Genomic DNA, 71,679 nt, shown 5'->3' on the forward strand with positions numbered 1-71,679 from the left:
GTGGAGCCACCCAGGCTTGCTGCCCTGTGCACATCGTCTCGCTGCCGCCTGCTGCGACGGAGCCGCCTGTATCCTGTTTGGCACATCCATCCGGGGCAGCCGTGGCGAGACCAGTCAGCAGTCACCTCCGGCTGCTGTTACCGTGGAGACTACTGCAGAATCCTGGCCTGCAGTCGACAACTGGCCTTCTCTTCGCGGGCCATGCGAGTCGTCCCAGCGGAGACCTTCACGACGCCTTCTGAATACCGCGGAAGTCTGCGTGGACGCTGTCGGCGTGGACCTCTTTTTCTTCTTTCACTCTCAAGCAGGTGGAATTCATAGAACAAATTCAACACACACTTACAGCCCTCTCCTCCCGATCTGACTCCCCACTCCTTAAAAAGAAAAAGCCCTGTGGCCGCCCTCACAGTCCCCACCTAGAGGACATATCAGACTATGACACACCCTCCATTTCATAGCTTTCTCCAATGAAACTGCCGATGCATCCGCACAGCACGTACGCCTCTTTCCCAGCATCTCCTTACCATTCTCCACCCTCCTTCTGGTCTCCTACTCCAGGAAACCAGAGGCGAACGCCCCTCCCGGGATACAGAGCGAGGGGTAGCCACGCGACCCAGGCTTTAAAAGATGGCGCTCTGAAACAGGAAACGCCTTTTGGGACCGCATTAGTAACGTACAACCTACATCGCCTTTACGTTAATGTAATAAGGGAGTAATTACTCATTGGCATCCACCCGTGCGCAGCCATACAGCTACAAAGCCGTATGGCTGCGTTCGGGTGGATGTAAATGAGTAATTACTTCCTTTTTACAAATCTTCTCCACCTTGGGGGATTCCCCTAAATATTTGACCTTTACGTGAATGCAGCCAAATGATACTTTCCGTTAAAATTTCACTACAATTTTTCAGTGCAGTTGGTGCCATGGCGCAGGAAATGCTTTTATGCCTAGTTTACGTAACTGGAAACATGGGTCAGGTGTGGCCACGGTGACGTAGCCAGCACTTCTGGGTAGTTGTTGTCCTGAGTCAAATAAAGGCGTGTACACATGCAACGGGGCGGCGTACGCGCCATTGATTGCTGGTTCATTGGGTTTAAAGTCCCAAAGCGACTCAGGCTATGAGGGACACCGTAGTGAAGGGCTGCGGAAATTTTGGCCACCTGCGGTTCTTAATGTTCAGACATCGGAAATTCGACCGCCGCGTCCGGGATCGAACCCGCATCTTTCGAGTCAGCAGCCGAGCGCCATAACCACAGATTGCAGAATCGTGGTGAGCACGTGTACTTACTACAGAGTGCCCCGTAAGGGCCTGATTTTCCTTGTTCTTCATTATTACATCGCTTGCCTTTCTAGAACGGACACCCACATACGCTAACCGCTGCGCAAGGAGGCACCTGCCTTCTAAATCCGCGCTCAATAAGAACACAGAAGACACCATATTATGCACAACGTGGGCTAGTAAGGCTACAAAATACCCCCCCCCCCCCACGTTTGCCGTGCGCATTCTTCCTGAGCTTCGCTTTTCTTTATGTAAGTTCTTCAGACATTTAATACGAGGCCTCGAAAAGTCTGCATTTCTGCTGATAAAGGACAAATTTAAGGTTTATTGTTTCTTGCCCCGTGCATAAGCCGTGGCTGAAAGCAGGACAAAGGAGAGGAAAGACACGGAATTCTCTTCTATGAATGGGGTGGAGAGTTGGGTCGTTGGCCGGAACTCTGATTCTGAGGCAGTCCAGGATATGGTGGGTGGTGAAAACATTTATTAGGAAGGGACAGGAGCTATGTTTGGATGAGCCCGTAAGGGTCCCAACCTTACAAGCACTAGGTGGAAATGCAACATGGCCGCACGACAATTGTCCAGCCGCAACACATGGCGTCTCGTTCGAGCCCTAATCGACCCAACCCAAACATGAACCAAAAAACAGAAACATTTGCAGCCAGGCATGTTCGCTTGCCCTGGCGACACGACTCAACTGGCACAGAAACTTCAAGACCAGTATCTGCGTAGCCCAAAACCCCCATGGATCTGCGTACTCTTATGCAGGCAGAGAGAACACGGAGCTGGATCAAGGTTTCCAGCTCTATGATCTGCGGGCGGGTCACGCCAAAATGAAACGGGTCACTGCGCCACGAAGAGGTAAGGTCACCGTCAAGCTTTTGACGAAGGTGCCCTACTTGGCATAGCAGTCCAGGATATACCGACATGTGGAAGTCTGTGTGAGCCTGATGTATTGAGCAGGTCGGTAGGCCTCCACGAGTTCACTGACCGTGTTCTGGAGATGCAGGCCTTGTAATCTGTCTGTGGGTGGTTTGAGGGGTCGATGAGGTGGGATCTTTAAAACCTTGTGCATCAAGGCATCCAAAGCATTTATTTCATATTTGAATAGGTGCATGTATGGCGTAGTGTATAGCACACGGCTTAGAACGAAGGCATGGAGGAGGCGATAGAGGTCGCGCTCCTTCATGTCTATGTGGTGGCTTGAAACTCTCCGGATGAGGTGCTATATCTCGCCTGCAACCTGCTTGAGTTTCTTGGGGGCGTTGGTGTTTATGTCATCGTTCTGGATGTGCAGGCCCAACAAGCGGAGGGTGTGATCTTCCAACACCGGGTCCCCCTTCATTTCAATGGGCATGGGAGAGCGAGGGGAGCAGTGGTTGTTCAAGTTGATGAGGAGTCGTTCGGACTTCACTAGGGAGCAAGAGAGTCCGATGGTCGGTGCGTGAAGTTATGTGAGGGTGGCTGCTTCCTGTAAGGTGTTCTCTATGCCGCCGTCACTGCCGTGGATGGTCCACAGGGTGATATCGTCGCAGAAAGAGTGTCCTTCAGGTGGGGAATAGTTGCAGTTTTTCGGGCGAAGGGGATGAGGGTGATGTTGAACAGAAAGGGCGGAAAGGACGGACCCTTGAGGGGTGCCGATACCCTGAAGCGTGCAGGAGGGGGAAGACAGAGGGCCGAAGTGTATCTCAGCCGTGCGGTCAGTGAGGAATGCTTGAATGTCGAAGAATGTGCGAGCACCCACATTCAATGGAGACAGGGCAGTCGTCATTTCCTGGTGTTCAATGTAAGCAAAAGCTTTAGATGGATCCAAAGCTAAGACTACCTTGGTGCGGCCCGGAAGAAGCGGATTGAAAATGTCGTGTTGAAAAATCAGAGCAGTGTTCAACAGGCCACATTTTGCGATAGATTAGAGGTTTGTCACGGGATACATCTACTTAGCCGGGCAGCTTGTTACTGCTGGTCCGGGCAACGAGAGCGAACTAGGAGAATAAGAATGGGATGCAGTGCACTTGGCAGGTACTTTCAGGTCTTCAGTAGGGACTCACCAGTATCCCTCAAGAGCAAAGTACGCAGCAGCTCTATCATGCTGTATGAGGCAGAAACTTGAAGTCTAATAAAAAGGTTTGAAATTAAGTTAAGGGTAGCGCAGCAAGGTATGCAAAAGAAAATGGAGAAAATGTATGGAGATCACTATTATAGCGTCACGCTACAAAATGAGTTTTATGTTAATAAAGTATAAACCTGAATTTCATCGTGTAGATACCTGAGATTAAAATGAAGAAATGGCTCGAGTGTATCATGTGATGTGGAGACCAAATAAGGGATGACCCTGTATGGCGACGGAGTGGATAGGAACGAAAATAAATGCCGCAGGGGGCCATGAATGCCACGCAGAGATGTGAAGAAATCTGCATGGATGTTAGCCCCGCATACATTGGATGCCATCAGAAATCAGCCGGATGCGATGTTCGGCGAGTTGGTTTATAGCGATAGAAAGATTGCTAGAGCAAATCAAACATTGGCAACAGATGCTAAAATGTAACAGGCATAATCGCGTCTTGTCCGCTCTTGTAGGCGTTCTATTTGCGCAACCAATCCTAATGTCATTTATACCATCATATGACGTTGCTTATTCAAATGTATGATTTCTGCCGACCAGTACTGTAGTGGCAGTGATCTCAGCATTCATCACCACGGTCTTGTTCACGTGAAGCTGAGTTGATAGCATGGACTATCCAACTTTCTTTTTTATTGTTGGGTAAAGCCAAGATGAAAAGGAAGAAAAAATACACTGCCATTGCGATCTGTCGAGGAAGAAGAAAGACGAGAGTGGTAATCCTCGTGCTATCCGCCAAGGGGCCAGCGTCTTTCACCGAGTGCCAGCTCAGCCAGCTGTGTCTCTAATCACCCCGCCGCATGGATGCTGCCAAGGAGCACGGTTCCCCGAAGAGCTCGTCGGCATCCTCGAGCGCCTCCAACAGCGCCGGATCGAAAGGGTCCGACGGAGGCAACCCCAGAAAGAGATCCAGCAAGAAACGCGAGGCCAAAAACGCTCGCAATGAAGCGGGGTGAGTCGCTGTATCGCCGATGGGAGGCGATAGCGGGCAATACGCAAACTGGGCAAGGTTTCCTGGGACTCAGAGCAAGTGGGCTTCCTGCTGTTCATTAGAGCCTACGTCTGCGTTTAAAACCGTTATATTCCAACTCAAAACGGCATTTATGTTTTATTACTTTCGCATAAGGGCAATTTCATAATAATTTTTGGGGAATGTGTGAAAGTTTAAAAGCAATTTTTGAAACATGGAACGCGGTGCAGATTAATGCACGTTGCTGCGGACTGCGAAAACCGTATCCATGGCATCCGAATGAGTTCCTTCGAAAACAATTTAAAGATATTTACTATGCAGTCCACCCCACCTCCCCCGCGCCAATTCTCCGACTTAGGGCAAGCAGATTACGAGCGCGTCCCGAATTTTAGCTCAAATGAGTGTCCATAAGCAAAGCTTGCAAGTCTTTTAGAGGGTAACTGCATGATGAAAACCATCCGGTTATTATGGGTTCATTGCAGCGTTAAGTGCACTGCATTTATTCCGAGCTCTTTGTCTTCTAAGAAATAACTCCATTCATTTCATTGATATGTTGACGGAAGAAAGTAAGTTATCGGGTCGGCGCAGTATTGAATTTTGCTTTCCTGCTTTTCGCCAAGAGAGAAATGACTGCCATGGTATAACGCGACTCAACTTGAAGCGTAATAGCTATAAGGCCAGCAACTAAAGTAGTCCAGGTTGGAATTAAAAACTTAACGGTACAGTTTTTTCCCCCACTTTTGGAGCAAAGAAACGTGTTTCACTAGTGTGTAGCATCTGAAAGCAGCTGTACAGCTGCGTTATTTTTGCTTTGTCCCAGGAACGGACCTATTGTTAAGGCTGTGAGCCTTTCGCGCACATGCGAACACCGCAGGCGCAGTCATACATGTCCGCTTCGATCGCTGTTTATGATCATTGCGACGCAACTCGGTAGGGATGCAGCAGGTACACTGCCCGTGAGGTGAATTCTGTACAATCCGCCTGCTGGCTAGTATTGACGGCATTACTAACAAGGTTAGCAACCGTGTGGGAGCACAGCGCCGCATGATAAAGCTGACACCAACATTTGCATGCGTAGCACTATCAGCCCTCGGTGCTAAAGCATTTCTTGACCCAAATGTTTAAGCATTCCTAGTGTTTATCTCTCTGCGTTGCTGCTTGCAGAAAACGTTCTTGTAGACTTCTCGCGTGTGTTGTAGTTTTTAAAAGAATTAAGGATGTTCTTTATCCGAAGTTGTAGCTTTAAAAATGTCACTCCCTTTAACGTAACAGTCATACTAACCACGTGTTTGACGCATTTTAGCCTTAGCTGTTGGCGCGCCAAGAAACTCAAAATAACAGCCACATTATTGGCCAGAAAATGCTGTCCAAAGCGTTGCCTGATGCTTGGTGCAGAATTCGTTACGAATAGCGACGAAAGTGACGTCGTCTTTGGATCGCCAAAATTCATTTTGGGGACGCCAATTTGGGTACGCCAAAATCACCTTAAGAGTTTAATACGACAGCATTAGATGCAGCTTTCCTGCTGCATGTTTGTGTCTGTGTCAGTTTTCTTACCCCATACACAATGTTGTGACAGTCCCGTAAACTGTCCGCTTACTGCGGGGTAATCATCAGGTAGTTCCCCGAGAGGCACGTTTCCGGGCGGTTGGAGCCCTTCACACTGCGTATCCTGACAGCGTCCGCGCATGGTGCGGCCACTGTGGGGCACTATGTCCAAAAGCTCACTCAATCGGAATAGGCCGTGAAGTCAAAAGTTATTGCCATGACAACGGTAAGAGGTACTTATGCACGAACAAGGCCGGCGTCGTTTTGTGCCGGGTAGCAAATAACCCTCACCTTTTCACCCGAGAACTCTGCACAGATGAGCTCTCACGACCATGTGGGGTCACGGGAGCCAACTTGCATGGAATGACCCATGCGGGCCTAGCAGGGAGCACTTCATGAGAAATATGAGGGTGTGCGGTGCACTTAACTTTTTGATTTCGCTTTGTAGCAGCGCAAGCAAAAGGGAAGTTTAGCATAGCGGGAACTTATACCACATCACTGGCCCCGCTCCTTTGTACGCGCAGTGCAAGCGCGATCCAGCTGAGGCCACTTTTTTAAAGTTCTTAGTGATTCGTAGTGATTCGTCTAGTCGAAACGTGCTGACGTTGCCACGGATCTACTTTCTGGTTTTCTAGTTTTTATTGGTACTCGACGTGTTCTACTTTCTTCTGTGGAGCAAAATAACCAAGCATGTTTATTCCAACCTGAAGCCGAAGTTGCACAACGTAGAGAACAGGGGGAAGCCATTAGGATGTGTACACAAATGAGAAATACAAAACCACACACAAAGCTGACACCACTTGCACGCACGGTCAGAAAGAAGCGTCAAGCGTGGCCGCAATTAAACCAATGCGGTGCGCCGAATGAAAGGTTTCGGGAAACGTGATCTATTTTAGTCTCGTGATAGTGGCATTCAGGACGAGGAACGACAGTATTGACAACTATACATGTTTTGCGGGCGCTCACGTGTCCTGACCACTTCTGTCCCCGTTAATACTTAGATATCACCCTTAAAAGGGTGCCATTCAACCACTCAGTGAAACCATTTGACTGGGGATAATAGCTGGAGGTCATCGTGTAAACGGTTGAGAAGGCTTGATGAACGTCGGCAACAATTGTCGACAAGAACTTCCGGCCGCAGTCGCTTGGAACCACTTGATGAGGGGTGCTTGAGACAGATTCCAAAAGAATGTTGCAACCTAGGGCGCCGAGTCATGAGGCAACGCTGTCTCAGCGCAGCGAGTCAGATGGTCGAAGGCGGTGACTATCCCGTGATTACGGTGCGTAGAGCTGAAGGAGTGCATAGAGTGTAAGAAGTGCATGGAAAAGTTCAGCAGGAATGGGAAGTCGCCAGTCAACGCCACTGGCACAGCGAGTAAGATGATACCTATTTAGCCGCGCTTGAGGAAACACCAAGACGAAAGAAACTGCTTTCAAAACCGAAGTGACTAACCGTAGCGTTGTCATGGAGGGCATCTAGAATATGGATGCTAAGGGTACGTGACAACACTGGAACCCACCGGGTGCTTTCAGGGCAGTGAACTTAGCGGTAGAGCACACCATTGTCGAGTTATAATTGACAATGTTGCCTGCGAATCCTAGCGTTAGAAGAGTAGGCACAACTGGTAGGTGGGCGATTAGGCAACGACAGTATGCACTGGCTCGTTGATGCGACACAAGGGCATGGTGGTTATCAGAGGCCTCATAGTTCACGGCGCAAAGGACAGTTCACCTGGCGGCGATGCGGCGCCGCGGTGTCAGGAAGAAGGGTGCGTAGAAAAACGACCCAAAGTGCGCGGGAGTGGCAAACTCTGATGGTGATGATTTATTTTTATAAAAAGAGCGACATGGAGCCAGGTGTTCGGCTGTACTCAAGGTGGTGTAAAAGACCCATTCCCAAGAATTTCACCCCCGGCAATCTGAACATCAGGCCAAGTTAAAGCTTGTACCCACTGTGGCATTTGTGGGTACCTAGCGGTCCTGGGGACCTAACCTCGCACCTACCGCATAAAAGGCGGATGCTTACATCTGATCATCGCTGGAATGGAAACGACTAAGGATATAGGGCATCAGCGTTCACACAGCTTAGAAGGATGAAGCCGGATACAACGGTCACAATGGTTTATCATCGCAACATTTTTTTGCCAGTTGCATCAAAGCGCTGTGTTCTTTGCAACCTCGCTTCGGGACCCTGCATTTTATGAGGCGTTTGCTTGGCAGTGCAGCTTCCTTCTCGTATCAAGAACACAACTGCTAGCGATTTTTAAATGTATTTTTTACAGCGGCAGCAGCAAACAAGTGCGGATGAAAGCCACCGACATCTCTATTTATAGCCCAGAGCTCCCATGTCCATCATTTTCGGGGGCAAAACTCTGAAAATTAGGGAAATTGTAAGACACTGTTATGGAAATGCTGAAGGTAATGGTCCGTGTCTCTGATATGTTGCGAAATCTTTTAAAGTGCTTCCATAGATCGCATCGAACAGTTAAGACTGCCATACAGAAATATTGGGCACCGTTTAGACGATAGGAAAAACGTTAATAGAGAAAAATACACGACTGCTGCCCGATGATTTGCAGATATATTGATTGTTATGGTTAGGAGACAACGGACAAGCGCCAACTTCCAACTATTTATTGCTCGAAAAAACACATACATTTATAGTCTCAGGCAACGCCCACATTTACTCACCACGTGCCTTATCGCAGCCCTGACTTATCGCCTAGCACGAACATTTTGCTCAGAAAATGGTACTCAAGTTTCAAGATGAAAAACCAACTAGCCCGTCAACATGCCTTACTGAACTAAATCACTCGGCGGTGGCGTAAGAACAACCGTCGAACAGAATGCCCGCCTCGGTTGGCCGTAGTCTCTTTAAAGCTGATAGCGAACTTTCGAGATAAAGCTCTGAAAGTTACTAGAACATTCTGGCTCAAAGTAGAATCGGCTCCGCCTGAATCCGATCAATCCAGATAAATCTTGTAAGGGCCAGTGCGGGTGGCACCATCAGGGGACACGGGGACGGCTGGCAACATGGGAGTAGGGGATGCAATCCTGCGTATGGCTGGCAACACGGGGCGAGGGGAAGCGACGCCGGCGTGGCGGGCATGTGCGCAGAGTGCGCGGTTGTGATCGAGTGGCGCGGTCGAAGTGGGCGCGAGTGTGAGCTCGGTGCGCGTTGTGTACGGTGCGCGAACTGCGGACAAGTGGGGACTCGGGCGCGAGGGACTGAGTGCGCGCAATAAATCATCCCTTGACAAGTGGGGGCTCGTCCGACGGAACCATGGAGACCAACGCCGAAACGTCCGCGCCTGATGGAAGCTCCACCACAGCCACGGTCCCGACGACCCTGGTGCAACAATTCCTGGCCACTACGACGACAGGCACGCCGCTCGAGCGGGAGCAACTGGCAGCGCAAGTGCGCGAGATCCTGCTCACCACATCGATCGACACGACAGCGGGGCAGGCCTATGAAGCTAGGCCTAACGCGTCGCGGGCTCTGGCAATGAGGGAGGCCCCAGGGCCGTTACCGAAATTCAGAGGATACGAAGACAGTCAACCCCCGCAAACGTTTTTGGATCGATTTGTTGAATACTGCGATTTGGGAGGCATCCCGAACGATCGTCGCCTTCAACTTATCCCCGCGGCGTTGGAGGGCTCTGCGAAACAGTGGTGGCGGTTCATCGGCGGCCACTCAGTTTGGGCTTCCTTCGCCGAGGACTTCAAGGGCGAGTTCGCGGCCGTGGACTATAGAGAGAAATTGAAGGCAGAGCTGGCTGAACGCACGCAGCACCCCGCCGAAAATCTAAAACAATTTATAGATGTCATAGCGTATAGGCGACCGTATGACCGTATAGGCGAACCTGTTACCGACGCGGAGAAGGTTGAGCGGGTGAGGCGGCAGATGCATCCAACCTTTCAGGACCTGACCAGTAAGTAATATGGACTTCGCGAACCTGCGCGACATGGCAAAGGCCGCGGGCCCTATAATGGAGCGTGCGTGGCACCGCCTGCGTTACGTGCCACCGCCAATGCGAAGCACGCAGACCGCGCCCGACCTCGTCTTCGTTGACTCCGGCGCTCCACATCGTCACTGCCCCGTCGCGGCGGCCTCAACCGACGCTTCGTCGCGACAGGACTGGTCTCTTCGGCCTGCGGCGGTGCTCGCGTCCCGACACGAGGTCCGCCCTTTGGGCTAGAGGCTGCGAGCTGAGGCCCCTTTGTGGGCGCCGCCGGATGCCCATGTACAGTACCAGTCCGTGGCTTCACCGAACGAGGGCGGCCGCTCCGCACCTGGCACCACATGGCCCACGCCTGCACCTGATGCTGTTGTCTGCCACCGGTGCTGTGGCAGAGGCCATCTAGCGCGCGTCTGTCCTACAGGCAGGTCACGAAGCAGACCGCGCTGCTTCCGTTGTGGTCAGGTCGGCCACCTCCAAGCAAACTGTCCGGGAAACGGACGAGCGTAGCGGTTGTGCCGGCCAACGGCTACGCAACCTCCTTACAAGTTCTAGCGACGACCGGCGGGAAAGAACCTCTGCTGGAGGTATTAATCGGCGACAGTGTATTTTACGCCTTCCTCGACACTGGCGCCAGCGTTAGCCTGATGAACGCGCGAGCCTTCGAGGCGGCGAAACGAAGTGGCGCCAGCACCAGAGAAGAACGACAGGCGCTCCGGCTTGCAGAGGGATGGTCAGAGACAACTCTCTCCGTGCGTTGTCGCATCCGATGGCAGGGTAGCAGCCGGAAACAGCGCTTCCTCTTTTTGGAGAAGCTTTGCCACGACATAGTTCTAGAACGAGACTTCCTTGCAACAGAGGTCTTTTCTGTGCATATAGGCCTCGGCGGATGGACACTCGGGATGAATCCTCAGCCATTGGTAAGGTTCAGCAAGGCACCCTCTCGCCAGAGCACAGTGGCTGCTGACCATGCTCAAGACAGCTCCACACGAGTTGCACAGCAACATTCTGTCATGGAGGACTGGGATGAGGACCTAGCTACTTCCTTGCAGCAGCTGTTTGCTATTGAAGCGCATACTCCACCTGAGGCCAACTGCAACCAAGTGACAGCTGACAGCAGGGCCTCTCCAGACAGCGACCGACTGGAAGCCATCCTCAGTCAATATAAACACGTGTTCCAAAATTATCCTGGCTGCACACCGCTCATTACCCATAGAATAGATACAGGCGACCACTGTCCAGTTCGTTGCAAACTGCGCCCAGTAAACGCAAAAAAGCGTGGAGTAATAGACCAGTGTATACAAGAACTGCTGGAGCGAGACCTTATCGAACCATGCACCAGCTCATGGGCCAGTGCTCCCGTCCTTGTGCAGAAAAAGAACGGTGGGTACCGCCTAGCAGTTGACTACAGACCATTAAATGCCAGGACAAATGTGCCAAGGTACCCAATGCCTCGTACTGACTGGGTCCTCGCACAGTTGGGGCGTGCCAAATGGTTCTCGAGTCTTGACCTTGCACAAGGGTTTTTCCAAGTGCCTGTAGCACCGGAAAACGTTCAGAAGACTGCGTTCATATGCCACAAGGGCATGTTCCAGTTTAAGAGGATGCCATTTGGAGTGGCTGGAGGGCCAGCGACGTTTCAGTCTTTAATGGACAAACTGCTAGAGGGAATCAAGCATACCTACTGCATGGCTTTCTTGGACGATATTCTTATCTACTCCGACACGTTGGCAGAACATCTGGACCACACTGCAGAGGTGTTGCGTAGGATTGACAGGGCCGGCCTCTCAGTCAACCCGGCAAAAGTTTCTTTCTGCAAACAGACTCTCAAGTTCCTTGGACACTTAGTTACACCTGGCGAGTGCAGACCGGACCCAGACAAGGTGCAAGCGGTCTCTCTGTTTCCCCGACCTCGTACTGTCAAAGAACTCCAAATGTTCTTGGGCCTAGTTGGCTATTACAGGAATTTTATACCCTCATTACCTGACAAGGCAAAACCATTAACATTGCTGTTGAGGAAAGGTACAGACTGGTTGTGGGGATCTGAGCAGCGAGCAGCATTTAAGCTGCTGAAGACTACACTGGCAGGCGAGGTGGCTGTCACCCTACCGGATCTGAACAGACCATTCGTCATTGAGACTGATGCTAGTGGCACAGGCATTGCGGCGGTTCTAGTTCAGGAGGTGGATGGCTTGCTTCGGCCAGTTTCGTTTATTAGCAGAACCCTAACCGCAGCAGAACAGAACTACACAGTACAAGAATGGGAATGTTTGGCAGTAGTATGGGCTGTGGAAAAATTCAGGCCCTACACTGAATTCACGTCTTTTGAGGTTCATTGTGATCACGCATCGCTGGCATGGATGCTCAACACTGAACACACGTCGAGTCGGATATGACGCTGGGTTTTGCGCCTGCAGGGGCTGTTGTGTACAGTTAGGCATCGCCGAGGCCGAGCCAACATCCCAGCCGATGCTCTTAGCAGATTCCCGACTGGTCATCCAGAACCAATGCCTTCAAGTTTGGCAGTTCTCGAGTTCTATTGGAAACCATTCGGTTTCCTATAGAACTCGAGGAACCACAGCTCACCATTCGCTTCGCTGACATTGCCTCGGCTAACCTTGTCGACACCTCACCCCTAACCGACTGTGCAAAACTGAAGCACGAGCAACACAAAGACCCATTGCTGCAGCAGCTGCTGCAGTACCTTGAGGCGGCAATCCTACCAGACGACCCCAAAAGAGCAAAAATGGTCTCCGACTTGGCCAAGGAAAGCCATATAGCGCCCGATGGAGTTCTGCTTTGGACACGCGGAGGCAAAGCTGTGCCGTGGCTCCCCCTTCATCTACGGGAATTGGTGCTTAAACTGGAGCATGACCATCCACTCAGTGGACATGCAGGCTTCTTCAAAGCCTTAAGAGGTGTCGAGAGCCGCTTCACTTGGTTGGGGGTGCTCTCTGACACATCTCGCTATGTACGAGGGTGTCAACAGTGCCAGGTCTTCAAGCCCCGTCGCCAGAAGCCGCAGGGACTTATGGACAGCACTTCGGCGTCCTGGCCCATGCAGCACCTCAGTGTGGATCTGGTAGGCCCACTGCCCAGAACTCCACGGCAGCAGAAGTATATCCTTGTAGTTCTAGACACATTCACTAAGTTTATCGAGCTTTTTCCCCTGCGGGCACAGACTTCTAAAGCCATTGTTGACAGGATGGTGGAAGTTTTCTGCCGGCACGGTGCACCTCTTTCCATCTCCAGCGATAACGGTAAACCCTTCGTTAGCAAGATATGGAAGGGAGTGCTGCAGCATTGGGGCATACAAGAGCGGCACACAGTCCCTTACAGACCTGCCGGACAGCCTGTAGAACGTCACAATGCTACAGAAGAACTGAGTATTGGGCGAGTTGGTGGTGATCCATCGTAGCTCCATTTCAGCGCCGTTAGTCTTGTTTCACCTTGTCCTCTGTCCGTGTTCGTAAGCGCTGGTTTCTGTACGATGGAACAATGCTACAGTCAAGCAGACTGTTGTCAACTACTGCTCCTCCCACTGCGATTGGGACAAGCGACTCCCTGAGGTAGCTTTTGCAATGCGGACATCGGAGAGTGTGGTGACAGGGTTTACGCCTGCATTCTTGTGCTATGGCCGGGAACTTCGTACACCTTGGGCAGATGCGCAGCAGACTAGTGCTGAAAATTCTGCATCGGCACCCCATGCACTCGCCGCAGAGCTAAACTTTTACCTGCAGGATGCATTGGCGATGGCCAGGGAACACCAAGAATCAGCGAAGGCCGAAAAGGCCAGACATTACAACAAGCATCGTCAACCAACCACCTACAAAGTTGGCGACCTGGTGCTCCGCGACAAGCACACTCTAAGCAATGCAAGTACAGGCTTCACTGCTAAACTGGCCCCCCGCCGCTCTGGGCCCTACCTAATCACCGCCCGCGTGAGTAAGAACAACTTTAGGCTCAAAGACCGTGCCTCAAGAAAACATATGGGTGTGGCCAACGCAGACCAGCTGATGCCATACCATCCATCGTGGAGGCCCGCTTGCGCGGATTAGGGGGGGGGGGGAGGATGTAAGGGCCAGTGCGGGTGGCACCATCAGGGGACAAGGGGACGGCTGGCAACATGGGAGTAGGGGATGCGATCCTGCGTATGGATGGCAACATGGGGTGAGGGGAAGCGCGCCGGCGTGGCGGGCATGTGCGCAGAGAGTGCGCGGTTGTGATCGAGTGGCGCGGTCGAAGTGGGTCCGAGTGTGAGCTCGGTGCGCGTTGTGTCCGGTGCGCGTTGTGTACGGTGCGCGAACTGCGGACAAGTGGGGACTCGGGCGCGAGGGACTGAGTGCGCGCAATAAATCATCCCTTGACAATCTAGGCGCGTCTTGCGTCACTAACGAAGCGATAAAGCGGCGTTTCGGCAGCCTTGAAGCATGAACAAGCAAACACTAGAAAGATTCGCGGCAATATGATGCAACAGAAGCTTGGTTTGGGCTAGTTGGCAGCCGTTCTTTGAAAACATAGCGCTAAAAAGACACGAACGACACAGATGTGGAGCGCCTGTCCCGTCCACATCTGTGTCGCCCGTGTCTACTTTGCTCTATGTTTTCAATGAATAAAGCAAATACGCAAGCTATTACAGAATTTGGCACATCGAGAGATACGCGCAGTTCTGTGAAGGATGTCGCCCTGGGATCTGTGCAGTTCTTCGGCGGCCCCCATGGACGCAGCAACAGGCGCGTCGGAGGAGCCCAGAGTGGAAGCCAAAGGTGGCGACCCTGACTCGGCAGGTTCAGCTGTGTCCGCCAAATCGGACAGGGCTGAGCCAGCGGTGGCTGTTGCTGCTGCTGTGGCCACGGCGGCGTCTTTGGAGGCTCCTGAAGCCATGCACCCCAATTTTGCGCACGAACTTGCAGCGGTAAGAGCTTTCTTTCCCTTACCGCCCTCTCCTCCTCCTCGATGTTCAATAAACAGGAAAAAGAAAAACCCGAGGGAAATATTGCGGAGATGAGTGGGTGGTGACCCTGTTTCTCTACCTGTCCATCCCAGCCCGTCGGCTGCGGGGGAAAGGTTCTCTTGTATGACACACTACGCCGATGCTGTCGACTGTAGAGGAGAACGACTTTGTTCAGGCGTGTTGTAATTTAGAGACTGTGCCGCCTCGGAGGGCAGTCGAAAGGAAAATGTAGACCTGCCGTCATTTAATTATGAAACGCGACTTTGTGGACAAAATTTTGTTTGTTTGCATCCAGCGTGCATGTGCTTAAGATTTATTGTTGTGCTGAGTAGCTCGCACAATCACAGTTAGGCCGCATATATCGATCCATGGCTGCTCGGGAAAGTGGCGATGATGGTCAATACTTTGGCGCCAATGTTGCGTTCCATTAAACTTTGACTGCAGACATACTCATGAGCATAAAGCAAGCACGCGTGTCCACACTAGGTACTAACTGCACTGAGATCTCCGTTGTCTCATTTTGGTCGCATTAGTCGTCACTGAGCCAAACCTTTGTCGGCGCATATGCGGTTACCAAATACTAGTTTATGATGTTCTTGGAGATACCACTAGCAGAAACCTGAATTTTGCTGGGCATGGAGTGGCTTGTTCGGATAAAGGGGTGGACACCAAACGAAAGGAATGCTGCAGAGGCCTGCACACGGTAAGGGAGGTGTCATTACAAGTTGGAAAATTTGCCGATATAATGCCGCACGGTACAGAGCTAACAGGACATCAATACCAAATGCCTTAGTGCATTCACTTTTTCAGACTCGTTGATGGTGACTATGAAAAGACGTGCTAAATGCCATTATGTTTATTTTAGCTTTTGGTTATCGGAGTGTCTAGCGTTCCGTCCAGACTGAACATTTACTGCTGCTGCAGTTCCGTCCATACGGGATATTTACTGCAGCTAGAGTTCCGTCCATATAATCGACAGTTTTAGTTTCACGTACGTAGAGCTCTTACGTGTCACCAGGGCGCATGCGCAGAACGTGAAGCGTCTGCATGGGTCTCATGGACGTACTATCAGCGTCAAATGAAATGCGAACAAAACACCTGAAACGCGAGCACAAAAAATCAAGCATATTAGAGGCTGGAGGTTAAATACAGGCGTGGGCTATTAACATTTCAGAAGAGCGGTCTTTTCGGCTTCAATGGAAAAATCAACTGCTCATGTATTTTGCCTCCCTAGTATAATATCTGCGAGTTGGGCTGTTCGCGTTTCAATTGGCTTGTTCGCATTTCAATTGGCGCTGATAGTACGTGAGATTCGGATCTTTGCATTGCGGTCTTCACGTTGCTTGCGTACGTAGCATTGGCAAGATGGCGGCGGCCTGCCCGCCCGCTTCACAACGATAAAAGCTGCGTCGCTAATCCCTCGACGTGGTATCGTGCTGTGAACTGCTGTATTTGCCTTGAGTTGGTACATTCTTGCTCTCACATGAAGTTTTAGGTGAGAACTAGATTTTTTTTCCAGATAGAAATCTGTTTCAGCAGCTCCTAAGCCTGACGGAGAAGCGTTTGTGGTCGTCATAGCAACGAGTGTGTCGACGGTCTCTCCAGCCAGCAGGCGCTGGTCTCGTGAGACCACGCGAAGCTCAAAACCTCGCAGGATATCGCGAGACCCTCGGCACAGTCAACGGGAAAAGCAAAACGGTGTACGTTTGTCAGAACGTTTGTCAGAACAAAGGGGCAATGTATTTACCGCCCGCACTGTAGCTTGGTCTGGCTCCGCTCCAAGCAGCGCGACTAAACAAAATTAGTTTTCTTTATCTGTACTACATGGCGCGGCACAACATGCTAGCGCATTTTTTAGGTTCTATTGTCACGGCTTGACGTACAGGCCGGCGGCGAGAACAGGTGAAGACAGGGAGCAGAGAAAAACAGGGAGGTCCACCCGCAGCAACGTCGTCGTCGGCGCGCAGCAAAACACTTGCGGTGTTTGCGGCGTTGCGGTGCCGACAATAATTCGATGCTTGGCGACGGACGTCTGGCGACGGGCGTCTGGCGAACTCGGAATGTCGTCGCGAAACAGTCGTTGTACCGATGCAAAAGAGAGAGCAGTTCGCGTGTTTGGGAAGGCTCAAGTTTGGGATCGATATCCAGGGGCAACGTTGTAGGGTCTCGTGACCCGGGCGGGGCCGCCTCCTTAGGCAGCGCAGCTGCTTCACGAACGTCGCTAAGTTCTTCCATTTGGGCTATTACTGATCCTTTCGTCAGGTGCTGCGGCTCGTTCTTGAAGTTGGTCACAAAGATGTTGGCTCGCCCTCGAATATTTGCGACCCCTCGCGCAACACCAATGCCACGCGTAAGTAACATCTGGACACTGCCTTCCAGAACGCCTTCTCCACATGCTGTTGTATCGGCTCGGACCGGCAGGAAAACTGTCGACAACGGCGGCAAGTGTACATGGTCGGCATCAACTTTCATCGCAAAGCCTGTGACCCGGGGCGGTACTGGCGATGAAGAACGTGCGCGGAGGGTCAACCTGTTCTGCCCTATGTCGATTACGGCGCCATATTCACGGAGAAAGTCAATGCCCAGAATAACATCTTTAGAGAAATTCTCCAATATCACGAATGTGGCGGGGCACGTCTCACCGTGGATCTCGACGCGGGCAGTGCACTTGCCAACAGGGTTTACGATGTGGCCACCCGCGGTACGTATGGGCGGTTCGTCCCACTGGGTGGTAACCTTGCGAAGACGCCGAGAGAAACTTCCGCTTAAGACCGAGTAATCGGCGCCGGTGTCCACAAGCGCCGTTACGTCGCACCCTTCGATCAGAATGTTCACATTGCTAGAGGTTACAAAACGGTTTGCGCTTCCAAGGATACCATCGGTCGAGCTGGGGCACACTAACGTAGGCGGAGGTTCTTTGCTTCGCGCGACTCCGGCAACGCCACCTCCAGGCGTCGCCGTACTCAGTTTTCCCGAAGTGGCGAAAGGCTCTCACGGCGAGACCCGCGAGAAGGGGATGGTGGGCGGCGAGGTGGCGGCGACTGGGAGGTGAGACGAGGAGCTGTAACCGGTGATGGAGAACGTCGAAGGTAGTCTTGTATGTCGCGGGGCTGCTCACCGTAGAAGGGGCATGGATCGGCCCGGTGAAAACCCCTTAGGCCGAGTTCGCGGTATGGACAGGAGCGATACATGTGATCAGGCTCACCGCAGTGAAAACACAGTGGTTGCCGGTCCGCAGTCCTCCAGATGTCGGTCTTCCTGCGTCTCGGCGGTCCCAGGCGTGCCTCAGACGAGTGCAGGAACTCGCGGCGTCGAAGGCCGGAATCGTTAGGGCTCTGGTCCTGGCGATGGGCGGGAGGAGGACGACGAACTGCGGCTGCGTAGCTCAGAGCTGGTGGGTCAGCTGCAGCTACAATAGGGACGTCTTCTGGCGCCAGCGCGTGTCGCAGTTCTTCGCGAACGGCCGACGCGATGGAGACAGAGGCGGGCTGCTCAGGAGTAGGGAAGAGCTTTTTCAGCTCCTCGCGGATGACGTCGCGAATTATTTCTCGAACATCGGCGAGACCTACTCCGCCTAGGTCAGACGAGGCATGACTTGAGACGACAGGAAGGGCGCTCAGTCTCTGAAAGTGACTGGTTCTTGGCGCCAATGCGTGCTCGATGTTGGTAGCTTCAGTGACGAATCCAGCCACTGTGGTCGGATGATTGCGGATGAGGCCTTCAAAGATGTCATTCCGAACACCCCTCATCAACGCCCGTACCTTTTTCTCCTCAGTAGCCCGCGGGTCGGCGCGGGCACTCAGACGCAGCCCGTCTTCGACGAAGCTTCTGACGCTTTCGGTGGGTCCCTGGATGCGAGCGTGGAGCAGATCTTCAGCTTGCTGTCGCCCGTGCTGGTTCGCGAACGTGCGTACCAGTTCACTCTTGCACGTCTTCCATGATGTTAACGAAGCCTCACGGTTCTCAAACCAATACTTCGCTGTGGCTTCGAGGGAGAAGTACAGGTTCTGCAGGCATTGGTCGGGAGTCCACCCGTTATGTCGCGCTACTCTTTCATAGTGTTGGACCCAGTCTTCAACATCGTCAAGGCCATCGCCACGAAACGGCACGACAGATCTTGGAGTGACAGGCACGTAGACGATCCTCGATGCAATCGCGGGGTCGGTTTGTTGTGACTGGGACGCCATGGTGACGTTGGCTGTCCTAGATGTCAGCGATCCCTCGGGCAAGAGTCCGAATTCCGGCGCTTGGCCCTGCTGACGTCGGCTAGCGCGAGTCTCAGTTTCCGCCGATGGCTCCTCCAAGAAAACTCGACGGCCAAGACTTAGTACGGGGCTCGAACTACGAGGCGGGGTGCGCTGCATGAGATGCGTACCCAGCACCTCCACCAAATGTCACGGCTTGACGTACAGGCCGGAGGCGAGAACAGGTGAAGACAGGGAGCACAGAAAAACAGGGAGGTCCCCCGCAGCAACGTCGTCGTCGGCGCGCAGCAAAACACTCCTCGTCTTTTTCTTCCACTCGCGACACTATGGCAGATCTACACAGTTTAAGTCCCGTACGTGTAGCTAAAACTGTGCGAAGCGACACGAGCGTACGCTACGAAGGCAGCTCACGTTTACGTACATGAAGGTTCTACGTACGTAAAACTAAAACCGTCTAATGTCCGTACTGTCGATACTATACAAAATGGGTGATTTCTACCCACATAAAGCATTTCTTTGTCTCTAGAATAGCCGGCTGACAAAGCTTTATCCACACGTTCTCTCTACGCATGTATACGGCACCAAAATGTCTGTCCCCGTACTGCGTTTAGTTGCATCCTCGAAGGCATAACTTCCGTGCATGCATGCAGGATCGGGAAAATGACACTGTTAGAAGCAGAGTGCAGAAACTCTTCGCGAAGTGATGTGAAGCCCTGTCGCTGCTTGTGCTGCAAGATGACGTAGCGCGAAAAAGACTAAGACGTACACAAACGGTCAACAAGCATTATGTGAACGCACCAACAAACCCAAGCCAAAACTCGTTCTATTGCCATTTCTCACTGACCGCTTGGAAAATAAAATGATGCAGCAGAATATCCTGTCACACATTAGGCGGAACAGGATTGCCATTTTTTAAATGAACATGCAAAACTCTGCAAGGAAACTGGTTTCCCAATCCCTACTGCCAGCTTTAATTCCGTCTTGACATAACTCTTGTGGCAGATAATGTTGGACGGAACCGTGTAATGTCAGATACAGTTCCGTCTGCACGGAACTCTAGCCACAGCTGTAAAAATATGGCTTTTGCGGCACAGTATTACTTGTGTTGGTGGAAACCGAAAGACCGGTGAATAGTTTAAGTAGTAAGCTGGGTAACTAATTTTTAATAATTACCTTTTAACTATTTAAACTTCGGCCTCCCAGCCTGCAGTATGTCATAAATAAAAAAAAATTACAGTTAGGCGCCTAGTTGCCATTAGAGATTTGCAACCGGCCGTCAGTAACAGGCATATCAATTTTTATAACTGAGAAAGAAAACAGGATTACCGTTGTCACTGAGACGCAACAATTTCGCTTTTTTGATTAGTTACGTGCACTGGAACTATTGCTTTGCCTGCATGCTTTTCGAAACCGCATGTATTTTGCCACGATGTAGCCATATTTTTGTGGAGCGAGGATAATGGGTTTTCTAAATCCAAAAACTGATATGGCTATTACTAAGGACCTACTACACATCCGTAATTTCAGATAGGCGCCTAACTGTAATAGCTGGGGCGACGCTGACACTTTATACATGATAATTTTTCTACATTTTTATTTATATTCCATGCCTAGGTTGCTCTCTAGAAACTAGATTGCCCAAAACCCGGTAGGCATGTTCTTATGACGTCACAAGGGCACGCGACCTCCCTCTGCCAGTTAATTTAACTGTGGTGATGCTGCCACAATGTAAAGTGACCTCTCTCCATCAATAAGATCGGCCCATCAATGCAAGTTCTGATGACGTCACAAGGTAGCGTGCCCTCTCTCTCTCTCTCTCTCAGTGAGCGAATTTTGTGACTTCATTGAACAGCGCTGCAAAAAACACGGACAAAGAGGTAGTACGACGACGCAAGCGCTGATTTTCAATAGTCTATTGGAAAGCGCGGAAGGAATATATATATGTGCTGCCTAACAACACAAACAAAAACGGCCTTGTCATTGCAACGATGCGTTTAAAATCACGCGCTCTTACTTGGTAAGAGCAACAGAAGGTCTACTAACGCAACGATTTTTGTTTTTTTACGATTTCGACCGCTTCAGTAATATAGCGCACAATCTGGCGCACAAGCCTATCCCGTGCCTGTCCAAGACCGTGTATCGCGTGAAACCACGCATAGAATTAGGCCTGGGGATAGGCTTGTCCGCGAGATTATTGAAGTTGTCGAAATCGTAAAAAAAAAATCAAAATAATTCAGTATGTAGCCCTTCTGTTGCCCTTGCCAAGGCAGAGTGCATAATTTTAAACGCATCGTAACTATGACAAGGCCTTCTTTGTTAGTGCTGTTAGGGCGTACTTATATATTCCTGCCGCGCTTTCCAATAATCCCCACTCCTTCTTTGTTCGTGTTTTTGCCGCACTGTTCTGTAAAGATCTGTTTGTTATCAAGAAGCCGCTCGTAAGCTCTCACGAATTTTGTGAGACCGGACACCGACGGGGTTTTAATGTGGCAACTGCAAGTTATCGCACTGAAATGTGAAACAACCGCAGTATTACCGATTTACTGCTTTTGTGATATCGTGCAAAAAAAAAAATCAATTACTTTCTTCTATCCAGGCGCCGAAATCGCCCACACCCACTCCGCGGAGATATCTAAGCGCAATGCTTGTAACACTCTTTGTGCAGGTACAGCGACCACCTCCGGCTTCTGGCGCTGCTGCGGACCCTCCAGAACCTCAGCTCAGAGTGCCGAGCAAGTGAGGCGATGTGTACTATACGTTCAGCCGATTCTGCAATATTCTCATTCAAACGTCACTTTGTTACTGGCCACAGTAGATCAAATTCACGCCTTTACGCTAAGCACTTTGGGGAGTTCTGTTGCCGCACGTCTTGCATATTGAGCCCTAGGAGGCAACGGGATGGCGAAGTACTATCGCGCTCAGTATGACTTGCAACCCACGAGCGTGTGGCCGCAGCGTTTTTCGAAAGCACGGTGGGGCCGACAAGCGGCGCGCCTGAAAACTAAGTGGAAAGGATTCGGCTGTTCCAGCAGCCAGGTGCATCCCCCGCGTCGTCTGCTCAACGGAATCTCAGCCCGTCTTTTCGCACAGGCACCGGCGCGTCTAGCCTTGCACAGGCGTGGTTTCATGCTGGGGCTGACGGTTTTATGTCAAAGCCGGTGAGTTAGCTATAAACTAAAGAAGTGAGCTACTGGAGCAAGTAGTCGCCGAAAGGCCTGCAATTCAGTCATCGACTGAACAGTTTTATTTGCCGCAAGGAAACGTAAACAAATGAGGCGGAATGATGGCCGTCGTTTGAAGAAAAGAAATAAATCCGAAATAGAACACACTTAATAGGGGGGTCATATCCGTCCATTGGCGCTGATCACTTCACGCATCATCGATGGAAGGGAGGCGCAGAGGGCTTCAACGCAGCTCGAGTCCTCGCGGATGGCGTTCCACGCTCTTCGGACGGCGGCCCACAACTCGTCGCGGGATGCACTGTGGAGGCTTTATTTGCATAACGTGCTCTTCATTCACACCCAGACATGTTCAATAGTATTCATGTCCGCACCTTTAGGGATCCATTGAAGCTGGGATACACCACGTTCTTATAGCAATGTCTTGACCGACCTTGCTGTGTGGATGGGGGATAGATCTTGTTGAAACAAAAATTTTCCGTCGTGAAACGGGCCATCCAAGACATACGGAATCAATGCGTAGTTCAAGATCTCGCAGTACTTTTCACAGGTCAGGGAGCCTTGAATTCTGACCAGTGGACCCAGTCTTTCCCACGACATGGCTCCCCATACATTGACCGCTGTCCTGCCGCTTGCAGCGACATTCTGAATATATTCTTGATCATAGCGCGCATTGTCAGGACGCCAAACCCGCCGTGTCTGGTCCCACACGGTGGTGAATGTCGGCTCATCTGAAAAGACGACCGTTTTTCACTCGTCAACACTCCAGCCACTGTGCTCATTGGCGAACTGGAGGCGGGTGGCTTTATTTTGCTGCGTCAATCGTGGCATCTGCACGGCCAGCCGGCTCTTTAGACCACCTTTGGCCAACCGTCCCTTCACAGTTGAGATGGATGCAGAAACCCCTGCAGCATCGGAGAACTCTTGCGCGGTGCCGAACGGGTTAGCGTAAGCTGCCGCGAGCAAAACTTAATCTTCTGTCGCTCTAGATGCCCGTGGGCGCCGTTTATGTGGAGCATCTGAAATGCGGCCTTCGTTTCGATACGCTTGCACGATGCGGTTTACTGTGTGCGTTCAGCGACCCATCATCTCTACAATTCTGCGCTCAGTGTAGGACCTTATGGAAAGTTCCACAATCCGTAAAGGCCGATTCACACGACGGACCGTTCGCCCGCGGCCCGCGCACTACGTATTCATGCGTCATCACATTGAGAGGCGCGCTGCCGGCCGCGGCCTCTCACGCCCGGCAGCGCTCCTCTCAAAGTGCTGACGCATGAATACGTAGCGCGCGGGCCGCGGGCGAACGGTCCGTCGTGTGAATCGGCCTTAAACGTTCTCTTTCCGGAACTCTAGCCATATTCGCAGCAGCAATGAGCTCAGCTCTTCCAACACCGGCACAAAGTCAAGACCGCTACACTCACTGCGATTGCAGGGAGGTTTGGCCCGCTGTTTTATCGAGAAAATAAAGTGATAAGAAAAGGATGAAAAAAAAATCAACTGCATCACGCGCCTTGCATTCGTCACGCAAGCGATAACGCCATGGTACTGCGAGGAGCAGACTACGCAGGGGAGAAGAATGAATGCTGGAATAGCAAAATCCTTTCCCTTTCGTTTTCAAGCTCGTCGCTTGTCGGCCCCGCCATGCTTCCGGGGAGCGCTCCGGCCATGCTGCTTGAGGTTGCAAGTCATAATGTGCGCGATAGTACAGTGTGTCGAAGGTGTCGCGAGAAGGGCTACATTCGATAAGGTGCCACGCGAATGACACAGCGCTGCCTAAAGTTAATGTTTTTAGAGCAGTTTTTCAGCCCGCCGTCTTGGCTCAGTTGCTGCGACTTTCATCTACTAACTCTGCGTCGTGGGGTGGAATCGCGATTGCGGTGGCGCAGTTCGGTGTAGGGAAAATGCGAAACCGTCCTTGCGCTGCCCGACTGCGGGATACAGGTGCTTCATCTCAGTTCCCTCTGGCTCGCTGCGTCCCTTTGCGTCCTTGCAAGCCCCCGTAAACCTTACCTTCGCACGTTTACCGTTTGTCGGTGGCATTACTAATCACAAGACGTCATCTACATCCTTCTTCCTTGCTAAGCCGCAAATGACGTACCATTAAACCGCTTAACCACAGGTCAACAGCAGCGGTGGCGGAAAGTGGCGGGAAATTTTCTGTCACGTGCCTGTGGCAAGGCATCAAAAACAAATGGATGGTTTATGTCAGCTCTCCCCTTTGCGTACACTTATTCTGCCTGCTTGTCAGTGTCATTAATATTTCGTGAGCCAACTCAGCAGCTATAGAACATTTTACCTATGTGTCATTTGAAGCACCAGCCCATAACAGTAACTGTTGAAGGATGTTTATATAAATGACTGATCTTGTTTCATTCACTGCAATTTTAAATTTTATGCGGATGCGTATACTATGCCTTGAGCACCGGAGGTGCCGCTGATATAATGTGGAATCAATAACTACCATATATGCTCCATTTGTCGAAGACCCTGACTGTTGACCAACTTTTGGATGCGTTGCTTAGTGACCACATATGCGCTCCATACAGCATCACAAACCCTTCCTTTTGGCCAGTGCATGCTTCGACGACTGAGAAGAAAACATGGATAGAGACCAATGCGTGGAAGCTGTTAAGAGATTTGACTTGCCAGCTGCGTTAGTTTTTTGCTCCGTACCCAAGCAAAGCAAGCAAATCTTGCCATTTGAATGCAGGACGGCCCAACGCCTCATCGGTGCCTGTTCGCTGTTGGTCGTCGTGATAGCTATCATCCTTTTAGTGTTGCTTCTGAAACGGAACGAGACCTCAACCACTGCCTCCGGTGCCACCAGTGCGCCAGCTGCCTCGTCCACCGCGCCTACAATGATGGCGACGTCGGCCACCTCTTCAAAGGTTAGATGATGCCAGTTTGCAGTTGGGCCAGTTTGCGTAAGATGCTGCCAAGAGGGAGTCGGGAATGCAACAGAAGGAACGGACACAATGAGTCGCGTCCCTCTATTCCCATATGTGGCCGTACTGGGCATGATAGAGAAGCTCCTCTTATTGTGTCCTTGTCTCACAGTGTTACTCCATTGCAACATATGTGTGAAGAATATACCAACAAGCTCTTACCAGAGCTTTCTTATTGTAGCTTGTTACGGAACCAACAATCATTACTTGGACCTCATCGAACTGGCAATGCAGTGATGACCACCCCACGTTACCTTGTTAAATCCACTTCATTCCTTCCGAGCTCCGCCCTAATCACTTTATTAATATTTTATAACTTTCTGCCCACCAACATCGTAACCGCAGAAAACAGGGCCATAGTTACGAGCAATATCTGCAGAGTAATAAAGCTCTTGTCTTTACTAGTTAGTATATTCTACACAAATCTGCGCTGTTAGGGAGTAACTTGAGATGACAGGCACCTAAAGAAACATCTAATTTCTCGCACCCTTTTCTTGTGATCGTATTTCTTTGTAACAGAATCTTGTGTGAAAAAAGGCTGACATGAATAGAAGTTCGCCTACAACTGCCGAAGCTTTTCGCGCTCACTCTAAAAATGGGGTAGAGCTGTGCAAAGAGGTGCCCTAGACATTACTGTGCTAGACTGAACTGAAGGAAAGGGAAATGTTAACGAAGATTACAATTCGGAAAATTACCTGAGCCATATCTATAGTGCAGCCAAGGATCGTCTACCAATGTGGCATTTCACGAAGGGAATTTCGATGAAGGCGAAATTCTAGAGGCCCGTGTGCTGCGCGATGTCAGTGCACGTTAAAGAACCCCAGGTGGTCGAAATTTCCAGAGCCCTTCACTACGGCGTCCCTAATAGCCTGAGTTGCTTCGGGACGTTAAACCTAATAAACCAAACCAAACCATTTCACGAAGGAGAGAGAGAGAATAAAGGTAGCTTATGGCCGATATCTACCTGTTTAAGCGAGTAAAAAAATTAAGATACAACGTGCCAAAAAAATTGAACGTCGGAATTGAAAGAGGAAGTCCTTCAGAAGTGGCCGTCAACATATTGTCACGTTGTAGTGACGGCAGTCCAGCGGTCAGGAAGACACCAGAAATACTTGCAAACGAAGCTCTTTATTTGAGCTGACTTGCGCCCTCAAAAGAACTGAATCACTCGGCGGCGGCGTAAGCAACAGGCGCTCTCGGCGGTCGTCGAACTACGAATGTCCGCCGCTCGCGGCATCGCTCAATTTAAAGCCGGCAAGGAAACTTCCAGATAACAGGTCAAGATCATCTACGGTAATCTGGAAAAACCTAGATGCAGCCTTTCATGGCTGCGAACAATCGAGATTAGTCTGGTCGCTTCTCGCGCCACGAACAAAAGTGATAACGACCCTTTCCTGCTGCCTTGAGCGTGAACACTGCAATGATACGTGGCATTACCCCCCTTCCAAAGAAGCATCGTCTCGATGCTTTAAAATGAAAATAAACACGGAGAATGAAACTTGGAGTCCTTCAGCGTTCATAATATGGCTTCAGGCGTACGACATGTACGACTTCCGGGCGTGGGCGGCGTCGCTGAGATGCTGTCGTGCCGTCGGGGATGACTTCATAGTCGAGGTCACCGATGCGACGGAGAATCCTGTACGGGCCAAAGTAGCGTCGCAGCAACTTTTCGCTCAATCCGCGGCGGCGAACTGGCGTCCATATCCAAACCCGATCACCTGGCTTGTAATGCGTGTCTCGTCGGCGCAGATTGTAGCTTCGGGCGTCGGTGTGCTGCTGGTCTTGAATGCGAAGCCGTGCAAGTCTTCGGGCTTCCTCGGCGCGATGAAGGTAGGCGGCGACGTCGAGGTTGTCTTCGTCGGAAACGTGCGGGAGCATTGCGTCGAGTGTTGTTGTGGGCTTCCTGCCGTATACCAGCTGGAATGGAGTAAACCTGCTTGTCTCCTGGGTGGCAGTATTATAGGCGAAGATCACGTAGGGCAGAATAGAGTCCCACGTCTTGTGTTCGGCGTCGATGAACATGGAGAGCATGTCTGCGATGGTCTTGTTCAGACGCTCTGTGAGTCCGTTGGTTTGCGGATGATAGGCAGTTGTCCTCCGATGACTTGTCTGGCTGTACTTTAAAATGGCTTGCGTCAGTTCCGCTGTAAATGCTGTTCCTCTGTCTGTGATGAGTACTTCGGGTGCGCCGTGTCGGAGGAGAATTTGTTCGACAAAAAATTTTGCAACTTCTGTTGCGGTACCACTAGGCAACGCTTTTGCTTCGGCGTAGCGGGTCATGTAGTCGGTGGCCACGATGATCCACTTGTTACCTGATGATGAAGTAGGAAAGGGGCCGAGTAGGTCCATCCCGATTTGCTGAAAGGGCTTAGTTGGCGGTGGTATGGGGTTCAGGAGTCCGGCTGGTCTAGTCGGAGGCGTTTTGCGTCGTTGACACTCACGGCACGTTTTCACGTAATGCGAAACGTCGGTAGCTAGCCGCGGCCAATAGTACTTCTCCTGGATGCGGTGCAACGTGCGAGCAATCCCGAGATGTCCTGCAGTCGGCTCATCATGACATGCCTGCATAATTTCTTGCCTGCGATTTTTGGGCACGACAAGAAGATGCACTGTCCTGTTGGGCGCGAAGTTCTTCTTCAGAAGGACATTATTGTGAAGGACGAAGGACGACAGTTGGCGCTTGAACCCTCGGGGAGGCGATGCGGTCTTGCCTTGCAGATAATCAACCAGGCTTTGCAACTCAGGATCCGAGCGCTGCTGCTGCGCGAAACTGCTCGCGCTTACTGGTCCTAAGAAAGCGTCGTCGTCTTCTTCTTCCGGTGCTGCGTCGACGGGGGCTCGCGACAAGCAGTCTGCATCGGAATGCTTGCGGCCAGATTTGTAGACTACAGTTATGTCGAATTCTTGAAGGCGCAGGCTCCAACGAGCAAGGCGGCCGGAGGGATCTTTCAAATTGGCTAGCCAGCACAGAGCATGGTGATCGCTCACAACCTTGAATGGTCGTCCGTACAGGTAGGGGCGAAATTTCGACGTGGCCCAAATAATGGCGAGACATTCTTTCTCGGTGGTCGAGTAGTTGGCCTCGGCTTTCGACAGTGAACGGCTAGCGTACGCGATAACCTTCTCCTGTCTGCCATTTTTCTGAACGAGGATCGCTCCTAAGCCCACACTGCTTGCATCGGTATGAACTTCGGTTTCGCCGTTTTCATCAAAGTGCCCGAGCACAGGAGGGGACTGTAAGCGGCGCTTCAGTTCGTTGAAAGCTTCCTCTTGCGGCCTTTCCCATTTAAAAGGCACGTCAGCCGTGGTAAGTTGGGTCAAAGGTTCAGCGATGCGCGAAAAGTTCTTGACGAATCGCCGGTAATAAGCGCATAATCCAAGGAATCTGCGTATAGCCTTCTTGTCATTAGGCTGTGGAAACTCTGCGATCGCAGCCGTCTTCTTGGGGTCTGTGCGAACTCCATCCTTGCTTACGACTTGACCAAGGAACAGCAGCTCCTCGTAAGCGAAGTGGCACTTCTCTCGTTTCAGTGTCAGGCCTGAAGACTTGATCGTTTCCAGCACTATCCGAAGCCTTCTGAGGTGGTCTTCAAAGCTTGAGGAGAAGACAACAACGTCATCTAAGTAGACTAGGCAAATCTGCCATTTCAAGCCTGCGAGCACCGTATCCATTACTCGCTGGAACGTCGCTGGGGCAGAGCAGAGGCCGAATGGCATCACCTTGAACTCGAAGAGTCCGTCTGGCGTGATGAACGCAGTCTTCTCGCGATCTCTTTCGTCGACTTCAATTTGCCAGTAGCCGCTCTTCAGGTCCATCGATGAGAAGTACTTAGCGTTGCACAGCCGGTCCAGTGTATCGTCGATGCGGGGGAGGGGGTAGACATCCTTCTTCGTAATGTTGTTCAGGCGGCGGTAATCGACGCAAAAGCGAAGGGTGCCGTCTTTCTTTTTCACTAGGACGACCGGTGCTGCCCAGGGGCTCCTCGATGGCTGGATGACGTCGTCACGAAGCATTTCCTCAACTTGCTTGCGGATAGCTTGGCGTTCTAACGGCGATACGCGGTAGGGGCTCTGTCGCAGAGGTCGTGCGTGTTCGTCTGTGACAATGCGGTGCTTGGCAAGCCGGGTTCGTCGCACATTCGATGCTGATGAGAAGCAATCGGTGTACCTTTGAAGAAGACTGCGTATTTGGTCTTGTCTGCTCCTGGGTAATGCTGGGTTGATGTCGAACGTGGGTTGATGGCCTTGTTCAGATAGTTCTGCAGGTTGGTCGGGTAGGGCAAATACGTCTCTGATGTCTGCCAGCTCGTCGAGGAAAGCGATCGTCGTACCTTTGTTTAGATGCCGGTATTCTTCGGTGAAGTTGGTTAGCAACACCTGGGCTCGGCCATTTCGGATTTCGGCGACTCCCCTCGCGACGCCCAATCCTCGATCCAGGAGTAACTGGGTGTTCCCCTCGATAACACCTTCGGCATTTTCGATGTCTCCAGTACCTATGCCGACGAGAACACTTGATCGGGGCGGCGCGCTCAATGCTTTATCGAGGACGTTTAAGGCAACGTGATGAGTTGCGCTCGTCGCAACAGGTATGGCTTTTTCCGTGGAAAGCTTGATCGACTTAGATCGAAGGTCGATGATCGCCCGATGTTCGTTCAGGAAGTCCATTCCCAAAATCACGTCTCTTGAGCATTGCTGTAGGATCAGGAAGGTTGTCGCATAGGTTCTCCCATTTACAGTAACTCTCGCGGTGCAGCGTCCTGACGGCGTAATCAGGTTGCCACCTGCGGTGCGGATCAGCGGGCCATCCCAGGTTGTTGTCACCTTCCTGAGTCGGACAGCGAGTGGGCCACTCATGACAGAGTAGTCAGCTCCCGTGTCCACCAAGGCAGTAACCGCGTGACCGTCGACCGTAACTTCAAGGTCACTTGTTCGCGTTCTGGTATTGTACGTTGTCTTCGGTGTCCGATCTCGGCTTCGTCGAGTAGTGAGGCTGCGGTGGGCGTACTGCGACGTTACTTCACTGGGCAGCGGTAAAAGCTTCAAGTCTGGCCGCGTCGTCGTCGGTGTCGTCGTCGTCGGTGTCGTCGTCGTCGGCGTTGTCGTCGTCGGTGTTGTCGTCGTCGGTGTTGTCGTCGTCGGTGTTGTCGTCGTCGGTGTTGTCGTCGTCGGTGTTGTCGTCGTCGGTGTTGTCGTCGTCGGTGTTGTCGTCGTAGTTGAGGCATGGTCTTGAGTACTCGTCGATGGAGGATCTTTGTCATTGCGCTTAGAAGCAACCTCACCTCCAGAGGCTGCTTTATTTAGTTTAACCTTCGTGGGCTGGGGGAGCGTCCACGCACGGCGTAACCTCGGCTAGGAGAAACAAAGCGCGGGGACGATGGCGACGGGGAACGTGATAGGCGGCTCGGCGATGAGTATTCTTCCCGACGTAAAAACTCCTCGATTTCGGCTGGTCGCTGGCCGGGTCGGTGTCGTGGAGCGTCGTAAGAGAACCCTCGGATGCCCAGTCTTCTGTATGGGCAGTGCCGGAGGACGTGACCGGCTTCGCCACAGTGGAAGCATAGTGGGCGGCGCTGGTCGGGAGTTCTCCACTCGTCGCATTTCCTCGGCTGCGCGCGTCGCTCGTAGGACGGGCGGGTTGGGGCGAGTGGGCGGCGGTCCAACGCAGCTGGCTGAGGGCGATAGGGGCTTGGGTCCCGTCGTCGAGGTGCAGGACGGCGCACAGCGGCGGCGTAAGTCATGGCTGGGGGCTGCAGAGGCTGCGTGGGTGTCGGCGTCACACCCAAGGCCTGTTGAACCTCGTCCCGGATGACGTCAGTGAGCGATGAAAGTTGCGGCTGCGTTCCCGTTGGCAGCAATCGTTGGAGCTCTTCTCGCACAACTTGACGGATAACCTCCCGCAAGTTATTGTTGTTAACGGTGTCCAGGCAGTTTGCTGAGAAGACGCGCTGCTGGCGGTCATATTGGCGGGCTCGGGCGTCAAGGGTTTTTTCCATTGTGGATGCCTCTTCTACGAATTCCGTGACGGTTTTCGGTGGGTTGCGGACGAGGCCGGCAAAGAGTTGCTCTTTAACTCCTCGCATAAGCAACTTCACCTTCTCTTCTTGCTTCATGTTTATGTCGGCACGCCGGAAGAGACGCTTCATCTCCTCAGTATACACTGCAACGGTCTCGTTTGGGTGTTGTATGCGAGACTGTAGCAGCTGCTGGGCTCTCTCCTTTCGCACGACGTTTGTGAAGGTCTTCAGAAGCTGTTCCTTGAAGGTTTCCCAGTTGGCAAGGCTGGCTTCCTCATCCTCGAACCAGACTCTTGCTGGTCCCTCCAGGGCGAAGAAGACATACCTAAATTTCGTGGCATCGTCCCAGTTGTTGAAGACACCCACACGGTCGAACTGCTCCAGCCATTCCTCGGGGTCGGCGCCAGGCGAAGCGTCGAAGGTTGGTGGCACCCGGGGCTGCTGCAGAATGATTGGAGTGGTCGTCTGGGGCAAGGTCATGATGGACGTTGGTACTTGCTTTCGCTTCCGGGTAGGGTCCGGCAGGGTCCCGAACTCAGGTGCGTCCCCTTGCAGGCGTCGGCTTGCGCGGTGGACTGGACTCAGGTCCTGCGGTAGATGACTCAAAGGGCTGGCGTCTCGACTTGTAGGGGGTGTCCGGAACATGGGAGGCTACCCCGCACCTCCACCAGATGTCACGTTGTAGTGACGGCAGTCCAGCGGTCAGGAAGACACCAGAAATACTTGCAAACGAAGCTCTTTATTTGGGCTGACTTGCGCCCTCAAAAGAACTGAATCACTCGGCGGCGGCGTAAGCAACAGGTGCTCTCGGCGGTCGTCGAACTACGAATGTCCGCCGCTCGCGGCATCGCTCAATTTAAAGCCGGCAAGGAAACTTCCAGATAACAGGTCAAGATCATCTACGGTAATCTGGAAAAACCTAGATGCAGCCTTTCATGGCTGCGAACAATCGAGATTAGTCTGGTCGCTTCTCGCGCCACGAACAAAAGTGATAACGACCCTTTCCTGCTGCCTTGAGCGTGAACACTGCAATGATACGTGGCAATATGCTCCCATCGCTGCTTTCTCACTTATCACATTGATAAGCGTTGCATAACTTTCTACCCTGTGAACTTCCGAGGATAGTCATGTCTCACTAGGCAGGCTATAGGAGATTCTGTGAAATCCCGCCGACCGAATGGAACTGGCAGAGCGATCCAAGTTCATCAGAAACGTATGGTATGTGACGTTTATATGAATAGAATCGAGCATGCCCTAAAGCGCGGAGATAGCCTAATGAACTTCCACACAAATCTACACAGTAGCCTTAGGAGCAATTCAAAGGGGCAATGCAGCTGGTGAAAATCGGGTAACCGCAGATCTGGTGAATGGCGGAGCGGAGGGGCGACTGTGCTACAAAAACTAGCCACCCTGTATACTCAACGCCTTATCACCTCGAGCGCACCAGAAGCTTGGAAAAACGCTAACATAATCTGAGTCCATAAAGAAGGAGATGTCAAGGACTTGGATAATTACATACCGATCGGCGTACTGTCCCCTGCCGATAAGGTATTTACTAAGGCAATCGCCAATAGATCCAAGACAACCTTAGACCTCCATCAACCAAATCATCAGGCAGGCTTTCATGAAGGATACTCTACAACAGACCGTGTTAACACTACCAATCAAGGGACAGATTAATTCGCAGAATATAACCAACCCCTATATAGAGCTTTCATAGATTATAAGAAAGCATTTGAATCGCTCGAAACGTAAGCAGTCATGCAGGCACTGCGGAATCAGAGTGTAGAAGAGCCCTATCTAAGAATACTGGATGATATCTATAACTGCTGCGCAGCCGCCATACAGTGGAATTCCAATAAGGAAGGGTGTCAAACAGAAGACCCAATCTCGCCAATGCCATTCAACGCCTGTTTACAGGAGGTATTCAGAAGCGCAGATTGGAAAGTTGTGGATAAAAGTTAATGTAGAATACGTTTGGTATTCTGCGATTCGCTGATATCACTGCTCTGCTAAGTCACTCAGGAGATGAACTGCAAAGCATGACCAATCAGTTAGACAGGCAGAGCAGAACGGTGGATTATAAAGTATTATGAGAAAAACCAGAGTAATGTTTAACAGTCTCGGAAGGGAACAGTAGTTTACAGTCGGTAGCGAGGTGCTTGAAGTGGTAAGGGCATACGTTTAGTTTAGGCAGGAAGTGTCCACAGATCCGAATCACAAGAACGAAAGAACTAGAAGGATAAGAATGGGGTGGAGTGCATTTGACAGGTTCTCTCAGATTATGAATGGCAGTCTAGCAACATCCCTCAAGAGAAGAGTACATAACAGCTGTATTTTCCCGGTCCTCACCTATGGTGCAGAAACTCAACCTAAATTTAGGGCCCCGCAGTGAGCTATGGGAAGAAATACGATATAAGTAACATGTAGAGACAGAAAGAGGGCAGAATGAATCAATGAACAAACGCGAGTTCATCACATCTTAGTCGAAATGAAGAGAAAGAAATGAGCATGGCAGGGAATGGATTCCAAGCAACGAAATGAATTCCAAGAGAATGGTAGCGGAGCAGGGGATGGCAGAGAGTTAGGCTCGGGAATGCGATAAAAAAGTTTAGGGGATAATGGGGACGCAAATGGCAGAGAACAGGGTTAAAGGACAGATATGGGAAAGGCCTTTGCCCTGCAGTGGGCGTAGTCAGGCTGATGACGATGACAGCAACTGCATAGGAATCGCAGGCAGAGTTAAGCTCACATTTTGACTAGACAAAATGCAACTTTTGCTTGGTCCACGCGACGTACAGAATCAGTAAAGAACATCAGCCTGCCAAAATTTGCAAGCGTTCATTATGGCGTGTCGTAGAGAGTCAGTATCGTGTGAACATTTGACCTCTCATGGCTTCGAACTAAGTTCATTACACTTTGACCGAAAACTTCTTACGTTAGAAAAACAGGATGGAAGAAAAGCGTTTCGCCATAGCCGCGACTGCATTGTTTCTCAAGCTCTGTTAGTGAAAAATACAGCCTCGGTCGCTCTGGGAAGTTTAATACCGCAGGTATCAAAAAATCACAGCTATTAGCACTGCGGAAACATTCTGTCTTATAGCGAAAAGCAGGAGATTATTCCTTTGGCGTTTTGAGTAGGCCAAGCCGTAGAACAAGATGTTCTCTCTTGGGTGCCTACCGTCAGCCTTGAAACGCGATTTTTTGCATACAAACCTGTCAGCGTGTTTCTGCAAGGGCACCTCAAGGTGAACGGCATCGGCTACAGGATTTATTGTCAGTAGTCTTCATGCATTTTCACTGTCTGTAAAATTGCTCTGAAATCGCTGTTGACTTCTTTTCATGCGCTACGGAAGTCATTTTGTTCATTTATGTTCACTTTTCATTTTTGCGTAAGCATGTTGGCACAAATGGCAACATGAACATCTCGTCAAACTAAAGTTGGAAGAGTGTCACTGCATGGATATAGCCCTAAGCGTGAAATGGAGGCAGGATTGGCTTCAATGTCCGCTGACAAAAGGAGGAGAAATTCACTAACAATAAACGCGTCATCGGGATGCATTTACGTTTGCCATTTTTTAATGTTTTTGAGCACAAAGATTTAACTGTAGGCTCTCTTAGCCAAGCGAGCACAATGGCATAGCGAGCCTTTTTGCCATCGTAGACGCACGCCTACAAAAGGTACTGGTGTCGTGCTATACGTCGCTAATGTAACTTTCTTTACGGTGCGGTGCGTTTGTTTTTCCACCCCAATAAAGCAAGTTCACTAAACGAAGTCTCTTTGCTGACCACACCGACTTGACAGCATAGGTAAAAGCAGTGAGTAAGTACTCGGGTGTGATTTTTGCTAATGATTTTGTCCTTGCCATTAAATGAGAAATCGATTACTCCAAGTCGACAATCAGGGCGGACCTGGCGAAGAAGTTTGTGTAGGGCTTAAAATGATTAAACAGGTTTTCCTTTTATCGGTCATCACGCTTTCTCTTTTGTATGCGCCCTATGCTCTTTGTTTTTTTGAAGAGTTGTTTAATTGTTCTCGTCATTATTTAATGTTTTTTATTCATTTCGTCAGCTACTTGAGTATCGAGAATTCGCTAATCTTCGGGTGCTGTGGTGCCCTTTGGGCTGCATTTCAGCGTGAAAATGGACAAAGGCCAATAAAAAGCATGTTTTTTTTTAATATCCCGATGAACGTTATGAGCACAAGTATTTAGAATTGCATGACTTAAATTACGCTTGAAAGTGGGATCACCGTGGTGTCAGGCTCAAGCCCCGAACGATCTTTCGCCTGTCCTCAAGGAATAGCGAACCCTGCTGATGCGGCTGCGTTTATTGGTATGCTCAAAATGATACCTTCGATGCGTTCATTGCTGTCAACGATATCTGCGTCAAATACGCTGTGAACCCGATAACAAGCACTTCGCATACATAGAAGAACGTTGTCAAAGAAAGCAACTAATCTCCGACTCGACTGAACTCAACTTGTATTCGGAGCACGCTTTTCGCTGGCAGCAATAAAAAAAGGGGGGGGGGGGGGGAGGGGGTGTTAAAATGGCAGTATGCGCTATTGGCTGGAAATGGCTAGTCCAATTCACCATAAAGAACGTATTAGCTCCCGTAATGCCGATGGAATAGCTGTAATCGGTTATAAGCGGTATTTCGGTTCATCCTGATTCCTACAATTGGGGTTTTACTTTTTTACTATCCGGGACACGCTGTAAAGAAGCAGAAAGAACACAAAAGTTTTTGACATTGCCACCATTCCTTTATTCCAGGATCAAATCACAACCACCAGTCAACCTACCGGAGCGCATCTCCCACTCTCCGAAAACATAGTTCCGGGTACACCCGAGGTAAGCGAAGGGCGTCTGAGTTTTCGCGTGCGTGAGCACTGTGTAAGTCAGAACACTGTACTGCTGCGAGCTCTTGAAACTCGCACACTTTTAGCCCGGTTTTGGGATAAAGAAATAGCTAGAGATGTGCTGTCATCGGGATGCTATCAACTCAAGGCTCTCCAATAGCAAAGGAAGCAGTGCATCCGGGGAGAGGGACTATTTTACAAATGTGAAAACTTATATGTCCCATCAGCACAAAATCTGGTGTAGGTCTCCGTCCGTCGCCGTCCGTCGCCGTCCATGGCACCGAAAGCGTTAGTGATGTCACCATGTTCACGCATGAAGTCAGCAGCAGACCATAAGATAGTGACGTCGACAGCAAAGAAAAAGAAATAAAAGTTCTTCCAAAGGCGCGGAGAAGTGAATCAATGACCTTCAAATTGCGAGGCGAGCACTCACCCCTTAAGCCACAAAACTGCGTTATTCTTTTGTGCCGAATAAAGGTAAACTTAGTATATGCGTTTTCTTACGACAGTCTGGGAAGGAATAGCCTGGTATGTTATTAGAAAGCAAGGAATCTTTATTGAACCTCGCAACAGTGCTCACGATGTGACAATCGTTTCACATTCAGCTTAAGCAGTCGTAAATGCCTCCTTATATCTCACAGTGCTTAGTCAGATTATTTGTTAGCCTCTCACTTTGCAGCTCTTAAATATGACTCCAGGGAGAAGCGTTTTCAATTGAGACCCTCGCATAAAAAAGCTGGACTTGACTATGGGCATAGAATGAAAATAATTAATCAGGAAAAGCAGTCTGCACCCTATAAGACCATAGCGTTTGTTGTTGATTCATTTTTTCTCCCCATATATGTGACGAGAAAAGTTGAGAGTCAGGCCATAAACTAGGGCACATAGCTCGACAGCAACCGGGGACGTTTGCATAGCCGCAATGTACGCATATCGTTCGGACACAAAAATGTCGGGGCCCGAATAACGCAAATTATACTACACGTACGAGGCTATCAGGTCTGGAAACAGGTGAGCAAACGCTGCAAACTTTCCTTGACCGCAATATCTGTTCAAAGCGCCGCATTCGTCAAAATTTCAATTCCCTCAGCCGAAAAAAAACCCCGCCAAGCACCAGATAACTGAAGCGCGAATAGGTAAATGCGAAAACCACTGCAGAAGCCGCTGCCCGCTCAGTGTAGGAGGCATGCATATACCGCCGGCTTGTAGTGAATATCTGGGAGTACTGTAAACATGCAGAGCTGAGTGTTTTTGGCGCCCTGTTAAAGCCCTAAAACAGAACACAACCTTTCATCCCGTGCAGCAAATCCTATTCACGGTAGTGCATGTTGGTGGTAGACTTGGTTTTGGATAGTACAGTAAATATAAGCACGAGGATACATACAGAGGAGACGGAGTGTTCAGGCGCTTCTTATGGTAGGGGCCTTTCAAGGTCAAGATGTGGTCACACACGCCCACGAAAGAAATCCGCGTTCTTTCCTCATCAAAGCGAGTGGAGGGCTTACTCGTTGCCTGGATGTTTTAGGATTAATTCGGAGGAGTTACAGGTGCCCATACCAGTAGCAGGGGACTCCGGGAAGGTAGGTGGACGGACGGCAATAAGAAATTTGCAGCGATTCGGTAGCCGCAGCTCGCAAATGACAGATTAATTGGGGAGACAGGGGAGAGGCATTTGCCCTGCAGGTGGCGTCGCCATGCTGTTGATGATGATGAATCTAAAAACTCCAATGAGTGATATCTTAAACCTGAGAACTCCAATGAGTGATATTGCGGAAGTTAAAAAGCAAATTGTTTGTGCTTTGAAAGGGGAGTCAATCCACCTAGACCGTGCAAACAATGAAAATAATAGCATCTTTCGCTAGCTTTAAAGTGCTAGGAAGTCGTCCTAGCCTTTTATGTACATGGTTAAATATGTGGTGTGTTGCTCGAGTATCCTCCTGGAATAAAACCTTGAATTCTCAGTCAGCGCTCGTCCGTCTTTCTTCGCTTCGAACTGCCAACTTGCACAGAAGTCCAATTTGCTCATACTGACTCATGGGATAGAAAAATGTTTAGTGATCGCTCTTTGGCGCCACATGGTAGCTGAAAGCGGATAACAAAGAGAATTATGTTGTGAAATAAAATACATTTCACTCAATGTCGTTGATAATGCCGTGTGGGTGCTTGCGGGTCATGAACAGGTGAACACGACATCCGGGCAGCTGAAGGGGAGCAAGGTGGACGTGGGCGGCGTGGTGCTAGACCGCTGGCTGGGTGTGGCGTACGCCGCGCCCGGGATGCGCTTCAGCCCGGCCGATCCACGAATCGCCTCCGGCCGCTCATCGGTTGATGTCAGCCCGGTGGGATCCCCTTGCGCCCAGCTGGTCGGAGGTCTCCTAGTGGGCAGTGAAGACTGCTTGCACGTGAACGTGTGGGCCCCGGCCCAGCCTCCACCGGACGGCGCCTTGAGGCCCCTGGTGCTGGCACTGACGGCTGACTGGTTCTCGCGGGGCTCCAACAACGTCGGCGAATGGGAACTGCTGGCCGCTAAAGGTGACGTTCTTCAACGCTACTGCTGCAGTGGAATTGAGCTTAGGGGGACCGCGAAACAAAGCGAACCTTCAAAGTGTAACAGGTCTGTCGTGAATAGGAGCTGCTCGTCATCATCGTCATTACTATCATTGTCACCCTCCCATCCAGATTCAGGAAAAGTGACGGACTTCTCAATTTCATCCAGTTAAGCGCCCGGTCCTGTGCAAGCTGCAGCCACTTATACCCGCAAATTTCCTAATTTCCTCGGCCCAGCTGACATTCCGCCACCCCGACACGTGTAACGTCTCTTCAAATCTACTCTTTTCTATTCTACTGCCATCTGTTACCTGTTCTTTTCTCTACACATGCACGTTTCTTCTTGATTTGAACAAGAGCATCACTAACTCTTCTGCGTTTCATAATCCACTCTCTTCCAATCTTTCATTTGCATAGGCAGATGCGTGTAACTAAATTCTAATTTCAAGCCTACTTGTTAGACTGGACGCTTCTGGCTCTTAGGCGAGTACAGGTAAGATACAGGACTGTCAGATCCTTTCGTTTTGAAGGAGTTGGGTGGCGTAATATTTATGACTGGCGAGCACGTTGAGAATCCACTCCACATATTTATCCTCTTGAATATTTCATAGTCGCGTTCTAGACCGGCGGTTACTACTTGCCTAAGGTAGATATACTCCGTTCTTACTTCCAGAACTTCACTACATATCGCAAACTAGTTGCTCTTTCCTCGCACCGCTAGACATTAGTTTAGTTTTGGAATAAATAATATTTACTCCCATTGACTTGAGTGTTTACGTCCTCAATCGTCCACCGTAATTTCTCCCCTGAGTGAATAAGAGAAACTCGTCAACAAATCGAAGGTGTCAAAAGTATTCTCCACTGCTATCACAGCTTATCTCAATACAATCCTCTGAATATCTCGTAAAAACACGGTGAGCACCAGTGGAGAGGTTGCGTTTCCGTAACAACATTCTTGATTGCTACACTATGCCTTTTGCTGTAGATGACGATGACAGCCTGCTCATTGTTTGTAGATACTTTCTTGCGCATTTACATATGCCTTCGTCACGTCCTTGTTGCCCAGTACCTGCTTGAATGCTGGTGTTTCCGCAGTATGAAATACTTATCTATGGAGGCTGTAAGAAGTCCCGGCTATATTGTATACTTTAGTTATAGTGTTTGACGCAGAGCATGTGCTCAATTGTCGAGCCCCTTTTTAAAGCCTAGCGAGTTCTTTTCTTTGTTTCGCTGCTTGTATTCGCGATTGTTTCTGCAAATAGCTTTTTCGGACCGTATAGTAAGGTTACCAGCCCATAATTTCTCAAGTCTGTAAGACTACCTTTCTTGTTTATTGGTGTAATCGCACGAAGCATCTCTGAGCGCGGGTCTTGTGAACTTCTCTTCTTTGTGTTTTTTGCGCTCTTAACTCTCTTTTCTACTTGTGAATGTACCTCAACTAGCTCGAGTTTTATGGCAGAAGCATGTTCCAGCCACTCCCTAAACTAGTCCTCTGCCAGGAACCTCGCACAGTTGCTTCTGGTCTAGCGGTGTGCAGAGGAATTGATGCTGGATTTCGAGAGGACTTGGTCTTGGTGGGCAAGAACATGGATGGGAAGTTCCCGGCGTCTCCTAGAAAAGCAGCAGCAATAAAATAAAATCAGAACAAGTACGGAGAGAAATGGATTGCCATTAATTTTCGCTGTTTTTACAACAGTGAACTCTTCAAAAACCGCCCGCATATCTATTCGGCGTATATACCTGCCACTGGGCTCCTCCATTGACATGAAACTGTCACCACTGCCCTCCCGTGCATTGTACTGAGTGTTCGTTAACGCCGTTTTTCACTTCCACATCTACTATCGATATCCTACAAGAGGCTGGTCGGAACAGAGTAGTTGGTGCCTCCGAAAAGGCGAGTGTACAGGATCTGCGAAGAGCGAATGACTATTGCTTTATGAGCATGCATGTGCATTCTGGTGGTCTGTATCAGTTTCCTATCATGTGTCGTAAGTTTGCAGCAGGATTCTTGAAGTAAAAACGCAACCTTGAATGCTGGGGCCGGTGCAAGAAACACTACTCTCATTGGCTAACCCCCGCTCAGAAGCGCAGTCACCGCCAACTCATCGCACAGAGCGTCGGTAGGAATGTACTATCGCGCTCAATATGAGTTGCAACGCGCGGTCATCGACCAGGGCTCGTTCCGTGGTGTGCCTCCTCCAAACAGTCGCTCGGAATTCTGGGAGAAACTTTTTCCTGAAAGGGGGTGCTGTTGTTTCCCGGAACAGCAGTTTCTCCCAGAATTCCGAGCGACTGTTTGGAGGAGGCACACCACGGAACGAGCCCCGGTCGATGACCGCGCGTTGCAACTCATATTGAGCGCGATAGTACCTACAAGAAGACGATCTATTCGACTCAAGCGTGCATGGACGGGGTGTAAAAATGCTTCAACTGCCAGATGATCTCTGCAGGTAGTCTGGTGGTGATGTCACCAAACGTGCGCCTTGGAGCGCTGGGATTCCTTGGGCCCAGGGTTTCGGTGGGGTTTCAAGGGGACCTGGCCCTGAACGACACCAGAGTCGCAGTGCAGTGGGCTCTGTCGAACGCCGCTGCATTCCGCGCCGACCCTGCGAGGCTGATGGTGGTGGGCCATGGCTCCGGTGCCTACCTGCTCGCCAACGCGGTCATGTCGCTCAACCTCAGCTGCGTGCGAGCTGTGCTGGAGGGACCGCTGCCCGGATCTGTGCTGCCCACGAACACGGCAAGTCCTGGCATTGTTTGGTCTCATCTGTCTTGTTTCCCGAAAGAACATGCAGGAAAAAACTGCTGTAGACTCCACTCTACAGATTGGTGAATTTTAGTGTAAACATTACGGGTCTATCACGACATAAAATGCGGCAAAAGTATTTTGATTTACTCTTAATTATATGTTTGATGCTTGTACTCCATTGAATCCTTTTACTCTAAGCCGAGGCTTCACTCAAATGAAGGAGCTTATCTGGACGGTGAAGCGGGATGGAAGTGGGTATAGGAAGAGAGGAACAATAAAGACTAAAATATGACTGATCATTTAGCGGGTTGGATCAAATGCGAATTAGGTGCGCTAGAATTTTGGTTTTCACTTAGCTGTCGCTTCGAGAATCGGTTTGCAATGCCAAGCAGGTTCCAGATTGGCGAAATCGGTGAGTGGGGGCGTTTGTGCTGGCACATTAAAACTAAAGGGGACACTAAACTAAAGGGGGGGGGGCCTTAAGGGTATGACGAGATTTCGCGAATGCCCATGCATTCGGTATTCGCGACTCTCAATTTTACATTTGTAGACCCCTTGGGGTCATCACACCACTCCTTGCGCAATGATGCAGCGGCAAAGGCACGCCCCACTGCCCTGCGATGGCAGGCGTCGCCTCTGGGGGGGCTTGCGTGACCCATGTTTCTCCTCGCGGCCATTCATTAATTTAACTGCCACCTGCCACGGTGGTCAGTTCGCTCGCAATCCGGTGGACAGGTTGTGATGACGCCAAAAGGTCACGTGACTTGGGTGGCCCACCTAATTTGCTTCTTCGGGCCATTTTTTTACCATGGCGGTTTGGGCGTGGTCGATTAGAATTTTGTACCTCAGGTTGACTACCGGGTGGCCACACCGTGTCGACAGACAGGCTGGGCAACTGAGCCACCCTACAACACCTAATTTTTGGTCAAAACCCCGGCGACGCTTGGTTTTCTGTGCAACGGGAGCCTTAACGCTATTGGGTCGCTATTGGGTAATAAACGGCCAAGGCTGTGTCGGGTTCCAGCCCTGATTGTTTTGGCCCCGAGGCTGGACTAGTCGCCTCGAACCGTCCCTTCGTCTCTAATCTCCCTACCTTGAAAGTTTAGATGCAGGTCTCGCTCTCTCCACTTTGACACCTGCCATCCGAGACTTAAAGGTGCACTGAAGAGGTATCTGATCTCGTCCTTTTGCCGCGGGAACTCGATCTACACGTTTCGAGCATTCTTAAAAACATCGATTTATTGCCCTGTGTGCCCCAATTCCCTAATTAAATTGAATCAACGTCCAGCTCCCGCCTTTTTTTTTAATTCTCCCCGTACGGTGGGCGGAGTCGACCAACGCGTGGAGTGCCTTTCACCCAGTCCCGTGGCGGCTTGCCCCTCTGCCATCGGCGGAGTAATGAATGAATGAATGAATGAATGAATGAATGAATGAATGAATGAATGAATGAATGAATGAATGAATGAATGAATGAATACGTAGTAATCCGTAGTAGCAAATAGTCCGCGCGGAATTTTATTTCTGCGGGCTTATTTTGAGGCTTTATTATCTGCGAATGAAACTATTTATTCATGGAAACCCAAAAAAACAAAATAAAGCGAAAGCAAAGCCTCCACAGAGCTGGCTGAAAAGCACTCCCCGCGTTGGTCGACTCTGCCCACCGCACGGGGAGAATTAAAAAAATAAAGGCGGGAGCCGGGCGTTCATTCGATTTAATTAGGCAACTCGGCCACACAGGGCAATAAGTCGAAGTTTCTGAGAATACTCGGAACGTGTAGATCGAGTTCCCGCGGCAAAAAGACGAGTTCAGATTCCTCTTCACTGCACCTTTAAGACGGACGAACGGGGGGCCGAACGCAAAGATTATTCCAACGGGGGTTCTAATGCTAACGCATAAAAATGCCGAGGATACGCTGTACTGGATGTCAATGAAGTGCGAGAGCATTCGTCATGATACCTACGATACTCACTCCGAACACAACGATGCAATGAAAGTATCTTGTGGTGTCGAGCTTGTACGCAAGAGAGGTCTGACATAAACCGCATCCTTTCGCACTTCGAATTCGGCGTCTTGCATGTAGCGCTGCGCGTGATTCTCCTTGACGAAATCCGCAATGTCAGCATTTTATTCAAGCCCCTCCACGGCTTTAATTTCCTCGGACTCACACAACTCTTTGTAGCCCTTTTCGACGGCCCCCTCTGGTAACGTGGTGTTGTGCTATACAGTGAGATTACAAAGGAGTTTCAACCGCACGTTGACGTCGCACTTCAGCACAATACCTCGACCATACACTGACTTCATCACTTACATCTTCAGGTTCGCATTTATGCTCTTGTCGTCAGTGACATTCGGCGGTAACGACTGCACCATGTCTTCGACGATTTGGCCGACGATGCCGAAGTGCCCGCCGTACATGAGACGCCTGATGAGCTTGAATGGGATATGTGCTGAGGCTGGACGCCAAGTTGCTAAGTGATGTTAAGCGTTGGTAAATGGGGTGACTTCTGGGGGTACGTGAAGCCGTTACTTCGATAGAGTCTGGGAATATTCTAGTTGTTTAAAGTACCCATGCACGTGGAGGAAAGTGCGAAGGTACTGAAATTTTCTGTTGAGGTATATAGCGAGGAAAGCTTTTTTCAACCCAGAGGTTTTGCTGGAATCCGGTGGGCGGCATCCTCAGTTCAAGACGTCAGTAGCTTTTGCTGCCTCCCTGACTCGCTTAATCATCCTTGCATATGTCTCAGCTGGACAAGGCTGCTTCGCACTTTTCTCGTTTGACGCGTGTAGTTTCTGTTGCTTGTTATGCCCAAGAACTCCCACTTTACTTGGTACAGCGTCAATGCCTGCCCGCATCAATGGAATGCGTTTCTATACATTAAGCTGTATTTGCGCAGGTTTGGTTACGGGCTTTTTAAGCGAAGCATACTACTTTAGCTACCACTTCAGCCCTTCACCGTGGTTATGCGCCTTCAAATCACGTGATACATGACGTCACACCACGTGACACGATGACGTCACGACAGTAGAGAAACGGGGGCCCACCTCGCGCCATCGCTGTGGTTGTGCGCCTCCAAATCACGTGATACATGACGTCACACCACGTTACACGATGACGTCACGACAGTGCAGAAACGGGGGCCCACCTCGCGCCGTCGCTGTGGTTGTGCGCCTCCAAATTACGCGACACGATGATGCTTCGCATTCTCCAGGCTTAACCAAGTTAAGCCTCAGCCATTTTTTTCTCTAACTCCTGCCAGAAGGCTTCTCCCGCGTTTACCTGTTGGTGTGGAGCGGAATAGAGCCTCCTGTTGTCTCTTGAGAATGTCGAGTTCATCACCATATTGTTGAGAAAGTGGAGAGGCCATCTCGTGGTGTATATCTTGTGCACACATAAGGTCCGACGTGAGCCACACACTACCGCACACGCGGTACGGCAGTGCGAACTCGTCTTGCATGAAGCGCTTTGTAAAGCAAGCAACGGACCCGACATTAGAGGCTTGTTCCGGCACGCAACGGCGCCTAAATTCATACATACTATCGAGCCTCGCCTCTTGTTACTAGGTGGATCCGCGGGCCCTCCTTTATACGACGGCTTCCTGAATCTGTTGTTGGCGCTGCTCTTTTACATCGCCCGTTTCGCGGAGTCGCCGCGGTCGGGCGGCTTGTAGATTCTGTTGTAGTCGTCAATATTTCTTTTCGAGAAGCTCCTCTTCTGTGGGTGAGTGTTGCCTGTGAGGCCTCACCTCGTGTTATGGGGCATGTAAATATCTGTACGGCTGCGACCGAACACATAGTCGGCCTGTCGGCGAGCGTGCGCCGGCGAGCCGCCAATGCGACCAGCCACACGTGCGCATGCACGCGGTGCTCAGCCCGGTCCAGCTGTGGCTAGCACGCGGCGCCTCACCGTATCAGAACCTGATAAGAACTGCTTTCGCGATCCTACAAGCGTCCCACTACAGTGTGGGAATTTGTATACAGATGATTTCTCTTTACTTGCAGTTGGCACCAGAAAACTAACGCAGTGACTTGACTTTTAGCGGCTATTGTATCGTAAGCGCGCAGTCATTCATGTAGCAATGCTCCTGAAATACATTTTTCAAAAATGTTGGCCGAAGCGTTAAAATGTGCTAGCGAAGCCCGCACGGAATGCAGCAAACAAGGCTCCGAGCCGCTGGTTTCCTGTGTTAGTTTGCGGCATGTCTGCAGCGTGGCGGCGGTTTTCTTAAAATAGGAAGTGCTGCGAGGTGTACGCTATTTCTGAGTTTGCCTCTCGATGTTGACCGTGTGAAGAACTGTTCAAGCCACTACATGTGCGGGGAAGGAAGCCTCCCTTTAAGGACGTTTGTCCTACCCACAAACAGCGAGACTATATTAATCTTTTTCCATTTGCCACCAAAGGGGACAAGTGTTCTGTGAGAAGGGAATTTCACTCGAAATCGTACGAAACGGTTCGTTTTGCGGTGCAGGAAGAAGCGGACAGCTGGTCAGAGCTGGCCACCGCATTGGGCTGCGCAGAAGACGCCACGAAGTGGAGGTCGTGCTTCGAGGCCGCCAGCGTAGCAGACCTTCTTACGGCAGCTGCTAACATCACCTTCCGCTTCGTGCCGCAGTGGGACCAGTACCAATGGCGGCACAAGAACGCTCCACTGAGCGCAGGCGAAGTCATCGCCGGTGTTGATATTGCGGAGGTGTGGCTTGGGGCATGCGCTCATTTTAACCTATAGCTTAAGGAGCTCGCCGGCTTGCGAAGTTGATGTGCACCGTAACGCTTGGTCTGGCAACGCCTACAGTTGCACCAGAGTTCGACCGCTAAATTTAGCGGGCGTGGCGTCGTTAAGGAGGTTGTCGGCTCGGCAAGTTGATTTACGCCCTAAAGCTTGGGTCGGTACCCATTACCGCTGGTCTGGCAGTAAATACAGCTGCTCCAGAGAACTGTTCCATTGCCGAATTCAGCAGGCTCAGTGGCACTCTCGGAGTGCTCTAGGGCACTTCGCAAATTAGCGGCGCGCGCCTTGAACGAAGAGACTTTAAACATCGCGACTAATAAGTTTCATTTCGTGCGGAAAATGTGTTGTCGTGCTGGGTCGTGCTTCGCGAGCCCGGCGAAATCCTTGCGCTGTGTCCAAACCAGGTTAGCATCGCCTACGCGTCCACTAATTTTTTATTACTTCCCTTCCCGGGAAACGTTTTTACTGACGCTGGTAGAGCGTCCTGAGCAGCATGAACTCTGCGTGTCTGACCGTTGTAGTAGGCTGTGGTGACTGCTAGCGAAGCAGCGCACAACCTTCAAAGTTTTGAATGCGCACTGGAATGATGGGCACACACGCACGCACGCCTATACATGCAATAAAAAAGAAAAAGGAAAAGTTCGCTCGACCACTTCTGGTTTATAAAGAGCAGACGAGTGCTGCGGGGTGCCTTTTGATGTGTAGCGCATTAGAATACAGCTGAGACATGCCAACTAATAGGCTTGTTAATTAATGTTCAGCAGTTAACTTTAACTATTTCTGTATCTCCTTATTTATTGAGAGCTGTGTAGCCCACCGCAAGTAATATGCATGCCAGTTTGCAAAATTTCGAGAACGCAGTTACTCTTGGCGCTGCAGCGCAAAGAATTTTCGCTTTGTTGACGAGTTGCATGCACTGGAGAGGCTGTTTTGTCTGCAAGCTTTTCTAAAGTGCAAGTATTTTGGTGCGATGTTGGCAAAATTTGTAGAGCCATAGCGCCAAGGGCAACAGCGTTGTCGAAATTATAAAAACTGATGTTGATATGACTTTGTGTGCTACGCGCCCTCAGTGAATAAAGAGACGAGCAGCATTAGTTAAGGATTTAACTGCTCAATATTAGTTACGCAACCTACTAATTAGTAAGTCGTAGCTGTTTTCTGATAGGCTACACCGATGAGAATGCTATGCCGAAAAAAAAATTCATAAATAAATAAGCCTATTTTTAAAAATTGCAGAACCTCTTAGGTGAAACACATGGTATACTGAATGGCACAATTATGACGAGGATACTGGAAGGGAATGGACCAAACACTGTCGCTCCCTTTGCTGTGTGCTTAATTACTCACGCTGTCCAGTACCCATAACTTTTGAGTTAGTCTCTCCAGCCTTCGTGCTGCAGTGCCTACCGTGTTTGCAGTGCCTTCTTTGATCGTTGAGGGCATATTTATTTCCTCGCAAACTAAACATTTTTGAAGTAGAGCTTGGGACCTTGACGCACGGACGATTGGGTTGTGTTGCAGGTGCGAGCCTTCTTCAGGGAGCACGTCAAGAAACCCGCCGTGGAGAAGGGCTGCGCAGCCACGCTGATCTATCTCTACGATTACACGCTGGAGTATCTCTTCCTGGATCAGACTCCCGCCCACAAGAACGTCCTCAAGTTGTTCGAGCCAAAAAGGGAGGAGGACATTGTGCGCTTGCTGGCCGCGCTGATGTCGGGCTGCGATACGCAGCGTTTGGCGAAGAGCGCCCGGCAGCAGGGCCACCACTACATTGCCGACGGGACAGAAAAGGCACTCTTCGAACCTGTTCTGGACATGACGGCAATCGCAGCGTTTCTGGTGAACGGGTGAGCACGGAGACCGCGTTCTCCGCCTCGTCTTTGGACTGTTTACTTTATTCCCTCTACAAGTCCCGGGTACGCAGTGGTTGAGGTGTCCGCCGGGAAGTGAGACAGTTAGTGCATGTTCCAAACCTTCAAAATAAATTTTGATTTTCATATCTGATGCATTGAATTTTAGCGCTTAATCATCAAAACTAAAGTGTTCGTACTGAGCCTTTAGAGAGACGCTTTTTTGATTTAGCTGTTTATTTTCATTCTCGTTTTAAATTGCGGTTATAGTTGAGTTCGCGTATGGTCTTCTTGCTTTTTGCGTTTGTTTTATCAATAAGCCCTTCATCAGGGTTAATTATTAGAACTACAGCCGAAAACACTGTAGCATGGCGGATGCAGCCGAGCGTGGACGATGAATTTCGATAAAAGTAATTCATAATAAGTGAATAATTAAAATAAAGATAGCATAATATTCTTAATTTCCCAAGCGTGATTGCACTGGCCCGAGTTATAAAAGCTGCAGAAACCCTTTGATAATCACCTGTTGTGGGATTTGTAACGTTGCAGCTGTGTGCTGTGAAAATTCAGAATTTCTGCAAAAGGAAGTACACGAATAAACCAGAGTCCTATAATATACACATGCAGTACATCTGATAGATGCAGACGTGACGCAGTTCTTAAATCCTAGTTTACTATTCATCAAGGCCGGAGATCAGGTTGAACGGTTTTCTGTCTGGGCTGAGTGTTGAAAGCCAGGATGGCTTCCTACAAAAGGCATGCCATAAAAGGTGCAAAAGACAGGAAGGGAGAAGTGCCTGTGGAAGAGCACAGGAGAGTCACCACCGCATTCATACAAAAGGAAAACTAAAATCTCGAAATAAAACATCAAATCAACAAGACGTAAAATAAATTATATTAGTGATATGGACAAATGGAGAGATAAGAAACCCAAATAATTTAACATGACACTGTCAAAATTTGGAGGACGCTTAAGCTTTGTCTTTAAGAGCGGAATGCGACAGTGTTTTGCAACGCTGCCAGGGAGCCCACGGAAGGCCATCGCCAGTTCTGCGCGATGTCTTGCCCGATGTACAAATCTAAAAACCCGATGCCACGAACGCCAATATAGCTCCCGCTCCGAACCAACGGACAGCAAGCCGCAAGCTTCGTGGTGAACGCGCCTTGGATGTGTGCTGCGTTGTTGGCCGCTCACCGCGTGTTTTCTGCGTCTCCGTACGGCCCCACTGCACCCGAACGAGAAGAGCGGGAGGCGCTGCCGTCGCACGCTATCTGTTGGGGCGATTGCGTATACATTGCGAGGAGGAGGGAGTGGTTTCAGTGGACGCCGCCTGATGGCGCTACCTGCGCGCCAAGCGATATGAAAAATAAGCGGAAACGTACTTTGCTACTCGCTTAACTGCGACTTCTGTAATTTCCATGCTCATAATTACTTATATACACCACAGTAAATGTCTCTAAAGCACCCTTCTAAGACAACCCTTCATTCACTAGACGCGTCTTTGTTGATTCCAAACCATCGAGCTGGCGTGGCGGAGTGGTTGGCGTGCTCATCTGGCACTCGACCAATTTACTACTCCGTTTTATTTTTTTAATGTTTCTTGGATTTCTCGCCCACGGTCAACGCCGCCGACGACGACACCAGCTTTTCTGCGACACGGGGCCCTTAACGCTATCGCTCTAAAACAGGTCATGCACGAAGGGTCCATGGTGGAGATGGGGCAGCCAATATGTTTCTTGAAAACACGAAGTAAATAACAGAGCACGGAACCTCTGGGTGCTTACCAACGTTTTGACAAGAGGACTTGTCAGTCTCCTTGTCGAAGGTTTAGCAAACAACCAGAAACTCACCTCTCCCTTTTTACTTATTGCGGATATTTACGAGAGGTACGATAAGGCATATATGACAAAGGTAAAGCATAGTCCCACTAACAGGTGGGGCCATCTCATTCAGAGTGGCTCATGCAGTGGGACTGATCAAAAAGAACGTTAAAAGAAAGCAGAATGTTAATTTGGAAAAGCGCCTGGAGGGAGGAGACTACTAGGCAAGGGAGTGAACAGTTCTTGAAGTCATAAGTATTGCTTTTATTTCAGGCTTCTACACAGCCAAAAAATGATAACAAGAGGGGAACATCATGGAATTTAAACTGAAATTTACCATGACGAGTTAATTTACAGTTGCAATTAAAGTTGCAATTTACCAGTTGCATTCAGAAATATTTCTAGAGGAGAGGATGCGTGCAATGCATGTCCACACTGTTACGAATTCAATTAAATATTTCCGTGCACCCATAACTTTTTAACAGCTGCCACAGTGGCTTAGTGAGTACGATGCTTGGCTGTTTACCCGAAAGACTCACGTTAGATCCCGGCCGCGTCAGTCCCATTTCTATGGAGGCGAAATGCTAGAGACCCGTGTACTGTGAGATGTCAGTGCAGGTTAAAGAACCCCAAGTGGCAGACGAAGCCCTCCCATGGCGGTGTCTCCCATAGCCTGAATCGCTTATGAACATCAAAGCCGACAAAACTGTGAAATTATAATTTTAAAGCTACAAATTATTTTAGAACCCCGGAAGAGGGATTTAAGCTTGTAAGGGCTCGTCGTTGAGACGGAGTTAAATAATAACGGATGGTACTAGCACTACAAGCAGCAAGGCCGGTAACTTATTTTCATTGTTTTGAATAATGTTGTAGATGTGACATAGCTTAAAAATGAAGAAAAGCTAACATGCTATAGGGATTGAGCATAGTGGCGATAATAAAGTTGTTGTCAGGCAAACTAAAAGACAAAGCAAATAAAAGCACTGAGAAGTGTGTTGAAGACAGGAGGTGGTCTCTGGCCGATTGCCAAGAATGCGTAAAACTGTGAGACGAAAAGCAACAAGCCGTCAACGGTAATACGGGCGGATGAATTGAAAAACAGCGACCGAAAATTTTCTTTTTTTGTGGGGGTAAAAAAACAAGCGGAGACGGTCACTGGGAGAATCACTAGTGAAGAAGCACTTCGCTGAGTACAATGTCCTGGGTGAGGCATGCATGTGGGCATGCGCCGCATCCGGACTGCAAGGCTTCAGTGTAAAGTTGGTTTGGTTGGTTTGGCTTACGTGGTTTAACGCCCCAAGCAACCCAGGCTATGGGGACGCCTCAGTGAAGAGCTCCAGAAATTGCGACCACTTCGAGCGCTTCAACGTGCACTGATATCGCACAGTCCACGGGCCACTAGAATTTCGCCTCCATAGAATTTCGATCGCCGTGGCCGAAATCGCACCCACGTATTTCAGGTCAGCAGCCAAGCACAATAGCCACTGAGCCACCTTGGCGGCCATTGTAGAAAAAGCATCCGTCAATACTGGCTGCCTTGTTACCTGGTTAGCTTACTACTGAAAGGGCGAAACGGGAACTTATTTAATGGTGTGAGATGGTGGCTCATATAATGGTAGTTGTTTATTGCCTTGCACACGAAGTAGCCTGTCAGGTGTTACTGCGCCTGAGATGGGCTCCTTCAGCCGAAGCGCTGCGAAACAGGTTGCGTTTCCCTTCTCTCCAGGACCGTTCCCAAGCTGAAGAGCGGTGGCGAGTGGCCACCGTTCAAGTCTACCGGATCTACTCTTGTTGTCTTCGCCAATGGCACGGAAGAGCTGCTGGACGCGAGCAAGTCCTCTGATACTTGCCAGGACAATTTTTTTCCGGCCACAAGGCCACCCCAGTCCTTCGTATCGCCAGTTACGAATGCCATGACCTGACAAGCGTGAAGGATTTTTGTTAGCGCTTAGTCGTTTATTAGGGAAGACGCTCTCATAAAGTACTGTAAATTTACAGTAAATAGGCTTTCTGGATGCATAAAATTTTGCATGATTTATCTTCAATGTCCAAGACAATTTCGTAGAGCAAAGGAGTTTTTTTTCTTACTACAGCAGGCAACGTTTAATGCCAGACCGTAGGAGCGTTAACTCCTGCCGGAGCACATTTTGGTCCTGGCACACAGGTTCACTTAGATTTTAACATTAATGCGTTAGCATTACTGTGATCGCATGCTCAAATTCTGTCCGTCTAGTGTTGTGTGAGGCCATAATTCTCCAGAAGACCACCGCCCACCTTCATATCCACCCACGACCGAGCAACCCACCTTCACCCTCCAGATACTCACCCGCCACCAACCATTCTCCCGAAGCTCTTCACCCACTTTCACCCACCTTTGCCCTTCATCAGCTTTCATCGTTCAGAAGCCACCACCCAGCACTAATCAACCCACCTACCTCCACCCTGTCAAAGTCTCTCCCGCTATCAACCACCATGCTCAAACCTCCGAGAGACCTTACACATCACCGATTCACTCACTTCCGCCTTCCAGAGATACCTCCGCCCGCAAAAAGGCAACGCTCTTCTGGAACGTAAAAGCTACGGCGAAATGCAATTCAAAGTCACAACGTGAAGGCGATAATTGTATCAGCGAAGTGTACAACAAATGCTGCTGATACATACAGCCTTTGTCAAAAGTTTAGAGCCCAGAGAGTCTGCTTCTGGGCCACACTGCTTTGCTCGTAATGCACGCTCAGCGTCCCAAATCTCCTGAAGGTAAGAAGATTTTTGGTCCTGCTCCCTCCGATGCGTAAGACTTCCGTTAGTGCTACAGGAGCGCCACAGCAGTGCTTAGAAGCAAATCCCCTGGGCTCTAAACTTTTGACAAAGGCTGTACATGTCGCATCACCTAGTATGGTCGCCTGTGCGTTTAATTTTCAAGAAATGCTAGGTTTTTTTTTATCCAAGAAGGCGAATAGGGTATGATTCGTTGCTTTGGAACCTAAATAAAACACTTTTCTACTTTTGCTGTTTCTTTCAGGAGGTCGATCGCTTGAAATGTGCTAGGGCTGAGGAATAGCCCAGTTTAGGTAGTGAAAGATATTTCGCCGCCCTAAGCTGCTCTCAATGTGATTTTGAGATCCCCATGTGCCTTAGCGAGCCTCTTTTTTGAGGTCAGTGATATCAATTTTAAGGATGTTACCGCAGATTTGATGCACTTAGTTAGTTTGTGCCAGCAATACTTACCACATTTCTCGCATAATAAAGCGTGTATTTCCATTCTAGTTTACTAGATTTGTCTTTTTTAGCCACGGTGGCATATTATGCTTCTCACAGGCTCGAAACGCGATAGTCTAACCTCATCACGCTTCCGTCATAGGCAGAATTTCTCAACATTACCTTGACAGAAAGGCGGCGCAAAATTTAATGAGTTTTTTAATGAGCACTTTGTACCCTGCGGGAATGCCGGAAAGACGAAAATTCTTACTTGGCTTGGCAAGTGTGGGGCGGAAACGTTGATTGTGCCTCGGACTCTGCAGCTGAGGTACGACGCTTTCGTCGGCACGCAGACCAATTTATTTTAATATTTTTTTTCGTGTTCATTGAAATATATTGAACGCAAGCGTTAGGCTGGTGTAGAAACTTTCACAGCATTTCTTTCAGGTTTGCCGCGAGAATAGCACTGTTAATTATTATGGCTGAGTATGCGTTTTATGCCCAACAATAGCCAAGCCAAGTAGAAAACTTTACCTGCCCGGCATTCCTGCGCCCCTCCGTGGTGGATGAAGTGTAGCGCCGCTTACTTTTCCGCTAGGCAATGCTAATAAACTTTACCAATAGACTGAGTTGACTTATTTTGACTTCAGTCGCATCACTGCTAACTCTCGCGTGGACGCAAGAGTCCTTAATGTTCAGTATTACTCAGTAGAGCGTAGTCATGGAGTCACTGCCGTGGACAAGCTTGAAGGGTATCATCTGCGTTCCCTACGCTGTGACCTTATTGGCAAAGGCTAGGTAGTGTTAAGATAGGCCATGAAGCTTTGTTTCCGCATGCTCTTGGCTTATCGCTGGCGGCTCGTAGTCTCAAAACACTGTTACACGAGAAGTGAACTATGCTCATCATGGAACTTTTTATGACGATCAAAAATACTGTGGGCATTTTAGGGGCCTCATCTGAAATGTTCTAGCGTGGTCAAGGACGATAACCTTCAGCTTCCCGACGGCCGCCACATGCCCTTGCAGCACTCGACATTGACAAGTTGCTTCCTGTTCGTGGTTACAAGTTCGTGTAATAAATTGTGTGATACCGGAACTAGCCTTATTTCCTGTCTTCTACGTCCAAGCTTGTCTTCACAGCCACGTGACACCTGCTAGCCACGCTTCGTTGCACTGATATCCATATTCACCCCCTGATTCTGTGCAGAATTGCTGATGACTCCCTTTTTCGTTCATGTACAAAATTTATACTTTTCTGCGCGAGTGATCAGCATTTTTCTTCCCTATTATCTAGCACAACCCCCGTCAGGTCAACTAATTTTCCCGTGTGCTGAGCGATGTCAGTGCACGTTAAAGAACCCCAGGTGGTCGAAATTTCCGGAGCCCTCCACTACGGCGTCCCCCATAGCCTGAGTTGCTCTGGGTCGTTAAACCCCAATCAACCAACCAAATTTATTTTCTCTCCGAGATATAGAAAGGGGGTGACGGAAAAAAGCTGGGCATGCGTAGCTTGATGAAGCCCGGCCCTCTTGAATACACTTCCGTAGCATTCAAAAAATATACAGAAAACACTAAATGCGGCAACAATTATTGTACAGGATATATATACATACATTTAGGTGGCAATGTCGGGGTTTTATACATGAGATCCAAATAGTAAACGTCTAACAAAATACAATGCATGCGATACACAGCGTAGTCACAACAATATGTAATCAAGAAATTACGTTAGCTGTACACTATAAAGAAAAAGGAGAGCGGTATGGATCAGACAGTTGGGCATGGCGCATTGAAAGATAAGAATTGAAAGCAGAGACAATGGTGTGGAAACTAACAAAGCGGATGCATTACGATCCAATTCTGTGAAAAGTGGGCGTGCAGATTCTGTGTTTGCATCCACACTACCGCGACTAAAAGCGTTCAGGAAGGAGGCGATGTGGAACGATAAAGATTGATTGCCGTATGTTGTGCGGCAGAAACGTTCAACCCATGAATTATTTTGTCTGGAGTATTGGCTGTGACTGCGGGTGACAAGGTTGAATAGTTGAAGAAAACAGTGATTCTGAGTGCGAACAGCAGTCTTGTATTGGCAAATAAGGCAGAATGAATACATGGCTTCAGTTAGCTTCAACGCCTCAACGAAGGAGACAACGTTTCCAATTTAATACAGCCGACCGCACTTGTAGCAGCAAAGGATAGCTTTAACGCGGTATGTAGCCGTCGTCAAAGCTGTTACATTTCTCTGTTTTTTAATGACGTTATCGAAAGCCAGAAAGAGCACAAGAAAGCCAATAAATGTGTGATGAATCATCTCTGCTGGATAAAGGGTATCAAGCTGCATTTGTGCCTGAAATAGCCAGGTAAGATAGATTTAATTACAAGACGTTAACACGCAATTCTTAACTCAGTCGCTTATATGATAGGCTTGGAAAAGTCATGTTTCTTTTTGTAAGGCCCCAGTACAATCCCTGCTGACTAAATGGGCTGTCTATAGGGCTTTCGAAACAGTAAAATTCCCAGGCTTTTTTATTTTGAAAAATCTGAAGTTCATAAGACACCAAAGGTGTCCCGAGGGTCTCCGAAGGTCCTATTTGGAGGTGAGCAGCAGCAGCAATCCAGACAATTCGAATGGTTACATGTTGTAGTTTCCAGGGCACATTGTTTTTCAAAGCCCCGGGGTCTTTTTTTTGGACTAGTTACACAGCGGTAAACTACAAGATAGCGCCGCGGTCGTATGCAGCATGCAGGATGGAGTAATGATGAAAGTAATGGGGATAGGTTAGCTGATTTTATGAAGTCCAGTAGTAAGCGATGGTATGGTCCCTGCATCCAGGCAGTATATGAAGCAGGGCTGCGCGGTGAAAGACCCGCCGCCTTCAAGTGACGGATCCTTGTAGGCTTGAGAGCAGGACAGTTCCACAGTACGCGGTGAATGTCGGCTTCAATTTCCTCGCGTTTGCATAGCAGACACCGAAACCGAGGAAGAAATCTCGATACTGAGACCACTTCCGAGTGATGGCAGGAAGTTGCCTCAGTATAATTAAGAGTGTCTTTATCTAGATTCATGCATGTGTTTAGAACAATACACATTTGAGAAAAAACAATTATTTACTTCCTAAAAGCAAGTGTTCGCAAGGAATGGAGAGCGCAATTTTTCAGAAATGTGTGGGGTGCTTCTGTCACATATAATAGGAAATTGGAAATAGAAATATGAGCTAGAGAGGTGTGATGAGTATTATCAATTCATACTTCTGTTTGAAATTTCCTGCTATATGTGACAGCTTCACAATTCAATAACGTCGGTGATGCGTATCGAAGCTTTTGGTGATCGTAGTTTCATTGGGAGAAAAATATCCGCCACTGCCGTGGTTCTTGAGAGATAGGCATAGTGACGGAATTTAAGAGCGGCTAATTCTTTGAGATAAGGGTCGTTTCTTTTTATCGAGGTCTGATAGCATGATGCAAGCAGAGAGCTGTTGAGTTTAATTTGGTTTATAGGGGTTTAATGTCCCAAAGCGACTCAGGCTATGAGGGACGCTGTAGTGAAGGGCTCCGAAAATTTCGACCACCTGGCGTTCTTTAGCGTGCACTAACATCGCACAGTACACGGGCCTCTAGAATTTCGCCTCCGTCGTAATTCGGCCGCCGCGGCCGGGATCGAACCCGCACCTTTCGGGTCAGCAGCCGAGCGCCATAACCACTGAGCGAACGGGGCGGCGCACGCTTGAGGTTTGTTTTCAAACTGGAAAAAAAGCTCACTCAGGAACAAGCGGAACAACACTTCGGGGCTTTCTTGTATAACCACAATAATAAAGAATAAAATGCGATAGCGTTTGGAAGTTTGCACACAACCCAAAAATCCGAAGGGTCCCAAGATACTGGAAGCAGGCTTTCCCGAGAAAATGGCTTAAGGGAGTTTAGTGTCGATTAGACGCTTGGTCAAGTTGAATTAGTGGATAGGTAACTGTGGATTATTGGGTGCAGTAGGGTGGGTTAGAAGGCGAAGTAAGTGCAAAAGTTGTTAGGAATAGTACAATTCCATATGGTAATCCTATCGAAGGTATTCGAGCATTTTACTGCTCAAATTTTAAAATTTGGCAGTGCTGATGACATCGCGACCGTCTCAACCAATCAGGAAATTTCGTTACGCAGAAATCCTGTGGTTTTTGTTAGAGGACAACCTAAATTCTATCGCATTGAAACTATACGTACGGTACCTCGTTTCCAGTATCCTGCATGTAAGTTACCCACAAACCAGCCAGGTCTTGCTGTTGGACTGACGCTGTAGTAGTTGGGTCCCGGTGAGAACAAGCAGGTATTCATAAAGAGAAACTTAGGCCAATTCTATCGAACATTCATTCAAGGCAAAGTCAATTCTCTCGTTCCTTCTGGTTGTGGTGATGTTTGTTCGGCATATAACGATGCATGTATTGCCGAGAATATGGGATTTAGTAGTTTTCCAGCTTGTCTACTCAAATTCGTGACGTCAAGCCCGAGGAAGACTCTGTTTAACAAAACTTCTGTTTCGGCTAGAAGGTGCATAGCTTTTTTTTAAATGAATATAATCACACAAGAACACGCACACAAGAAGAGGAAACACTCAGGACAGGCGCTGTCCTGTGTTTTTCCTCTTCTTGTGTGAGTGTTCTTGTGCCCTTAAATCCATTTAAAGAAAAGAAGACTCAGTGTTTAGTGTGTGCAAAAGAATGTAAACTAGGGACGCCTCGGACTAGGGACTACCCTCTTGAATTTGCAAGCGTCGGGACCTGAAAGTATGACGCAAAACCGTTTCTGTACATAGTCCAAAAAAGTTTATCACCACTTCAAGCACGTACGCCCTTCGTGACGTCACGCACCTTGAACCAGTGGAGCGGGAAAGCATCCAGAGACCACAAGACAGTGGTCATAAGCATTCTAACATAAGAACCAAGAAAAGAAAAATTGAATAATAAAACATTGAAACCAGCATTGTGCGTTATATCACCGGAGCTATCGCTGGACATTCGATTGAGCAGCGTTGAGTCCCTGTACGTTTTTTCACTCGAAGCGGTCTCCTCTCGGCAGCTAACACGGCAAATCTTTACTGCCAATCAATAGTTCCTTCATGAACATAATTTATGGCGTTATAAACGACTTCCTCTATGGTTCTTAATTTTTCCTTGTTCGACTACAGGGTTTTACGCAGACACTGTTTGGACCCATAGCGAGCGGCTAATAATCGGTCCAATGGAGAAATGTAAATGAATTGCAGGCTTCCATTTGTTCTCGCTTTAGCTTAAATGGTCAACACAGTTCATCACAATGAAAGCACCGTTGTGCTGTATTATAATATAAGGCCTTCCGTTAAGTTTCCCAATAAATATTATTGAATCAACTTATCTCGTATTGTTTCACAGGCAAAGTATTCCTTTAGCGGAGAAGTTACCACACAGCAAGGACAGCAAACAGCAAGCAATTCTTCGGGGTCGTATTCTTGTCACTTTTAAGGCGAAATCATCTATCGGGCGCACACCCTGAGCCGTTGTGTAACTGAAGCCCGCTGTAATATTTGGCACCAATCCCATTGGACAAGAGTCCAAAGAGAAAAAAAAAAGAACAGAAGGCCAGAGAAGGGAAGTAAAAGAGGAAAAATCGAAGAGAAGATGTAGTGAAGAGAGAAATGAGCATGACTGTGTGACGTTCCCGCCTGTCGGGGGTCAGTCACAATGCAACACAGTTGTTTGTTGCTATCTACGGGTTCTGCTGAAGCGAGGAGAATTGAGCCAACGCACAACGCCCCCGAGTCAACCTAATTAATTCACACTCTCTGCCTGAAGGTGTAACTGGGAGTTCCGCTCACCGCTGTCTTGTATCAGGCGTCGCGGTGCCGTCCGGCCAACAGGTGCCTCGCTCTCGGCTGCTCTCTGGCAGGGTGGCGCTCAGGCTGGTGGCGGTCCCACGTTTCGGTGACTATGGCGGGTGGTGGCGTCAGGCTTCTTAGGCGTCTCGGCTGGCGGTCAGTTTGCTGCGGATGCCCTCGGGTCCGGCCTCGCCGACTACCGACCAGCGCGATCTTCTTCCGTCCACTTCGCTCGTCACTGCTCGTTCTGTCCGTTCTGTCTCTTCGTCTCTTCTGTCTCCAACGCGTCTCTCCGAGGATTCTCTTTCTTTCCTTCGGTGTCCTCCTCGCCTCCTCTGCTGGGAGCCCTTTTGATGCTAACTTGCCGCCCTCCTTCGCCGCCTCGAGCCGTTAGTAAGGCCGTTGCGTTGCAAGACACTGCGGGCCTGTGGGTCCGCGAACTCCGGGAAACTGTTTGTGCCGCGAGCGTTCCGGCCTACCCTCGGCGCCGCAGGGTGCCGGCCTCTTCGCGAACGCGGGGCTCATGTTCAGCCGAAGACGCACTCCTCTCGAACTTGACGTATTTATGAGGGTCACGGCTGTCCTCCCTCTTCTCGCATCGGAACCGGGGGTGGTCTCTTCCTAGAACCGCGGCTTGGTCACGCGACCACGGCATTCGAAAACTTGGCCGTGAACGGACAAAGGGAGTCCTCCTTTAGCAGCAGAAGAGAGCAGCTGCCCGGGGAGACAGTCTGTTTTCCAAGGGCCTGGGGCCCTCTTTTCTTTTGGGTTAACTTCCCTTAATAAAGACCCAACTCCCAGCCTTCTCCGAGTCCACAGCCCGTACCTCGCATCAAGGCCGTCTGCAGGCGCGCATGCGTGCACACACAAACGCACAAACGTGCCTCTCTCTGCGCCAAAGGGGGGGGGAGTTGGGGACGCGCTGCAAATTGGGCCGCAGGGATGCTTGTGGTCGCGCTGGGCTCCGCGCGCGGCCTCTCCTCTTTTGCCCTCTGGCTACTTCGCACGTCTTTCTGTTGCGCCCGCCGCATTCCACACAACCGCCTTCGCTGACGGGGCAGGGCGATAATTTTAAAGGCAGACACAGTGTCTCTGGTGCTAGTCGGTGGAGAGTTCTTTTGGGCCATGCCTAGGCCTACCGTACACAGTCCTTCACAACGGTGCTCGCCAAATATTTTGACTAAGCCATAGCTTAAGCTTAGGATAGCATGTGATATTATATAACTGATTGTCCCGCAGTTATCAAGCATTCTGAATTCTTAACGTATTTCGACGACACAATTCTAGTCTTTGTTGGAGAGAATTCACGTAAAATATGTAGTGAAATAAATGATCTTGGCAACGTTGTTCATGGCCAGATTATTCACCCTCAACCTTAATAAAAATAGTCATACACTGAAAGAAAATGAAAATGAATTGTAAATATTTAGTGATAGCATCATCTTTTGCAACTGCAAGAAGTTGGGCCTCACAAATAATCGGGCATCTAATTTGACTCAGACACGCATTTGAAAACCCTTATTAAGAAGTTCTGCTCAAAGCCTAATAAGAGTGATTACACTAATTCAGGCATGCGAATGCAACCTATCCTTTTCAACTCAATATTGATTTCTGCTTTTTTCAAAGTTCTTGTGTCTTATGTCAAAGAAACAACGGATCCGCTTCTAGATTGTTGAAATTTTCTCTCGAAATACAAGAGCCACAGCTAACCAAACATTAATCTGCGTTCACCTCATAACCTATGCCTAGAGAAGGATGGGGAAATTTGGTTTGGTTTTATGGGGCTTAACGTCCCAAAGCGACTAAGGCTATGAGCTCTGATAGCAATCATTTGTGCATTTTCAATCATTTTATTTCGTGGAGCAAATGTATAACAGTAGTGTTACGGTCCGCTCTTAGAGAGAGAGAGAGAGAGAGAAAGGAATTTTAATGAGAGGAAAAGCAGGAGATGTCTGCCGGTGGTGACATAGCCCTGGCCTGCTACTCCATTTTGTTAATTGTTCCTATTGTTGATTCATATTGTTTATTGCACTCGATAGGACAGGTACCGTCTTTGTCAAAAGTAACCAGGCTGCATGGTTTGCTTCTAGCTTGCATAGTGTAGCCCTTGTGGCTTTCCTAAAGATCAAAATGTGTTGGTAGGTAAGAATACCCCCAGTCCTTACCTTTAAGTACCATTTCAGCTTCAGGGAAGCTGTAAGGGCTCCACTGTACGAGCTAGAAGCAAATCATGCATGCATCCTAGTTACTTTTGGCAAAGACTGTACTATATGTTGTGGGACTAATTAGTGTAATTCTTGACGCAAAGGCAAAGCATTTCTTTTGCGGAGAAATTACCTTACCTTAAGTTAAGTTACCTTAAGTTAGAACAACACAGTGAGCTATGGAAAGAAAAATGATAGGTGTAATGTTAAGAGATCGGAAGCGGGCGGACTGGGTGAGGGAACATACGCGGGTTAATGATACCTTAGTCGAAGTTGAGACGAAGAAATGGGTTCGAGCAGGGCTTGTAATGCGATGGCAAGATAACCGCTGGTCTTTTAGGGTAGCGGAGTGGATTCCAAGAGAAGGCAAGCGTAGCAGGGGGTGGCCGAAAATTAGGTGGGCGGATGAGATTAAGAAGACTGTAGGGATACGGCGGCCGCAACTTGCAAAGGAGAGGATTAATTGGAGAGACATGGGAGAGGCATTTGCCCTGCAGTGGGCGTAGCCAGGCTGATGATGATGTCAAAATTACTCGAAAAGTGCAGAATGAACGAAGAGCAGAGCAGAACAGAAGAGTAATCTGTCCTCTAGCGCATCCCCTCTTATAAAAGAGAGTACGCTAGAGTAGCGCTTACTCCTTTTTCACTTCTTTCCGTTTAGAGTGCACGACTAGCCAGTTCCATGGGTCCAGTAACTGCTATGTGTTTTGTATGACATAATACAAATAGAGAAAAAACAGCAGCAATAATGGCAGTTTCTAGTGGCATGTACCACAAAGTTCAGTGGCAAAACATAGCATATTTCTAGTTTGCTTCTGGATTTATAGAGAGGCTTGGCATAGTAAATGCTCTCTGCTTGGCCGATATAAAGATACGATAGCAATTTCGGTCCTTAATGGCGTTGTCGGCTACCAAGACTGCCCTCAGATGTCACCAGCCCCTGTTCTAAATCTCCGTGACGTGTACATACCGCAGGACCGCAATACACGCTTAGTGCAAAGTCCTCATATATTTGACACTCCCCTACATATCACTGCTGGCGCCGAAACCTTGCTTTTATGAATCCTTGTAGTCGAGAGGAGGTTGGGAGACTCAAAGGAGGAATCAAGTTAGTTTTTCTTAGCTGCATGCTGAAATGCATGTTGTTAAAAAACAGCAGAGCGGAGGCACCTATCGATTAGTAGTCGCGCTCTTGGCGCGGACGCTCACTTCATTTCCTGTAAGAAAGAATAAACCGCAGCAGCAGAAACACTTTGGCCTTCAGCATCGTATCCGGTATGCACGCTGGCCAATCTCCAGCCGTGGGTATGTGTCATTAAGCCCGTGGACATCATCATCATCACCACCATACTTTGGTCAATCCCCTCGCGTAGTTATGTGCCATTTTTACTGAGGGAGAAGAAGAAGAAGAACCGCCTGTCGCGAAAGGCACTTTTTCAAAATTCACGTTTAATCCTATGAAAATTTTCTTATGCATACCACTACACCTTGGCCAATCCCCCCACGTGGGTATGTGCCATTATAAAGAGGTGAAGAAGAAGAAGAAGAAGAAAGACACTCCATTCCCTGTACATGAGTGCGTTTGTATCCGCTATGCACCCTGGCCAATCCCCCGCCGTGGGTATGTGCCATTCAGCCCGAGGACATCATCATCATCATCATCAGGCACGAAGGCTGAAGCAAGGCATTCGCAGACGTAGTACAGCACTTGGCAGGTAAGCCTTCTTATACAGTTTAATCGTGCCACGACAGACCGGGCATCGTTTCAAGGCAGCCAGATCAAATTGTCGTGCGAAACTTCATCGTGACCGTGCTTCATAGTCGTCTCGGTGTAGCCGTCGGGGTCGTTTGCAGTGGGCGAAAATTACTCGAAAAATCCACAGAGAAGCAACCTTTGTGGCAGGTGGGCCACATAGGTCATGTGACCTTGTGATGTCATCACAATCTGCCCACTATGGCAGGTACCAAGCTGCCCACCGGATTTGGAGCAAACTGCCCTTCGTGGCAGTTGGCAGTTAACGAATAGACGTGAGAGGTTGCTCAGGGAAAGCAACCTGGGTCTCACAATTCTCAGCGGTCTCGACAGCCACCTGCCGGGCGTGGCGCATCGTTTAACCGCTGCACCACTGCTCCAGGACTGCCATGAGGACTCCCAGCGATCTATGAACGTATAGACCAGAGTGATCGATTCCGCAGATATGGGCATTAAACCGTTAACTCTGTGGCCGAAAAGCCGAACTTGTTAAATTGTGTCTTGTGTCAGTTTTGATGGATAAAAACAATGTAAAATGATTAACAGGAATAGCGACTAGCATTCTAACATCGTTTTATTCCTCGCTGTCTCTCTTACCTTCAGCACAGCAAACGTAAGTTGCATATCCAACAGTAAAAAAAAAAATTCGTGTTACGAATTTTATTTTTGGAACGAACCTTATGAAATGGACAATCTTATACAATTTAGCAGTGTTCTTTTTTATGCCATTAAGTTTGTGCGGTTTGGACACAACACTCAAGGTCTGCTAAAGTACATCAATATAGCGTCAGTGTGTCCGACTAGGTCTGGGACCGCTAGAAACACTCTAAACGCGCTTAAAGTTGCATTTAAGGCTGAGCTGATGTCGAATTTATCACTCTTTATTTGCTACATAACGTATTTTACGCCCGTTCTGGTAAGCACATGGCCGTGACCATAAGTCACGTTCTGTTCAACTCTGATATTCTTCTGTTGGCCATGTTCCGCCCTCTCTCACCTTGGCAGCCAGACAGCCGGAGGCAGCCGCTACCTGATTGCACTGTTCGCCTTCTTACTGCTGTTGCTCCTCTTCGGGTTGTACCTCGCCTTCTGGCCGTGTGAGTAAATCCGGATCTTCCGCTTCTGAGCTTAATGCGGGAAATCTGCTTATTCATAATGCGTTCAGTTTCCCGCGTTCTGGAAATAACCTGTGGCATGGAGAGCTGTGAAATGCAGGTATAATAAATGATGCTTTCAATGGCAGGTGAAGTTAGGTTTCTTGTTAGTGCAGTTACCATGGGCAAGCACTGCCAAGCAGGCCGTACAAAAATCACCGGTGAAATTCGGACAGATTAATTCTTAGCTGGGTTGTTGCAGCACCTCTGAATTCCGTATCCTTGACCAAGGCCGCATCGGCGTGATACATCCTTTGGCTTTGCATGCGGGACAAGAAACTGAAATCTTCGCGTCTTACTCAAAACGTAAAGCATATTATGGACCTTCCTGTGCTGCTGACAGCTCTTGTAGAAGTCAGGCAGGCTTTTGCTGCGCTCTATTGAAAGAGCAGATGCAGGGGCAGAGAAAAAACGATTCACAGCGGTAGATGACGAGAGCAGGGCTTTTGCTGGAAACTCTTCCAGCGCAGTTGCAGCCTCATTGCAGGTGTTGAGAGTACTAGGTAGGCATTTTGTGTTGCTGTGCTCCTAATAAGGCTGACGGTGGCGGTAGATATCCAAGTGACCGCGGAAATGGGGGCCGCTGTTTTTGCAGCGGCGCCGTCCAGCCCTAGCAAGGAGAGCCTTCGGGAAGCCACCACCAAGCTGCCTATGTACGCGGTGGTTCATAGTGATCGAGGACCCGCACCGACAGCGTCGCCGCCCACAACAGGTGTGCCTCAAAGGGGGTGCTCTTCGGATTCCCTGTGATTAGTTACTTTTCAAGACAACATGTGCTTTCCAGAGAGTTGCGAAACACTTTCGTGCCTTTGTTCTCTTGCCTGACTGCTATGATTCCAAGCACTGAAATTCAGTACAATATAGGGAAGACGCACATATAAGCTTCGTGTAGAGCGTAATAATCAGAACGCTATCTAAATTTATAGGTTCTTTAGGCAAAAGCAACGCTGACAGGTGGGTGCTAGTTCATACACTCCGTACGATGTTAGTGGAATAAGGGACACCAGCTTCCTGGCACATTTTAATCTGACTATCGTGCTGTCTAGTGCACATCTGATTAACCCCTATGCCCTTGTTCGTTTGCATACACATGCAATGGGCGCTATGAAGGGTGTAACAAATGTTATGCTCAAACGCCATTAACAAGTGTATCGAACCGACAGGAAGATGAATCAGGAACCGTGCAGCGGAAGACGCGGTTCTATTGAAAGAGCTGTCTTCAGGGAAGCTTCCGCTACACTTCTGTAGATGCAAATGTAGAGGTTTGAGACATCGGCATCATCGCTGTTTCATCACGATGTCAAAATTAGCCAGCGCGCGAAAAATGGTGCATGATCGGCACATGACATTGGCTACGAGTGTGTCCGCAGGCCGTGTGTCATACTTAGTGAAGAAGAAAAACGATATCTGCCCCCCACCTCGCCTCCTCTAAGTTCACCGTAACGTGCCGCTGACCCTTTTTTTTCACATTTTTCTCATACGCCAACTTTTCCTCTTTCAGTACGTTCGCCTTCTCTTAAGGATTGACTTCTTAGTTCAGCCTCGTGTCTCAATTATTTCAAGTAGCCTTTCAGCTGTTACTTGAACTATGACTCAGACAACTTGCTTAGTTGAAGAAACTTATCACTGCATTCGTGGCATAACACCGAGGTGTTCGAGACAGCCCCGGCTCCTCCGCTGAAGTGTTCCTCCTGTGGAGTGTCTTTCGGCCTGCGGTCAGTCATGTTTTCCAGCTTAGTTTCTAAATCATATTACATCACCGACTAGCCCAGGTGCCAATATATTGGTTCAAGGCGCCTGTAGGGTTCAAGAATGCCTTCATAAAAGCGGACATATGGAACGGTCGAGGAAGTTCGCTGATGTCACTGCGAAGTGCGCAGTAACTGAAATTAGTCTGTGAACCTTATGATGACCGTGCTGTGAAGACTATAGCCAGCAAGGACTTATAAACTAGCACTCAGCAGTTACAACTGTGCGGTGTGAGAATATCGCGCTGAACGGGCGGGCAACCGCAGTAAAAACCGTTATCGTCAGCCGTGAGCACCACTAATCAGCCTTCAGTAGCTGCTCGATAGAAATGGCAGGCCTTGTTAAACTCCCGTGCAGCAGTATTTTGGTGTGCCGGTGGGAATGGCGAGAAACTTTCCGCCAACGCACTTGCTCTTCTGCTCACAGGCAGCGCGGAAATCGTCGCTAGCTGTCGTTGTGTGGCTTTCGGATATACTTGTGCACGGATATGACGGCGACTTGTCAGTGTTGGAGACTTCATCTGTTCAATAGAAGATTTTGTATCTCAATTCAAATTCAAGTCAGGAGCTCAACGCTCCACGTTCGACGCAGGACTGGTCCTTTTGTGTAGTTCCCAGCAGGCAGCACTGCAACGCCGATGCCGCTATGATTCGCGCTTGCTTGATCGTATTACGCGCTCTTCTGGTTGTCTAAAAGCATGTGTTGATAAACATGACACAAGACCGTTCACCAATGAAATAAGCTGGACTCAATTCCACTAATATATCCGGCCTTTTATGTCTTGTTCAAGTTCATCTCCCACTTTTGTATGTAACTTAACTTCATCCATATCCTGCGCTCCTTTATTCTCAACAGTGGCCTGAGCTGCCGTGTCTCTGTGTTTAACCTGCTTGCAAACATATGCGGGGCCAGATTCGAATAGCGGTTTTCTGTCTTAGTACGCAGGGTGCATTCGGTACTTCTCAGCTCGAAAACACAGGTCAGCAACGAAAAAATTGTACGTACGAATCAGCACCTATTTACGGGTTTGGGAAACAGCTCTATTTAGTTGAAGCATTTCCTCTATGCAGTCTTATGTTGCTCTGGGTCCTATTTATCCGTTGGCTGATAATAATAATAACATTGAAAGAAAATTTCATGTTGGTTTTGACGAGGTTCTGTGGTAGAAAGTGCGTCAAACTAAAAGCTAATTGATGAAAATTCTTTCGACACAGATACGACATCTACACGGAGGACGAGGCTGGCGACTTCGAAGCGCACAACCGCAGAAAGCAGCACGACTCCAAAGACGACGACCACACGTAAAAAGAGCACCACTACCTCCACCGCAGCTACCACCCCCACGACCATCCGTACGACCACCATAAGAACGACCACCAGTGCGACGAAAACAACTACAACAACCACCACATCTACTACCACCTCGACTACAACCACAACCACTACCACGACGACCACCACTACGACCACAACCCGTACACGTGAGTGCGCCTCCCGCTGCTTCCGTTGGTTCTTTTTATGTACATCTCAACGGTCTAACGATAGAGGCTGAGAGAGGGCGTGCATGTGCGAGGTAGTGATCGCATATCAACCTATCAAGATACACGTCATTTTGTGGGCGTAGTTTTCTGTTATAAGAAATACGCCGGACTACCGCGGAAACTTCTAAGCCTGTGAAAGTGCGCTTTCTGATTAATCTGCGTGGTATTGATATTCCATGTTATATTTTGGTCACTCTATCCCGTTACCCGTGCTGCGGTTTTCTTAAGGTTGCAGATATGTTTACAGCGAATACATTTTAAAACAATGTGTCGCCTCTAATCTTCGCAGCTTTTAGGCGCGCTAGTAATTAAACCCTACGAGATCTACTGATTGAATCGCATGGAAACTCATGACCTGACAAGAAAAGTGAATAGCCAGGCTCTGCTCATTTCACAGTCTGACACAGTCACGACATATGCGGCGAAACATCTGTCACTATATGATTTGAATTTTTATCAGATTATTTGAAGCCATAGCTGCATTGCTTCTTAAAAGCTTCTATAATATAGCTATACACTAGTCTCCAAGGCCGTTTTATTCTAATTTGAATCCACATTGTATGCTCTACTCAGCCGCGGTACATCAGTGGAGCGGGAAAGGTTGTTCTGTCTAATTTAACTCTCTGTTCTGAATGAATTACAATGCATGCAAAATCACTCGAGAACTGACATTCCGCTCTATCTAAGAAAAACAGTAATAAAACGTGTAACCATTAAGAGCTCATCTGAAGTAGGCCATAGGGTAGATAGTGAGAAGGAAGGCATGCTCTCCCAGGAAACAAAATAACTTTTGAACAGACACCATGACGGGACTGTCTTGAGCCCTAACGATCAGATAAATGCAGAAAAATTCTTAACTTCTCTATTTCCCTTGATTTAAGAGATATATTAGGTAGGCTACCATGTAAGAGTATCTAACGGACATCAAATAAGGGAGAAGGTTTCTCCAAGCAAAAAAGGAGAGGCGTGGCATGGGAAGAAAGCAGATGTGTGCGTTAATAATAATGAGCAACATCAGCAATTTGTTTAAGTTTCGTAGCTGAAGTATGGTGAGCGCATTTGTACACGCCGAATATTGTGACACTTCGGGTTCGTAAAGGATACTCGACAATAAACCATACTCACGCTATCTATTAGGTCATATGAAAATGTGCAGATTATAAGCATCTTCTATATACCAGGTGTTTTTGGGAAGAGTTTAGATAATTTTCCAGAACAGATTTTTGAGGGAAAAATGTAGCTTTTTCAGCATAGTATTACCAGTGTTGGCGGACACCCGAGAACCGGTGAATCGTCTTAAGTAGTAAGCTGGTAAACTAATTTTAATAATTAACTTCTTAACTATTAGAGCTAGGCGCCCAGTTGCAATTACAGATTTGTAGCCGGTCGTTTTTAGAATCAGTTTTTAGAATTCAGAGAGCGCGATCATCCTTGGCGCTGTGGCTAGACAAAATTATTTTTTTTTGACTAGTTAGTTCACTGGAAAGTTTGCCTTGCCTGTATGATTTTCGAAAGCCATGTATTTTGGCGTGATGTAGAAAATTTTCTCGAGCCACCGAGCCGAGGATAACCGCGTTTTCAAAATTCTAAAAACTGATGTGGCTAATGCTATCCACCGGCTACGAATCTCTAAGTGCAACCAGTTGGCCACCTGTGATAGTTAAAAAGTTAATTATCAGAAATAAGTTTACTAGCTTACTACTTAAAACACTTGACCGGTTTTCCGGTGGCCGCCAGCATTGTTACACTACACCTGAAAAGCGACATTTTTACCCCAAAAGTCTACTTTTGAAAATTACTTAGTCTTCCCTGAAACACCTGATATAGCCTTAATAGATTTTGAAAAAGCATTTGACTCTGTAGAAACCTCAGAAATCATAGCGGAAAATATTAATAACGGCTGCATAGCCATCATGGTCTTCCATAAAGTCAGCAATAAAATGGCAATAAGGAAAGGCATCCGGCAGGCAGACACGATCTCGGCAGTGCTATTTACCGCCTCTTTACAAGAGGAATTCTGAGGCATGGATTACGAAAAGTTGGGGATAAGAGCTAATTAAGAATCCCTTTGTAATCTGCGATTTCTTGATGATATTTATCTTGCTAAGTAACTCAGGCGATGATTTGCAAAGCACGATCAACGAGTTAGCCAGGGGAACCAGAACAGTTGGTCTAAGAATTTATATGCAGAAGACGAAAGAGATGTTCAACATTCTCACTAGGAAGCAGTAATTTACAATTTGTAGCGAGGCTCTGGAAGTTGTTAGGGAATGCGTTTACTTATGGCATGTAGTGTGTGCATATCCCGATTGCGAGAGGGAAATAACTAGAAGAATAAGAATAAGGTGTAGCGCATTCGGCCTCTCAGATCACGAATGGCAATTTGCCAAAATCCCCTAAAAGAAATGAACATAAGAGTTGTATTTTACGAGTACTCACCAATGTTCAACATTCGTAGACAAAATTTTTTAAATGTTGAAACCTGTAAGGTACTGGTATCGAAATATTGAAGGTAATGGTTCATACTCCCACTGTGTAGTAATACTTTCTTTTAGAATGTTTCCCTCGCTTACATCAAGCAGTTAAGACTGGCATAGAAAAGCATTGGGGAACGCTTTCGACGATAGAAAAACCGTCAAAAGGAAAAAAAAATGAAAGCCTGCCTACAGATGTGCGGTTGTATTGTTCCTTATTGTGAGAGCTTAGAATACAAAAAAAAATCTGTTCATGGACTTTTTCCCGCTAAAAGATATACTTTCGTCACGAATTGTTGGGTATGTATGGGGCCAGAACGTGGAGGCTAACGAAAAGGGTTAAACTTAAATTGAAGTTAACACAGCGAGCTATGGAAAAGAAAATCATTGGGGAAATGTTAATGGACAGTAATGGGGCAGAGTGGGTCAGAACAAGCACCGGTTAATGACATCCTAGTCGAAATGAAGAGGAAGAAATGGGCTTGGGGAGGGCATGTATTGCGAAGGCAAGATAACCGATGATCCTTATCGGTAACGGAGTGGATTACAAGAGAAAACACGCGTAGCGGGGGGTGGCAGAAAGTTAGGTGGGCGAATTAGAACAGTTGATAATTAAATGTCCTTATGAAAATAATAGTAATGAATGCCTTATTAAAAATGCGATACGTGGCCCGGCGGCATTCATTTTGGGTAGTAATAATACAGCGCGAAATCCATGGGAAGAAAAAAACAAATGTTCTGTACAGGGCTAATATTGAAGGCAGACGGGTAATAGCATTTCAATGTACATAGTGGATGAGCAGGAGGAGTCATACAAATGCAATGACAACTCCTAAAGCACAGCAATGCAGCAAATGTATTTATGACAACACAAAGGCGAGTGGTTACAAACGCATGAATGCCGTACATAACGCAACAGTTCGGCAAACAGTAATATAATCGCAAAAAGAAAAAAAAATTATGGGGCATCTAAGGAATTCTTATGATATGTAAATGTGGGAGCATTACTTGTCAGAGGCTTGAGGGGTGAGCGTTGTCGTCCTGTTGCGCTTCGTTGCGATGCCCTTGTACTTCTTCGCCAGTGAACTGCTGCCTCCGGCCACGCTTTGCTGTCTCCTCTGATGATGTAGACGCGAGCGATTCAACTTAGGATGTTGAAGACTCTCTAACGCCACAACCCCACTATTCAAAAGCTGGTGGTCAACTGTCGTTGGCGGTGGGCACTTTCCCTTTTGCGTAATCCGTAACCCCGTTAACATGAATACTACAGTGGCGCAGCGTATTTCCTGGAGTATGTCGCAGAGGAGACAGTCCCTGTCCTTTCGGGCGTAATGCGTGAAAAATTTGTCTGTGATCTCGTTTTGCATAAACCAAAAATACCTTTTACCATAGTTCTCTTTGGAAAAGTAGCCCTTGCACCATTGACATCCATGACCACCATCGTGTATACAGGCCAACTTACATATGTCCTCACTGGTTCTGCGAATAAAAGCAAATTAATTTTATCAGTAATTTGACTACCTGAATGATAAAAATACTTCTAGGCTTAGCGATTCGCATCATCACATTGTCTGGAACATTGATATCAGTGTATCTATAATGTGCTTCTGAATGTTTATTTGTAACCAGGTTTGGTTGAGAAAGTCTGTGCCGCCACAGATCAGGGAGATTAATTCCTATCAAATCGAGCAAGCTCAATATGAACAGGATGTCTGTCATTTGCCCCATTTCTAGTCAAAGGATGGAACATTTAATTCAGGACAACCAACGATATCCAGCCAGTGTTCACAGGCAAAAACGATTATTTGACACCTGCTGACTATGTAGACGTTTGAACGGCAGCAAAATACACATATATCGGCGGGAAAATCAGATTTAAACATGGTTCCGCGATTCCATTGAAACGCATGACGTCCTTATCAAAATGGGTGGATGGATTACCAACGTTTTAAAGGGAACAGCCGTGCAACTTAGTCTATGGACCCCCCCCCCCCCCCCCCTAAAAATAAAATAAAAAACGGTGTTGACTTCAGTTCCGCTGCAACA

The 71,679-nt window shown here is 48.8% G+C and overlaps 2 protein-coding genes across 2 annotated transcripts; one reads left to right on the forward strand and one right to left on the reverse strand.

The window, feature by feature from the left end:
• Nucleotides 1-13,997: 13,997 nt before the first annotated feature.
• Nucleotides 13,998-52,305, forward strand: LOC149337190 (uncharacterized). Its single transcript, XM_089554341.1, has 10 exons — nucleotides 13,998-14,041; nucleotides 14,573-14,786; nucleotides 21,696-21,766; nucleotides 24,920-25,097; nucleotides 35,944-36,021; nucleotides 38,210-38,561; nucleotides 41,027-41,316; nucleotides 45,793-46,014; nucleotides 47,575-47,900; nucleotides 51,451-52,305. The coding sequence occupies exons 1-10, from the start codon at nucleotides 13,998-14,000 to the stop codon at nucleotides 51,644-51,646; spliced, it is 1,971 nt and encodes a 656-aa protein (XP_089410467.1). The 3' UTR covers nucleotides 51,647-52,305.
• On the reverse strand, nucleotides 17,789-19,012 carry LOC149337191 (uncharacterized). Its single transcript, XM_089553636.1, has one exon. The coding sequence runs from the start codon at nucleotides 19,010-19,012 to the stop codon at nucleotides 17,789-17,791; it is 1,224 nt and encodes a 407-aa protein (XP_089409762.1).
• Nucleotides 52,306-71,679: the final 19,374 nt, after the last annotated feature.

This window comes from Amblyomma mixtum, chromosome 7 (assembly GCF_055824585.1).
Source record: "Amblyomma mixtum isolate Tamu chromosome 7, ASM5582458v1, whole genome shotgun sequence".
Taxonomy (NCBI): Eukaryota; Metazoa; Arthropoda; class Arachnida; order Ixodida; family Ixodidae; genus Amblyomma; species Amblyomma mixtum.

What these genes read in the sequence shown, in the direction of transcription:
- LOC149337190 (XM_089554341.1), top strand. Translation starts at nt 13,998, where the DNA reads ATGGGAGTAGGGGATGCGATCCTGCGTATGGATGGCAACATGGG. An exon ending in CGTATGGATGGCAACATGGG is followed by an intron (nt 14,042 to 14,572) that starts GTGAGGGGAAGC and finishes GGATCTGTGCAG; the next exon opens with TTCTTCGGCGGCCCCCATGG. An exon ending in TTGCGCACGAACTTGCAGCG is followed by an intron (nt 14,787 to 21,695) that starts GTAAGAGCTTTC and finishes CTCTTTGTGCAG; the next exon opens with GTACAGCGACCACCTCCGGC.
- LOC149337191 (XM_089553636.1), bottom strand. Translation starts at nt 19,012, where the DNA reads ATGGCGTCCCAGTCACAACAAACCGACCCCGCGATTGCATCGAGGATC.